Source organism: Coptis chinensis, chromosome 2, assembly GCF_015680905.1.
Source record: "Coptis chinensis isolate HL-2020 chromosome 2, ASM1568090v1, whole genome shotgun sequence".
Taxonomy (NCBI): domain Eukaryota; kingdom Viridiplantae; phylum Streptophyta; class Magnoliopsida; order Ranunculales; family Ranunculaceae; genus Coptis; species Coptis chinensis.
The window spans coordinates 76888944-76946311 of NC_141457.1; the positions used below are offsets into that span (position 1 = coordinate 76888944).

Here is a 57368-nt window from a genome sequence, read left to right on the forward strand (position 1 = left end):
TTCTCTTGATACTATACTACAATAGGTATGTATATATCTGAACTTTTTCCTAATAAGTCGCTTGTGTTTTGAAGGTTGTTTGTGCATATGTACCAGGAGCTGGCTTTCTCCCTACGACGAATATACCACTACGACGAATCAGCCCAGACCAAATTCCAGAAAGAAAAACCGTGGACAAATGACCCACATTATTTCAAACGTGTCAAAATATCGGCACTTGCTTTGTTAAAGATGGTTGTTCATGCGAGATCTGGTGGGAATATTGAGATAATGGGTTTAATGCAAGGGAAAACGGATGGGGAAGCTATTATTGTTATGGATGCTTTTGCTTTACCTGTTGAAGGGACTGAAACTAGAGTTAATGCTCAAGTTGATGCTTATGAGTATATGGTTGATTATTCACAGACTAATAAACAGGTATATATATATATATATATATTTTGCCAATTAAAAGATTACTACTTGTTTGCCTTTTCCTCATTTGGTTAATCTTAAGATACATACTTGTTTTTTATGTTAGGCCGGGCGACTGGAGAATGTTGTGGGTTGGTATCATTCGCATCTGGGATATGGGTGTTGGTTGTCTGGTATTGATGTTTCGACTCAGATGCTTAATCAGCAATTTCAGGAACCATTTTTAGCTGTTGTTATTGATCCAACGAGGACTGTTTCTGTTGGGAAAGTTGAAATTGGTGCTTTTAGGACTTATCCCGAAGGGTACAAGCCTCCAAATGAACCTCGCTTTGAGTATTATCGACTATTCCTTTGAATAAGATTGAAGACTTTGGTGTGCATTGCTAACAAAACCTTTTTATTTCCTTTTCCAATTTTATTGTGATTTTTTTTTTTGTGAACGGATAGTAATAGGCGGTCGAGTAGTAAGAGGCCAAGATTTGTATAGTGGTGTAGGTATGTTACTACAAGACTTTGTTTGTGGACTTTGCATTCCACACCTATAGTTTAAATGACCAACTTACTTATATAGTATGTGTGCCTCATTCATGTATAAATTGTTTCAACTTTCGTGGTAATGTAGCTCTTGATGTCGCCAGATTCTTCTTCTACGACCAACCACGTAACTAGCAAAAATAGATATTGCAGATCATGTTTTGGCTTCTTTGCTGAGATCGAGCTCTATCGGGTAATTCTTCTCACCGTTAATAGCAACTACAGTGGTTTTAAACTTACCTTCTTAGGACTCAAGCCGTTGTTCAATTATATGATTATAGGAAGGTATATGTGGTTGGGAGAGGCTCCGATCCGGTCAGGCAGCGTGGTACCGCAAAAACCGCAAGAGGTTCTTGGTAATTGTCCAAACTTCGGTGGAATGTATACAGTGATGTTCTTATTTTCATGGAAAACATCCCAGTTTTATTTTTCTCGCTTTAGGTTCGACCGAGGTTGATCGCTTTTAAAATGGGCTCAAGAATTGTAATTAGTGAACTATATTGTTGACTTTGAACTATGACTTAAAGTCAAGCCGAGAGTCAATGGTGCCTCATCGCCTCACGTGAAGACAAATGTTATTTCTGCAATTCCTATCTCTATTATATTATTTTAAATGCACAAAAGCCGCCTATTTATTAACAACGCTTTTTAAGCTTTAGGTCGATTGGTTTAAGAAAGATGGAGATTCTCAAGTAACGGGACACGCTTTGCCAAAGTTTCGTAAGGCCACTATTGCAACATTTTTATACTTGTTCAACCCTTCATTTTTTTTGCCATTCTTCTTTTGTTTATATTCTCTCTTATTGTGTGGTTCTATTGCTTAGAAGTAACTTCTAAGCAATGTGAGGACCCTACATCTATCCTACCAGAGCTTCATTGGGGTGAGATATATAGCTTCCAGTGACACACATAGTAATGATTCTTGAGCAATCAAATAATTCTGTTCAGGCAGGGGCCTCCACTAAAGATGCACCTCAAGTTGAGTCCTCGGTTGCCAAGCGTGGAGATATTCTTATTGACATCAATGACCGATTCCCTCGGGATTTCCTGTCAGATATATTTTCAAAGGAAAGATTGACTGAAGACTCCTCTAGCATAAGTCCATTTGTACAATGATGGAACCGATTGAGCATAAACATTGGTCATTCTTTCCGTGGTTAGTACAGATGAGTTTGTTAGAAATGATGTTTCTCTTATGGATCGGGACCATCTTGGATATTCGCCTCCACTTACTAAAGTTGATGAAGAGAGTCTTGGAGCCTATAACTTTTCACAAATTGATGACCGACGGAATATATACCTTGGGGAGTTGTGGATTCTCAAATTTTTTGAGTAGGAAATTCAGCAGAACCATCCGCCTCCTTTCCTCGCATATATAGAAAAGGTTAAAAAATGTCTTATTATAGTTCAAGAATAGTAATTGATACAATATTTGAGTTTCTATAAATAATTGCTGATCACTAGTACTTTTGAAAGTTATGTTCATGTTCGACATTGTTCTTTCTTATCTTAATGAAATAAGTTCTTCAAAGAATTTATTTATGTTGGGTTGCTTTTGTTAATTGGTGTTGATGTTTATGAATATGAAAGGGAATGTGGTGGTTTGGGGATGTGGTTTTATTTTCCTCGTTAATTATTATAAGCAATACCAACAAAAATGACAAAGGGTGAGATAAAAAGTTGTCCAACAATCTCCTTTTCAAAAAGAATTTATCACGGTTATTTTTGATATTATCTCGGTTTCAATAAATACTAATTGGTTTCAATCAACAATTTATCTCGGTTTTATTCTATATAATATCGGTTTTATTTAGAAAACCGAGATAATATATTTAGATAAGATGTCAGACTTCTGAGATAATTTAGTAGCTTATTATCTCGGTTTTGTAGAACTCTATTACCTCGGTGGATTTTACCTCGGTTGTTTTTTCCTAGAAAACCGAGATAAAAACTCTAACATCTCACCTTTTAGCTGAGCTTATAAGCCCTTTTTTTAGTAGTGTCGCTGTTCCACAATCTATGATTCCTTGAAACCTAAGGAGCTAGAGGGGATGTGCTCAGAAGACCTTTTAAAGATTTCTAAACCAAAGTACAGGTGCTGGTGTCTGGTGTCTAGATTCAAAGCCAAACTTGGAGTCTTGATTTAACAATTATCCACGTTAATGATACTGTGGATGCATTTTCGTTGGCCAAAAGTTTAGGTTGAAATAGATAGAATGGTCATACAAACTCTAGATTTTATTACAAAAGTTATGTTTTTTAGATTCTCTAGTGGTTCTTTAGATCCCGATGTACTAACTCAATGAATCCGGTCTATAATTTTTTCTTGGTTTTGCTAGTACTCTCTCTTTCAAGCAAGGGATTTGCATTGTATTCAAACATTGTATGTGTGATTAGTGACTACTTTTATCCTCATTTTGTGATTTTACGTAGTTTGTAAGTTTAGTATTTCATTGGTACAGATTGTTTCGTGTTTTCGCCATATATGTTTTCTCTTAAAATAATGAATAGAAAGTTAAATGATTGCTATCCGTGGTATTTGTCTAATGAATAACAATTTTTTTTTTTAAGGGGGCATAAGAGCAAAGATAATAAGGAAAGATGGCATGGTGGTATGGTGCAATGATGAGTGCAACGAAGACAAAGGTATTGAAAGGAGACCGCCCTCCTATAAACCTATTACCAAATAAAAGTCTATTGTAATTCTTGAGTACTTAGAGGGAAGAAGTCGTTATGTTACTAAGCCTCAGGTTTCCGATAAAAAACGAAGAGTATAGCCCCCGATCAAAAATGAATTCAAACAAAAGTTCACAGCCATACAAAGAAGAGTATAGGCCCGAGATAGCTAAATAGGAATTAGGGGCACTACCAACGAAAAGACTAAGGGCCTTTGCCTTTCCCCATTAACACTTGTTTACTTCCTAAGCTATTAGCTGGAACTCTATTTTTATTTTATTTTTGCTCCGAAAGAGCTGGAACTCTAAGGTAATAAGAGAACGCAGATACGCGAATACGCGCGATCATGGAACCGCTGGAACTCTAAGGTAATAAGAGAACGCAGATATTCGAATACGATCACGGCAAACTTACAACAGAGAAGAGAAGAAGATTATTTACTTGTGAAGAGGATACACCACACCACACAACTCGATTAAAGATCACGTAGTAAAGAATACGATCACGCAATCACTGAACTCTAAGGTAATAAGAGAACGTAGATACGGAATACGATCAATGCACAAACTTACAACAAAGAAGAGAAGAAGATTATTTATCCGTGAAGAGGATACACCACACCACACAACTCAATTAAAGATCACGTAGTAAAGGGGTATTTATGCTACTATTTGAGTTTTGGTTTTAAAAGGAAAGGAGATTCCTGTTTGAAGTTGGATTCTAAAAAGAAAAGAGTTTCTTGTTTTAAGTTAACTATTAAGTTGATGAGATGGAATTTTGTGGGAGCTTGAAAAATATCCCTTATGGGAGCTTTAATATTAAGATATAGATAGATATATAGATATAGATATATATTGATTGATGTATTGATATAAGACTATAGGTGTCATATTTTACTTATTTATCGCGTGTTGCATACTTGCATTGGCCTTGCTCTAAACTAAATTTTGGGGGTCTCTCAATATCTTTAGGACCACTCCACATTCCTGTATGCTAAGAGTAAGTCCAATAGGGACATGCTAAAAGGGTGCCACATAAGAGAGACAAATGCTAAAAGGGGGGCCACATGCTAAGAGCGAGCCAAATTTGGCATAAACCGTTCCCATGGACGTTTTTCAACCAAGTTAGTTTAGGGAGGCAGATAGCACAATTTATGTCGTTCATGTGTAGTGTAAAGTAAATATGAATTTCTGCCCTCCGTTACAATTGAACACACATACGACAGAAAATGTGTTGTCTGTCTCCCGGAACTTATTTTAGCAGCTCTTAGACAATAAAGCCACAAATTTAGCTGTGTTTTTCACACTACTCTAAATTTAAGACCATTCTAGCAGCCCCATTGTTCTGGTGTGCGGGCCATATAGCAAATGGAGTTGCGCTCACACGTTTGAAACTATATAGTCCAAGCCAAAGTGTCAGTGAAGGGCCACTTATCAAAAAATTTAATGAGTTGTTACTATTTAGAGCAAGTCCAATGAGGGGGCTATATGGGTCGCTAAAAGCAAATATAAGACTTCCCCACAAAAATGTCATTTCAACGGGATCTTTAAAAGGGTCTTTAAATTTGAAAGGAAAGAAAACCAAGCCAAAGTTAAGATCTTCGCTAAGACCCTTCTATAATAAGTTTGGGAGAGGCGGGCTTTTTTTTTGTCGTCCTAAATTCAACCGGACGCACAAACAACCGGCCCAAATTTTTTTTTTAAATAATAGATGGACGGCAGAAACTATGTCGTCCGTATCATTTAGCACTTCAAAACATAAAACATGATTGGATTGGTTTTTTTATTTTGGAGAGTCAAGTTTGGCTGGGCAACTAAAAAGCCTGTGTGTCACTTTTAGCAGCCCAGTTTAGCAGATAGACCTTGGACTTGCTCTTAAACAACGACACCGCACAACAAAGTCCACCATCGAATAATAGCAACAGTAGAAGATGGGTTTCGTTATTAGCAACAGTTTGTTTGCTTTATTATCGAAAAAAAAAAAAAACAGTTTGTTTGCTTCACTATTCACATCTCCACTTGAAAATGAGTTGTTACTGAAGAAGAAATCTTTTTGTGAATTTAAAGTGTTATCTAATAACAAGATGAATGTAAATGGAATATCATGCAAAGTTCAATCAGAAAGTGAGATTCATGAAAAACCAACAAGTACTAATAAGAGCAAGATGGAAGAGTACAACACTGCCATGAAGAGTATGATGAGAAATCCATACGAGTATCACCATGTTTTGGGTGAGTTTTATTTTTTCTTAATTCTTATTGCATTTAGCTTTTTGCAAGTCTGTTTGGGAATGAGAGAAGTATAAAGATATAGATTCTTTTTGAGAAAAGGTGTTTTCATAAAACAAATAGTAATAACGAAAAGCTCAATTTCTTTTGAGCTAAAAGTGGATCAGTTGTAAATAAAAATTTAAATCAAGAAATGACCATAGACAGACCCCTTTCAAACTCAATATAGAACAAAACCAGTCCTGGTTTCCTGTGCAGTAACTTCGTATACACCTCTAGCAGCCCCGTTAATTTTGATGTTGCAAACCGAGGAAGTATTTGTCCAAGTAAAACATTTCAAAGTTACGACCTGCAAAAAAGCTGTTTACTGGACTAGAATCTGGAGGATCTTATAGTGCATTGCAGAAATGACCCTTTCAAACAGAAGGCTCTAATGCTTTGCAGCTTGCAACATTTACCATATAGCCTAACAGATACTTGAGTAGGATATACTGTTCTTAAATGGTTTATTCTAGTTATGAGTGTGAAATGCAAGTCCCAGAGGTAATGGCCGTTGGCCGATTACTCATGTAGTACTGTTTGTATTGCCCCACAGCCCCCTCAAGATCTTTAATGACTGTGACTACCAGAATTTACTTTCATTTGAGATAGTTACTTAGCCAAACCTCTATTAGCAGCCAATGCCCATATAGAATGATTTTGGTGCTGGACTTGTACTTGTGCACTAATTCACCAACTGCTCATCGTTCTTCGACTCCGTATTTGTGAAGTTTGTCCAAATTCTGCACAGCTTGCAATTGCAAACAATTCCTTTTAATACGCTTTTAAGGGTTTTAATTGGTATCGAAGGGTTTAGTTCATCGCTTTGAGCCTATACTCTTAACTTCTCAAGTCTTAACCACTTGGAAATGTCAGTTATTAGAGTCTTCTTTATTCTCAGTTACAGCAAGAACTGTATTGTGATATGGTTGTAAAACATTTGTTGAATTTTTTCTCAGGAATGAACTACACACTTATAACTGATGATTTGATTGTGGGCTCCCAACCTCAAAAGCCTGAAGACATAGATCACTTGAAAGAGGAGCAAAATGTCGCCTACATTCTAAACTTACAGCAGGACAAGGACATTGAGTATTGGGAGATTGACTTGCAGTCAATAGTCAAAAGATGTAAAGAACTTGGTATCCGCCACATGAGAAGGCCTGTAAGCCAATCTTCTTTTATAGTTTTGGTGACATGTCAGATTTTATAAAGAGACTAACCACATTGCTTTACTATCAAAAGATAATCTAAAAATAATCACACTATTTTTTAGAGTTCCCACTCCTACACATTAAAGAGAACTGTACAGTATGCACTTCAAATTCAAGGGTTTATCCTTACAATATTGCTTCCATTAACTTGATGATGCCAAGTCCTGAATGATTTTTTCTTTTCTCGGTTTTCTAAAATAGAGGAATAGGTTTGTCTTCTGTCCTGGTAATATATTTGTTGTAAGGTCGGGTGTCACCCGCTTGTTTTTGTCGCATTCTGTTCTGGTTCTCATTGATTGTGCATTCTGTTCAGTAACAACGGCAAGTTTCTATGTACCCCATATTGAGCAACCTCAATGTGATGAATACTGTGATGGAAGGTCCTACAGTGTCAATGTATTTGACTGTTTTCACTAGGGGTGTCTCTTTTTGCCGAATTTTCGATTTTGCCGAAATCTGACCCAAAATTGGTCCGGCTCTGGGTGTAGTGGTAGTTTTCATGGTCCGATATCCGATTTTCCGATTTCCATAAATTCCGAAAAAAAATTGGATCGGATTCGGATATAACTCTAAAAACTGATCCGATATATAGTCGATCCGAAATTTCCGATATTATTGCCGATTTATTCCGAAAATATGTACTTATAAACTAATAAATCTCCACTGTCTACTTGATTAGATCTTGACCGTTCATTCATTTTCTATTTTTTGTACTTCTAAAAACAAAATAAACAACATAACCTAGCCACTACTTGACTCCTTCTCTGACATGTATTAGGCTTTTGTTAGTTCCTTACATGTAAAGTATTGTTTTTTTGAAGTTCCAAAGTGTTTTACTGCTATTGTATATTTTGAAATTTAGTGATGTCAAATTTTCTTTTCCAAAAATAATTGAAAGTAAAGAGATTTGTGAAAAACTGAAAATTTATCAAGTATTCCAAATTTTCCGAATTTCCTAAATATATTTTGAATCCGAAAAAAAATTGGATCGGATTTGGCTAGCATATTAGGTTCCGAAAAAATTCAGAAAAAATTCCGAAGGAGTATAAGGCAATATCAAACAATGTATTTGGTTGTCTTCTGATATCTATCACGTCTAACTAGATCATCTTGGGGCATTTTGATATTATCTTCAGGCAAGAGATTTTGATCCAGATTCACTGAGAAGTGGATTACCTAAAGCTGTTTCTTCATTGGAGTGGGCAATATCGGAGGGAAAAGGAAAAGTGTAAGTGCATTGTACTGCTGGGCTAGGGAGGGCTCCAGCTGTTGCAATCGCTTATATGTTCTGGTTTTGTGGAATGAATGTGAGTCTAAACCCGTCATACAATTATCAATTTGGTCAATATTTTGAATAGCTTCTACATATGATTTATTGGCTGTTTCTGAGAACATCAGTGATTCAGCAATAAGGCCGACTTCTCTGGCCCAACATGTGATATGAGTCTGCAATACTACTATGGTTCTTTTGCTGTTTAGCCAAGTTTTTAGGTACTAATATGAGAATCAAAGTATATTGGATCGTAGAAAGTGAGCTGTTTGGTTCATCTTCATACACTGGACTTGACCAAATTGCTCTGCTTGAACTCCCTGCTTGGCATACGTGCCAATATCTGCAGATTACAATATTTGAGCTGTTAATATTATGAAGGGAAAGGTCCGCATTATAACCTTTATTACTGCACAATATTTGCTTGATAGGCTGTTAATTTCTGGACGAACTAGATGTTGCTTGCCTATGTTAGCAATTTTGAAGCCTTATGAATCATGCAATTTAGTTTTGCTTGTATTCTTGTAGAACTGTTTGCATATTTTGCAAGCACAGAAAACTGTTTCATTAATTGTTGTACTTATTGAGCAGCTGAAGACAGCCTATGCAGCACTTACGTCGAAGAGGCCTTGTGGCCCAAACAAGAGCGCAATACGTGGAGCTACTTATGATCTAGCCAAGAATGATCCTTGGAAAGAACCTTTTGAGAGCCTTCCAGAACATGCTTTTGAGGATGTAGCAGAGTGGGAGAGGAATTTGATTCAGGAGCAAGTTCGTGCTCTCCGTGGAACTTAGAGAATACAGGTAGCCACAATTTATTATTACCCCAAGATGGTGTAGTTTTCACTGGTCTCTCTAATACATTAACTAGAGGTTCAAGTAGTAAGCTCGTGACATGGGAAATCCACAACTTTTTTCAGGCCAATGGTGACTACTGACTATTTTCTGAAATTTATAATTTCTCAGTTTTTTTTTTTTTTTTTTCTAGATTCGCATTGCGTAATGACATTTATACTGGTCAGTGCATCATAAAAATATCCATTTTAATAAGTTTCATCGACTGCTATAGTCACCAACTAAACGAGTTTGGCATTTCAATTGGTAAATCAACCTTAATTCTTTACTTGCCATGTTTGACTTGAGTTAATCTCATACTTCTCCCAGTTTTCGCTTTATTTTGAAGGATTCTTAGTCATATTAGTTTAAATCTTTTTACCATTTTTGAACAGGTTTCCTGATAATGTTGCCTAGGTCTGTCCACAGCTTTTACTCGGAGGGGCTAACTTGCAGGGAGCAAGAGGACGAACCAACAGTTGGACAACTCATAAATGTGGAGGCCATTTTATCATAACTATCCAATTTGAATGCCCAAGAGAATCGAAATTAGAACATTCCAATTTGATATATAGTTCCTGTATATTAGTTAATCTTTCAGATGTATAAAATCATGGCAGAGAGACAGCACCCGTGGCCAGATATGTCGCTGCAGCAGGAATAAAGTCCACCAAATACCTTGTTTTAGTGTTTTGATGCAAAGAAGGTCTTTGTATAAGTATGTGCTGAATATACTATTACGAAAGTGATTACATTTTTAAGTCAGGTATATAAGCTTGTGATGAGCGAGGTTGGGTATCTGAGCTCTCCCATTTGGAGTTTATGAGACATGTCATAATGCAGTACTGCTATACAAAAGTGGCAAATGGTTAGGGCAGATAGCATAGATTGTTCTGCCCTTGGGAAGTTTTGTTATAGGAAATGTGGGCTACTTTCTGGCAAATTATGTTCTCTATATATCTAAAATGAATTATCAGTTCAGTGTTCATTCCATCAGACTAGTTGGATTAACTGGTCAGAACTGGTGTTTGTTGAGCGGTCGAAGATGCGTGGATAGCACTCATAGCAGGACCACACCAACAACATCGTCCATTCATGAACACAGTTACTTTAGGTGCTTCTGCCGCATGTATGGAAATGTCTTGTATGAATTGTGAAAGTCACAAATCTCTAATTGTGAATTGGATTGATTATGGAGAGACAGCCCATTCATTGGTCCTTGTCTCGTGGGTTTGGCTCTTTTAACGCACCATTCATTGGTCCTTGTCTCGTGGGTTTGGCTCTTTTAACGCACCATTCATTGGTGCTTGTCTCGTGTGTTTGGCGAGAAATGATCTTCTTGGCTTGAGACTTGAGTAAAGCTAATTCTCGGCCTACGCTTAAGGGAAGACATGCTTGGGGTGCACATTTATTAATCCAACCAACATTGAGTGAACTTACTGGCCAAGAGCTGGCAAACGAAATGCTAAGAGAAAATGGTTGAATGTCCATGTCCATATGTGAATCGTTTAAGCAATCTCTAGTCTACTATAATACTCGGCAGATATGCTTTAGTTACCTTCTTTAGTTAACACAATACCTCAATGATTACTAAATCTTTTGTTCGAACAATATTCTTTTTCCCCTTTTGCTCACTTGATAGTAACTTGTTAGTTGTTACTAGTTGATTTTTAGAAAGTGCTTCCTTCTAAACACAGTATCGCTTCACCATACCTCAAATAGCCTTGTTTGAGGCTTTTAGCTAATCGTCAATCCCTATCAATAATCACTCCTCATGCGGCCATGCCCTCAAGGAATGGAAATGATAAGGGTGCATTAATGTAATGGAATGGAATCAAAATAAACTGAACCACACTTTCAATGGCTTGACTGCTGTGGGGCTGGCATTCCAAAATCTATCCATATTTCGTCTATAATGTAGCTGGTATACTAATGGGGCAATAATTTGATATGGCAATTAGCAAGTTCTGGTTCTAAGAGCTGACCTATCCAGTTAACCATTTAGTGAAGGTTCAGTATATCTATATCGGTGAAAATACTGATGAATTAAATATGACAGAAATTTTGAAAGTATTTGTAACTTTGTATAGCTCAAAACTGTACAGATGCAGCGGGTCCTTCGTCAAAACAATTACATCCTGTTGCTGTAGGAGGTTTGTGACAAAATACTTGGTCTTTAAAGATTTGGAACTAAAACGTAGGCATAATTCAAGAAAAATCCAGTGTAGTTCATCAGGAAATTAAGTTTTGAACTGTGAAAATATGACTGAACAGACAAGTAGATTGAGATTTGAAGCATACCTTCAGTCGAGAAGTAATTTTTATATCTTTTATATGAACAAAGTAGTAATAATAAGTACAACAATATTCCGAGTGAATGACTGGTGCTTGGTATTTGTTTCATATATATTTTCCTTTGCTTACATGTGTTCATAGTTATAGATTACAACTTAATAACATTTCAACTGATCTAAATATGTACATTAACAAACACATGGAAGTATGGAACATGCCTATTGTGCAAGACTTTATTAAGTACTTAAATCTTTTTCGCCATCATCACACCAATCATCATCCAACTCACTGGATACCGATGATTCCGGTTCACTAGAATACGATTGATCAATCAAGCTGCTGAGTTTCTTTCCCCACATACCTTCATACGACCGTATCTCCACAACCACTAAACTCTCGGTCAACCGGTAAACTTCAATTTCAACAACCAAATTACCATTCTGTCCTTCAAATACCAAATGCCACTCGTTTCGTAACACGGTTACATTTTCTTGCTTTCCCATTTCCTCAATCTTCTCAATTATATTCTCGGGCGTTTCGGCCGATACAAATCGTTCATCATCCACCGAATCACGTGAATCGCTGAATAAACCCGATAAATCGAAACCCGACGAAAACGAAATTAAGTCGAATGCGTTCAAGAATGTATCTTTTCCGTCCTCCTTTTCCGAAATGTAACCGAAACTTTCCTCACTTTCTTTGTGACACCCCTTATTGAACCACGGATCGCGCAAAATCTCATTGATCGTGATCCTTGTTTCAGAATTCGGGTCGAGAAGACGAGATAAAAATCGTTTTAAATCGGGTGACATCCATCTCGGGCACCGAAAATCTCCTTTATAAATTTTCCGATACATAACCATGAGATTCGGATTATTGAAAGGCAAATAACCAGCGTTCAAAACATAAAGAATAATTCCACACGACCAAATATCAACCTTCGGGCCATCGTAACCTCTTTTCGCCAGGATTTCGGGTGCTACATAAGCCGGCGTTCCGCAAAGTGTGTGTAACAGCCCGTCATTTCGGACTTGTTCCGTAACAGCACTTAATCCGAAATCCGAAACTTTCAAATTTCCACTTTCATCAAGTAGCAAATTTTCCGGTTTCAAATCTCTATGAAACACACCATGAGAATGACAATACCCGACGGCTGAAATCAGCTGCTGAAAATACCGACGGCTCATATCTTCACTTAACCTTCCTTTGGCTGAAATTTTATCAAAAGCTCGCCACCTATAACAAGCTCCATTACAAAATAAATCTTCGTCTTGGTTGCAAGAACTTCGAAAAGTTTTACGATGTTACGATGATGCATGCGTCGCATGACTTCGATTTCGCGCTTAATTTGAGAAACTAGGCCACCTTTAACAATTTTCTGCTTGCTAATGCACTTGATAGCAACATTTTCTCCTGACTGAACGTTCCTTGCATGGTAAACCTTCGCGAACGCACCACGTCCGAGCAATTTTCCGACTTGGTATTTACCGAATAATGTGTTTCTCGACGATATTTCGTCTGGTGGTTCTGATGTAGTAGCATCGCCATAATCTTCCATTGTTTTTTGCACAACTAGCTAGGAAAAACACTGGAATTCGAAGACTTTCTTTTGAAGAATGAGATGAGGTTGTATGCTTCTTATGGATGGAGATATTTACGGAGAGAGGATTGTTGTGGTTCTAAACTTCCAACTTAAAATAGGGTTTATAGACATTCTTGACTTAACCTGTTTATCTGAATTCTGAAAAGTACTTGCTGAAGTCATTTGGGTTTACAAGTCTCCTATGACAAAGAAGTACTGCCGTAGTTATTGGTTCTCCTTTTTTTAAAGTGAAACTATATTGTCAATATTATCGGATATTCGGATAATAGAGGAAAGAAATGGCCATATATATTTGATTTAGGTGAAATCAAAATTGTAGAAAACATAGACATTACTCTACATGTTATCCTACTTTAAAACGTGGCACCCTTAGATCTGCTGATAGCATGAAACAAAGAAGAAAGGGTAACACTTAAAGGCATCTGTATTCTGTAAAAGCATACACGTGCAAAGCTTGCCCTGTAGAAAAGGATACCTTAGTTAATGTTTCAATTATTCCGGGAATGTGATGTTCTTGGGAACCAACGTTACCTTTCGGTTTGTTTTTGCAGAGTTCACACTTATATTCATTATATAGAGCTGTTAGAGTACGCGGGATTATGGGTGCGCTGGCATAGAGCCTTCGTTATGGACTGCCATGTAATACACCCTCATCCCTTGCCTGATTATGGGAGGGTCCAGATTTTATAGCGCAAGTACAGTTTGCGTACTCTAGAATTTTACAGTGTTTGATAGTTCGAGTAGTTCTCTAGAGCTTCACACTTTAATTAACTCTGAAGCGCACTAAGAGCATTTTTAAGTGAGATACTTTCCTAGCATCAAATACCAAATTTTCAACAATGTGATGTTTTTTCATTTTCAGGAGAAACACATATTGATGAAAACACCAAACCAAACACCAAATCAGCCAAAATTTGGTTCCAGTTTTAGTATTGTATCAAATCTCTCTTGCGGTTTTGGAAAAACTGCGTGGTTTTTCTAACACCGCATGGGCTTGGGCTAAACAGTGGGCTTCAATCACGCGGTTTTGCAAAAACTACGTCATTTGATGTGCGACACATCGCGCGGTTTTGGGAAAACCGCGTGGGCTTGGGCTTGGGCTTCTAAGATGGGCTTCAGTAGTGCGGTTTTGAGAAAGTCGCATGGGCTATATGGCGCGGTTTATCCAAAACCACCTCATTTGATGTCGAATATTTGATATTGCTCTTAAAGTTGGTTGGTGTTTTTTCGGTTTGGTGTTTGGTTTGGTTAAAAAAAATTGTGTTTTTTTAGATTGCTCCTAAAGATGCTCTAATTAACGTTTATATAGGACTTTTATTACTCTTTAAAAGTACGTTTTATAAGGCGAAAAACAACTCTTAGCGTATTATCCTCGTTAAGGTTTCACCTAGACTTTCGAGTGAGTGAACGGTTGGAATCTTAATTACTGTCTGGTGCTTGTTCACTCATACTCCTCGCAGAGATAGTTATTCATTGGAAACTTCTCTCTTCTTTTAACAAAGTTGATGTTTTGATCATTGAATAACTATCCTCGTTAGGTAAAGAATGAGATCTCTATAAGTGGGTATTCCTTTTCTCTTTTAGTTGTTCTGTTAAAATGAACACTCCAGAAGGATTAGAGGGTGGCACAACAACACAAGATATGACTTGGAGTTTTCTATTCTCAAACCCAACCACAAACTTTTCCAGTGGTCAACTGGACTGGATTGAAACAGACATGGATCTAGATGTGATTGATGTTCCAAAAGACATACTTGAAGAAGGTTGTGAAAAGTGGAGAGAGCACTTGGTGGGTTTCTTTGTGGACAAACGTCTACCTTTTCCAGTGGTTAAAAATGTCCTAGAGAGATCTTGGAAAACTAAAGTACAATATGATATTGCTACGGATCATGAGTTGTTATATTTCAAGTTTTATGATGATGAGGATAGGCAAAGCGTTCTAGAAAAAGGGCCTCTTTTTATTGCGGGAAGAGTTTTCATGGTTTGACCATGGACAGAAGATTTGGAAACACAAAAAAAAAGTATGACTACCCTTCATATATGGGTAAAGTTATGGAAAGTTCCAAAATAGCTATGGACCAAAGCAGGCATGAGCTTTGTTGGACGTAGAATATGGAAACCTCATTGTTGGGATGAGGCGAATCAGAAAAACTTAAGGCTAGATTATGCAAAGATATGTGTTGAAGTGCTTGTAGGTACTAAATATCCTGATACAATTAGACTGAGAATGGGAAGAGGCGTAGTTGCTGAAGTTATGGTTGAGTATATGTGGCTTCCAGCTATATGCAACAAACTTGGACACAAGGAACTGAAGTGTCCAAATAAAGAGATTAATGTACGAAATGTAAATGAGGATGCAGGTGAAAAAAATATAACAACAGTAGGAAGTGGATCAGAAATAGCAGTAGCAGTAGTAGAAAGAAGTGAAGCAAAAACAGTAATAGCAGCAGTTACAGAGAGAGTCACAAGGAGTGAAACAGAAATACCAACAAGGAACCATGCTATGGTACCTAATGTCAGGGCTGGCAATGGGTCGGGTAAGAACCGATACCCGATCCGGTCCGAACCAATAAAAACGGGTCTGGGATAGGTAGTTAGTATATTGGACCGGTTCTGGGTCTTGAAAATCAAAACCAGACTCTTATTGGATTGGTTCTGGATTAAGTATGTACCGAACCGTTATGGGCTTGATCCAATTAAAATTTTTAGTCTTATTCTTCATAATTTTCCTTCACCATATATTTCTATTACCTTATGCAATATTTAAAGGTTCAAAATAAGATATGCAAAATATATATGTAATATTACGATATTTTTTTATATAATAAAAAAATGGTTTCTATCTAAATGAAAACCCTCCCTTACAAATTTGGATTTCAAATAATTTATTATGCCTTTTGGATTTGTGTACCTTGTTTTTGTGTTTAGCAAAAAAAATTATTTAATATTTATATAACGAAAATTAGGATCCTATTATAAAAAACTCGGTTCACCGGGTTGAAATTGAGTTTATTGGTTCGGAACAGATCGGATCCGGAATCAAAAAATAAGTTTTCGGTTCGGTTCTGGTTCTCTAACTCAAATATCCGTTCAGGTCGGGTCCGATTCTGGGTCTGTATTGTTGAAAAGCGGATTGGTTTTGGATTTGCATATATCCGGACCAATCCAACCCATTGCCAGCCCTACCTAATGTTACTCCAATAAGAGCTACAAGTGAGGGTCAGGTGGCACACACCTTAACTACAGGAAGCCAGAGGAGAAACAAGGACACAAGCTTAAGGAATACACACTAGGTTCCTATCACCTAGGCAAGAAACAATAAATGAAGAGCAACAGGGAGAGCAAAATGTTGCTCCAAGCAATCCTAGGATTCATAATAGTGGCAACACAAATGCCATGGAGGACAGAGCAAGCGTAAGGCAATGCCTTGAAGAGAGGAATCAATTTGCAGCTCTAGGAGATAGTAATGAAGAACTAGAAGATGACATTTTGGAAAAAGAAGATGACTTATTTTCTAATCATGAAATAGATGAGATGTTAAGGACAAACACTATGCTAGCGAGGGTTACAAGTGTTGTAGAGGCAGGAACTACTAGTTCTGCGAGCTCGGTACAACAACGGTCAGCAAAATCCAAGACGAAAGTGCAGAGAAGGGTTATAGATGAAGTGGTATCACCAGTTATAGAGAAGAGAGGAAAGGACAAAAACTGGTCCAAAGGTAAAAAGAAAAAATCTCCAAATACATGGAAATGAACCTTTGTGCATGAAATGTTAGGGGGATGAATCAAGTTGCTAAAGCTAAAGAAATTAATAGTTTTATAATGAAGAATAAAGTTTGTCTGATAAGTTTGTTGGAAACAAAAGTTTTAGACAAGTTAATTGTGATGGAATTAAGAGAGTGTGTTGCCCTTCTTGGCAATTCTTGCATAATTACGCTAGTGATGCAAGTGGTAGAATTTGGATAATGTAGGATGACAAGATGGTAGTTGTTACAATGATTAAGAAGTCTGCACATTTCTTACATTGTAAGGTGACTTATCTTCATAATAATACTTCTTTTTTTCTTACAATGGTGTATGCAAGTAATAGTAAGAGACAAAGAGGACAATTGTGGACTGAATTAAGAAACATGAGTTTATCTTTGAATGAACCTTGGGTTTTGATAGGAGATTTCAATAATGTGCTTTACTCTCATGAAAGAGTTGGGGGTGAACCTGTCCACCCTAGAGAGACAACACCTTTTGCTAATTTTGTTTCTAATTCTGGTCTAACATACCTCAAATCCTCAGGTTGTTTCTTTACTTGGACAAATTTTGATGAGGATGTCAGAAAATATTCCAAGATAGATAGAGTGTTGATCAACTCTCTATGGCTTTATGCTTTTTCTAATTCTCTGGTGGAATTTCATACTCAAGGCATTTCTGATCATTCTCCAATGGTTATATCTATGTTTGAAAGAGAGAAATGTTCTTTTCCTTTCAGGTTTTGTAATTACTGGGCTCTGCACCCTGATTTTCAACAGACTATACAATTGTGTTGGGACACTGGAGTTTATAGTAATCATATGTATGTGTTAACACATAAGCTGAAGATTGTTAAGTCCAAATTGAAAGGGTGGGCTAGGAGACACCTATCAGATTTGCAAAATAGGCTTGAGGTTGCAAGAGATGACCTCAAGCAAATTCAAAAAATGATACAACAACAACAACCTTTGAATTCAGCACTGTACTTCAGGGAAAGAGAGTCCAGGATCGAGATGAGTTTACTTTTAGAGATGGAAGAAGTGGATTTTAAACAGAGAACTGAATGTGATTGGATTATGTATGGGGACAAATGTAATGCTTTTTTCCACAATGCTATTAAAGAGAATAAGAATAGGAATTTCATATGGGCAGTGGAGGATCTCAGGTAATAGATTACAAGGTCAGGAAGATATTTCTCAAGCTTTCATAAGCTATTATAAGTCTTTACTGGGAGAGGTTTTAGATTCTATATGTAATGCTCAACTGGAAGATTTATAGTTGAGAAATGAAGTAGATGAAGTAGTGGCAAGGGAACCCTATGAAGATATTAGGCATGAAGAAATTAAATAAGCATTTTTCTCTATGAAAGATAATAGTTCACCAGGGCCTGATGGATATAATGTATATATGTTTTCAAGAAAGTTTGGAATATCATAGGTGATGATTTCATAAGGGCTGTCAAGTCTGCTTTTATGCAAAGCCACATTCATAAAGGTACCAATTCTACCTTTTTATGTCTCATTCCTAAACTGCATAAACCCTCCATGATTGATGAGTTTCGGCCCATTGCATGTTGTAATGTTATTTACAAATGCATCTCTAAAATTATCAGTAATAGATTGAAGCTTCATATCTCAACTTTAGTTGGATTAAATCAATCTGCTTTTGTGCTCGGTAGAGCTATACAAGATAATCTTCTTCTTGCTCATGAGCTTCTTAGAGGTTATAATAGAGTACATGGTGCTGCTCGATGTTCTATTAAGATTGATATTTAGAAAGCCTATGACTCTCTGAGTTGGGATGCTATTGAAAAGATTATGTTTAGATTTCGATTCCCTAGCTACTAAGTTTATAGGGTGGATGAAAATGTGCTACACTTCTCCTTGTTTCTCAATCCTTGTTAATGGTTACCCTCAAGGATATTTTGATGGTATGAAAGGCATCAGACAAGGTGATCCCCTATCACCATATTTGTTTGTTCTCATTATGGAGGTGTTAGGCAGTCTTCTAAAGCAAGCGATTCTTGAGATAAAAGTATTGCTTACCACTCAAAGTGTAGGAGAGTACAAGTTATACACCTGTGCTTTGCTGATGATGTTCTTATTTTCTGTAAAGGGGAAGGAGATTCATTGAAGGGTGTTAGTGAAGTGCTGAAATCTTTCTCAGCTCTCACAGGTCTGAAATTGAATGTTTCAAAGACTACTTTACTTACGGGAAGCATCAGCCTTGATATTAGTAAAGCCTTGCTTCTCAGGTTTGCTTGGGTTTAGACATGTTACACCTCATGTTAAGTATCTTGGGCTCCCTCTTTCGGCATCAAGAATTGGACCTCAAGACTGTTTACCTCTGATAGAAATTATTACAGGTAGAGTAACAAATTGGAAGAATAGGTCTCTTACTTTTGCTGGTAGACTTCAGTTAATACAATCAGTCCTTTCTTCTTTACATACCTATTGGGCAAAAATCTTTATTTTGCCTAGTGGAGTAGTAAATTTTGTTTCCTAGATAATGAATAGGTTTCTTTGGTCTGGTCCTAGCATGGACAAAAAATTGCACAAGGCAAGTCATGGAACTATAAGGTATAGCAAGATGGAGGGTGGGTTGAATATTGTGGACTTAAAAGTTTGGAATGTGGCTGCCTACTGTGGTTTGATTTTCAAAATTGCATCAAGGGAGGATACTCTATGGAGTGAATGGGTGTGGGAATACCATCTTAGAGGTAAGAACTTCTGGTCTATAAAGATTCTTCAAGATTGCTCTTGGGTATGGAGATGTATCTTGAAACATAGAAAGACTGCAGCTAGATATATGAGATGCACTATAGCTAAAGGTGAAAAGACTAATGTGTGGAATCATCCTTGGTGTCCTAAGGAGCTTCTAGTGAACAACTCTCAAACAAAACATCTTATTCACCTTTATGATGATGCAAAGGTTAGTGAACTAATCACGGATGGGCATTGGAATGAGTTAGTTCTTAATTTACCTTCTGGTGAGCTAAAAAATCTCATTATGAGTGTTGTGATTAATGATTTGGTTGCTGAGGACTCTGTGGTATGGACTGAAACGTCAACTAGGCTATTTTCCACTAAATCTGCCTACATGAGCCTTAAAAAGATAAGAGAGAAAGTTAAATGGTACAAACTGGTATGGGGGAAATTTGCCATTCCAAAACACTCTTTTATTACCTGGCAATTGTTTAGTGGTTGTCTATCCACTCAAGACATGCTTATAAAGAGGAATATTTTACATCACTCAGAGTGTTGCTTATGTAATAATGATAAAGAGAATTCTCATCATTCTCATCAGTTTACTAAAACAATTTGGTCTGAAGTCAAGAGGCATATGGGGTTGGATCCTTTGGTTAAGGAATCTAATCATGAATGGTACACTCTTATGAGAAGGACTAGAGGTTCCACTACTGATTCTGAAATTCTAAGAGCTATGATAAATGCAACTGTCTATGCTATATGGAATGAGAAGAATTGTAGGAGATTCAAGTACAAGAGTCACACCACCTTGCAAGTTACAAATGATATTCAGAGAAAGATGAAGTTATATCTTGAGAAAGTTGTAAAAGAGGTCTCGACAATGTTGTCCGCTAGATCTTTTTGCAAAGATCTTGGTGTTCAATTATGTATGAAGCCACAACGTGCAAACAATACATATGGAATAAGCCTTTACCACCACTGCGATGTTAAACTTTGATGTTACTTTGTCACCAAATAAAACAGGATTTGGAGGTATCCTTAGAGATGAAAAAGGAGTAGTTTTATTGGTCTACTAGAGGAAGTTCTACTCAAAGATCAATACTTTGCTTCAAGAGCTTAATGGAATTGCCGAAGGTCCGAAGGTATCTCGATGATTGGCATTCGGCATTTGATGGTAAACTATGACTCTCGTCGCAAAGGCAAATAGTTAATAGAAATGAAGCTATTCCGTGGTAATGCTTGTAGGAATGTTATGCAAGCTATAGATAATCACATAAGAGACTTTGACTCTATTGTGGTTCGTGATGTTTATAGGGAGGGAAATAAAGTTCTTGACATTCGTTGGTCAAGTTAGTAGATATGAGCTCTATAGGAATTTTGTACTATATATAGGTCCTCTAGAGGATGATTTGCATGTAATAGTGGAAAATGATGCAAAAGGAACTGTGTATAGCAGATAATTAAAATGAATGCAAGTTTAGGTCTGCTATAACCCATAACAGTTTCAACCTCTCCCATGAGGAGAGGGGTACACAACCAATCCCACCTTTCCTTTTTCCTTCTTAATACAAAAATTAGCAAATTTAGGAAAAAAAATCATTGTAAAAGAAAATCTCCATGACTGTATGGTTGAGAGATTATCATACATTCGTAAATCTAGTAACTGCCAATTGGTTTTTCATTAATGTGGTTGAGACAAATCCGATTTGACATTTTGGTTTTCATTAAAGTACTCTTCATAGAGGCCTCTCCATGTTCAGTGGCGGAGCTAGGTACACCCTGGCATACCCTCACTTCCCAGAAAAACCTTTGATACATACCTATTCATTCGCACTAAAAAAACCCAACGCAAATAGGGAAAAATACATACCTATTCACTTCCCGTTGTCAGACTTAAGAGCTTCAGAACCATATTCTTAGGAGTTGTGGTCCAATGCCGTTGGATGAGATTCTTGTTATTGCTAGTAGTGCATGGAGTCTCTGTCTACCCGATTTTGACCTCAATTCTTTGGCTATAAATGCTACCGTCCCCGTTTTGGCAGAAGCGTTCTACAGTAAGATTGTTGCTGGTCTTGAGAGGGAGTTTGAGTTATCTGCTCATCAAAAAGCAGTCATTGGATGCTTGCAGTCAGAACACACAAAGGATTTTCTACTTGCTATTCCGATAGAGGGACTTGGACAGCGTATGTCACTGTTGGAGTATCGTTCTATTCTCTGGTACCGTCTCATGATTCTTTTGTACCCTGAGGGTAGTCTATGCCCTATTTGCCAAAAGAGTAAACTAGATGCTTTCAGGGACTATACAGTACATTGTAGACATTTTCTAGGTTTCAAATATCGACATGATCATGTTAGAGACATTTTATGTTATGCATTTTAGAGAACTGGGGTACAAGTAGAGAAGGAGGCTCCTATCAATTTTCTCACTGATCCGAATGAGGGTAGATCGACGCTTCGGCCTGCGGATGTATTGATCTACAGTTGGTCTGAGGGAAACATGCATGTGTTGATGTAACTAGAACATCTTCGTTGGTAGGGCTTGGGAATGGAGTCTTTGAGGTGGGAGAAACAGCTAATAGAGCAGCGACAGGAAAGATTGAGAAATACGAGGATGCTTGTAGGGCTAATCAACATTGTTTCATTCCGTTCAGTTTCGATATTTTCGGTTTCTTAACACAACAGTTTGTTGAGCTCCTTAAGAGCTTGCATAAAGTTATGAACCGTAATGACAGCTAGTTCTAACGAGTTTACATTTAGGATGATAGGATTTGTCATTCAGAAAGGACTTGCGGCGCAGCTTGTTGCACGTTTGTCTTAATCATTTGTAAAACTCATTATCATTATTAATAAAAAATTTCACTTCCAAAAAAAAAACAAAAACAAAAACCCCAAAAACAAAAACCTTCTCCAAAAATTAAAGAAAATATCCTCAAATATTCCAAATATTCCTCACGTACTCTCTCTCCTTTCTACTCAAAATGTAAAAAGGAAAATTTGAATAAAGATATTCCCCTTTATTTACTCTTAACATATGACATGTTCATGATAATCTCTCATAATCTCATTACTTGCTAATTCTAGACAATGCAACTAGATCTCGAGTTCTCACTAAAATTGTTCTTCTTAAAAAAAATAAAATTAAATCCAAAACCCAAAAAACTCTTTCTCTCTCTTCTTAGTCTCTACTTTTTCACTAATTTTTTTTTCCAAACAAGAAAACATATATTCTTCTTTAGACTTAAGTAATCACTCTACTCGATAGTCAACACTATAATACAAGGTTTCTTATGACCGCCCGTGGTAAGTTTAAAGTAAATTTTTTAAACCATTGAATTATTTATTTATTTTATTTTTGGATTCTTTATGTTTTTTTCTAATACACTTATTTCAATCGTTTTATATGATTTTTTATGTTCATTTTATACGTGTTTTGTTTTGTGACCAGTTTTGAAATATATTAGTTAAACTTCATTAGTTTTTTTGTTTTTTGGGTTGCCTGGGTAGTCACCCTCACTCAATTTCCTGGCTCCGCCACGGTCCATGTTTACGAAAAAAAAAAAACCAAAACGCTCAACATCATGCCATGTGAACGGGTTAGGATTGGAATCTCGCAATCGCCAGTCAATTTTAACCTTTACCCAGTTGAATCGGAAGTAGCATATGCATATGCGAGGAAAAGTTGTTGCTTATCGTGGGACGTCGGTACTAAGCGCGCAGAAAGGGCCAGCTCCATGATCCGGCCCCACATAGACTTGAAGCTAATAACTGAATAATCATTCCAAATTCCCAGTACCTGACCAAATTCAGCCACTCAAATTTGTGTGACTTCTGAGGCTGTGGAAATCACTGATCTAAGACTGTCCAAGTCAAAAAATCAATGGGGTGAAATAACAACCTACACTGTCTGGCAGGTACTTGCCATCAAGGATATAAAATGTTCACTGTTTTTTACTGCAGTAATGGAACTACAGCAGAGCTCACATTCCAAGGCAAAATACCATACTTTCTGTAAGCAAAAATAAAAATAAAAAAATAAACTCGGTAAATGCAAGTGACCAAATAAATCGCTCATGGTAACCTCATGTAAGCATAAAACCAATCTCAAAATCGGTCGGGATAATCGATTCTGTTTCCCAATTACACACCTTTGCATTCAGCTACAGGCTACATATGTACCAATTACAAAAACAGGCCCGAAAAACAATTGTCAAAAACTTAGGGCAAGGAAGTGGCCTGGAGCTTGGCTAGGTACGTTTGGCGACGTCCCAACTGGAATGCTGTAACTATCCACAAGAAACAGATCTGAATAAAGTCAAGGGAAAAACTGAGAGGCATTGTATTGGTTATCAATCACAAGTAAACTCGTTCATTAGATATTCACACTGCCTGATTTAGGTCACATGAGAGAAGAATGAGCAACTTCCGAAAGAAGAAACCGCTTAACAATTTACTCATATAAGAGACCAATCAATTCGATTTTCCAGAGAAATAACAAAGAAAAAGTTAATCTATACATACAGGCAAAGCATAGAGAGGGAGACTGGAAGTTCTCCCATTTAGAGTACTGAAGAGCAGCTTGTACATTCCCGCAGCTGTAGCATCTCCAAGTCTTTGTACAATTACATCTATGCACACCTGCAAGCAGGATAATGTTTGGTTAAAGAGGCTACTACTGTAAATTTGGTCTTGGTCCGAGTTTGACAGGCAGCCAAAGTGCATTGTAGGTCTAAAATCAAAATGAATTTAAGACGGAAGAATTTAAATCAGGTATGTCCATTGTGTGTGTCCAAACTCCAAACTGATAGAGATTCACAATAATGTATATCAAAGAGACAGGTCGCAGTATCGAGTTTACAGTCAAGCTCTAGCACTGCAGCAGGGAGGGGTGGGGGCCCAAAAATATCCCGAGTCAGCGGAATTTCGAGACCCAAGTTAATATAGGCCTCTGTCTACACAGGGTTGTTGTGTTAGATGGATTTGAAAAATAACCAGCTTTGAAAAAAAATCCAGAAGTTTCTGCTTGATTAATTGGGTTTTAATAATGTTAGATGGATTTGATAAAAGAAAAAAGACAAACATATGCATAGTACAAAATATCTCGATATATCGCGATATTTGGAGATATCTATCCAGATTTCAAAAAAAGATATATAAATATCACGATATGTTCAGAGATATATGCAACTGTAAATATCAATGATATTTTGACAATATTTACGATATTTGTGATATTTAGAGATATTTTGCGATATTTGAAGATATTTAGCGATATTTTGTGTATATAACAATTTTATTTAATATTTACCATTATATTTCAAATAAATATAAATAATGTATCATGATATATCAAAAAATATCTACAATATCTATGATATTTATCGATATTTTAAATATATCTACGATATTTGCATGTGAAACAATGTCAAATATCCCAAAAAAAAATAATATATCCACAATACATATCCAGAAATTAAATATCGATAAATATCCATATCCTGATATTTTGTACTATGAACATAATAGAGTTGGAATTGCATGAAATTTATAACTGGGAGTCTGGGAATGATAACTAAAACTTCTCAGTAAGACAACTTAGGGCATCTCTAGGTGGTGGTAGTATCACCTTCAAATTTGAAGAAACTGGACGCAAATTTTGACCAACTCTAAGTGGCCGCAAATTTCATCCACAAATTTCACCCCACGCGCCATTGGTACTATCGCACGACACTCCCAATGTCGCCCCAAATTGAAAAAAGTTTTAAAAAAAAAACCCACGCGACATTCGCTAAATTGAAAAAAAAAAAAAAAAAAAAAACCTTTGCGACATTTGCATTGGCGCGCAACATTACCACTGTCGCGTGTGAACAAGGATGCGGCTAGACAGGTGATGCAATTGAATTTGCTTCCACCTAGAGTTGGATTTCCGCGAAATTCTGAATTTTGGAAGCAAATTTGAAAAATTTAGGAGGTGATACTACCACCTAGAGATGCTCTTAGTTAAGATAAATACTAAAACTTTAAACAATTATAAAAAGTATCTATTTATTTTATGGTTTTGATACTTGAAAACTCTAAAATGGAAATCAATGAATCATGAGTTAATTCTTGAGTACCTATTTATTTGCACCTCCAAATCCATTGTTGGTTCATAACTGGGGTATTCGCCGTCACTTATTATTATTGCAATTGTATTAATATTTGTGCCTTCAAATTCTGAAATCTTGAAGCTATAAAAGATGTTGAATTTGAAGACGATTTGCTAGTAGTAGATTTCAATTTGGAAAACGTCTCCTAGGTAATGTACATTTCGTAGTACCTATTCCCTGAACTACTACTACTAGCAGCACGAAATGCAATACAATACCTAAGAGACATTTACCAATTTAAAGTGTTTAAATACCACTACAACGGACTACATGAAAATAGTATGCAAATCCAACATACTCAAAATGAAAACAACACATTGATTTAAGAAATTCAAAATTTAAAAGCACAAATTGTTAATACAAACATTTATAATAAGCGATTACGAAGACTCATGTTATGAACCAACAATGATTTTGGAGGCTAAAACCGCAGCTTGAAGAACTAACTCAAGATTCAATGCCTCTTCGGTTTAGAGTTTTAAAAATTCAAAGAACCTCGAATAAATAGTATATTTGTTTTAAAATTCTAAAATTTAACTTAATTAAGAGACCACAAATTTCCAAATACACTTTTGAAGCATTCACGGATTTATAGCACAGATTCCCAAGATTTACAGAGCAAATTCCTAAAATGCCCAAAACAGATGTTAACCTAGAAAAATGAAAGAAAAAAAAGAACAGACAAAAAGAAAGAGAGAAGCAGAGAAGGCCAGATTTTATGATTCTTTCTTCATTCCCTTGGACTAAAATAATAGAAAACTCAAATTCAAAATCATTAGCTAGAAAAACCACAATATAATTTTCATTCTAGTTAAGAATGTTTAAGAGAAAATTGGGGTTTGTAGAAGAGTTTTGTAGCTGTAACTGAGAACTCCTCGTCAAGTAGTGGTGGAGTCTGAAGTTTGAACATCGATTTGCTCCAACTTGCACAGAGTGCAGCAAGTTAAAGACTGCTGCTGAAGAAGCCATGTTGACGAATTACTAGAGCTAATTTTAATGCAGAAACTTTGACAGCCCTATTGAAGAAGCAGTGGGAGCTCTGCATAACATATAATGGCGTCCAATAAAAGATTGAATCCAGTGGACTAAATTTGGGTTGCCTATATTCACAAGTACTAAATGGAATAATTGTGAAATGGGATACTCTTTTCACCAAACTCATCTACTTGAAATCTTCCATTACAGATTTACAGTATGATATTTTTACAATTTCCATGGCTTTTCAAGTAGTTGACCTCAAAAGGTTGTTGATTTTTCTGTTGAAAGGTTTCATTAGGTTTTTTTTTTTGGACTATAGAACTGAAAAGGATTTCAGTGGAAGCTTTTTTTTTACCATTTTTTTTTTCTTTTTTGGTAAAAATTTCAATTGAAGGTTGAAATAGAAGAATCAGATTTTATTATGCTGAAGCTTGGTGATGTGAATTCATATTGATGTAAGAAAGTAAGAAAGAAAGAGACAAAGAAGAAGTGCGGAACAAACTTCTATCCTCTCTCACTTCTCCTTTTAAATTTGAGCCTCTTTAAATTTTGTCCTTCAATTCTTTCATACTTTTTTTTCCATCACTTATATGGCTGTGAAGGGGTAAATGGAGGGTCATTTCAGGAAACTGCAGTGTAAATCTGGGTAAGCTTCAAAAGTGTTTTTGGAAATTTACATGAGCGTGCAATAGTTCATAGTTTTTCTTACTGGTAAGTTGTCATGCAGGGTAAACTCCCTTTGTTTATGTGCACATCAGGAAGAAGATATAGAAAAGGAGTAGTGAAGATTAATTTAGCTTCGTTGGAAGTGGAATGGAAGGAAAAGCTTTCAGAGATTGTGAAGATGCTACATTTGATGTTAGAAATTTGTGGTTGTATAAAGTCTTTTTGTAGAGTTTTAATAATTCTTTGGATGCAGTATTATGGAAGTTTGTTTTTAATGAAAGCCATGCGTTTTACTAATTGTAGAGCTAAAGTGGTTCTCAACGATGAGATTCAAACAAATCTTCCTGTGTTTGGAAATTGGACTAATAACACGGGTCACTCACCTTTGCTTTGTATTTCTCATCAGTTGAGACAACTGTGAATAAAAGCTCTCTTCCTGGTCTAGTTACAACATACATAACCACCTACAAGCAACAAAGGAAAACCAATCAGATTAAATTAACATTTCCATCTGTCACCCTCGAACAATCTCCAGATTCTGTTCTGTTTTGAAAGAAGTAGAGATTATTTTGTAAAACAAAATGTGCGTTGACAGTTTAACATCAAATAATGACTACACATTTTTACAAGACAAACCTTTCGTAGTGTCTCCGAAACAGCCACCACAATCCAGGTCGGATGTACAGCAATAGCAACTATATTTGAGAACGCAACACAGGGAGCTGAACAAATAGCTATGGTAACCCCCGCAACTGTAAGGATGCGTCCCTGCAATAGTTGAAAAAAAAAAGAAATTGAATTATAATTGCAACAAAGAATAGCTAACATAAAGAATCCATTGTCTCCCACGGAACAAAACTTTGACGCACAACATCTATGGATAGGAAGGACAAAGGAGCACTCATGTTAATGAATTATCATTTTTGGGTTTGAGACTTGGTCTAAAACGCAAGGAAGGAATTCAAGTACTGATTTGTGAGGACATAATAGTTTTTTCACAGTCAGTTTTTTTTTTTTTGCTAGTTAAGTTAAAGTTGCATTAAAAAGAAAAAGTACAAGGTGGGTAGGGTAGGGCAACAATCTGCACCTCCCTAGTTCAAAACAAGATTTTCTTTCATCTAATTCATTTGGTGTGTTACATCTCTTCAAAAGTCTCAACAAAATCTATAGAACTTCTGGAACAGAGCTTCCCATTTGTGAAGCCATGGTGGTTTCCCTTCAAGGACAATAGCTTCATTCAGTGGTAAAGAGTTGCCAGCTTTCGCCATTGCATCCGCAGTAGTGTTAGCTTCCCTCCACACCGAAGTAATCCTGACATCTTGTAGTTCTTTCAAACAGTTCAGCCACCGTGGTTTTAAATCCCATAGTCAGTTCACTTGTATAAAGAGATGAAAGATTCATAGTCTTGTAGTCTTGTCCATTTGTACTTTCTCAAGTATGGCATTTGTTCTTTTGTATAATAACTCTTTAAATATATCTAATTGCAGGAAATTTTTTATTCATGATATGCTAGAAGTTTCATCGAAAAAAATTAGGCCGAGAATGCCTACAAGAACAAGAGAAACAACATTACAAGCATACAAGCCTAAGCAAAGTACACCAGATAACCCCATATCCAAGTACAAAAGGCGACCCATCTAACAAGATAACTGACACCCCACAATATGCAAATGAACCTCAATGAAGGTTCCGTCACATGTGACATTTCCTACAAAATAGCCAAAAAAGCACAAGAGTCCAAACATGTTTGGTAAGTATGTTGAGGATCAGAGGCTGTAGGTCAAGTTTCTACCAACTTGTTTTTTCCTTAACAAACCGACTCAACCTATAAAAGGAAGGAATGGATACACCACCTACAATAGGAAGGTGAACTTCATAAACGCCCAAAAATTAAGCCTATGAGATATAAGACATGCATTCATGGATGCCAATCACCAAAACCTAACGGAGCTCAGACAGACCACAAAAAAATTGAGAAGATATCTCCAAGCAAGGCAGGAGCAGTCACATACTCACATCATTCAGCAAATAATGAATCAAAGAAATTAAAGTAAAACACAGCAAAAGTGGCATACCGTCACAGTGAGTTGTCCAGCGAGGATAAATACAGCAATGAAACTATTAATCTGTGCAAATAACTTTCTTCTGTCAAGAGGGGTTGCAACAGTCAGTGCAATTACTGTTACTTTCTGCCATATTAAAAATAGTTCGAAAATATTTCAGTAGGATCTACGAAGAACAGTAAAAAAATAAGAATATCATAGGTCTGACATTAAATGAGAAACAGAAAAGATAGGCAAAAGAATCATGAAACTATACAAATTTTCCTTCCATATTTTTGATATCAGGCCAAACGAATATAAACTAAGATTTAGGCACTAAAAACACAATGAATCCCAGACGTTTCCACTTTGAATATGAACTAGTGCTGTTTACGGGCCAGACTCAAGCCGGACTTAAACAAGTCTAAGCCCAGCGGGCTCCTAAATATACATGTATGGGGAGGGATATTATGACACAAAAATGACACACTAGATGAAACACGTTTGTTGAAAACACATCGAGAATAGTTATGGGTTGATTTTTTTGTGACAATGTTATCCTCACTATGAAGATCATCCTCACAAAAATTCGGCCCATTTGAAAATGCTTTGCCATGTTAAAAGAATGTTGCACAAGTGAATAATTGTGAAACGTTAGATAAATCTAAAAAATTGAACACAACTTTTGGCAAGGTTAGACACATCAAAATGGGATGAAGTTTTGTTAAAATGATCTCCATGACGTGGTGAACATAACCATAATTCAGTCCCAACACTTTTCCATGTGCCCCCTCTAATAGTGTGGCATTTAATGTGTCATTTTGGTTTGTCATAATACCCTTCCCCAACAAGTATATATTACTAAATCAACAAATGTAACAGAAGAGCTCAAAATAAAGTGCCTCTTTATACCTGAAAATAAAAGAATGAAGAGACGACCGCACTAAGCCAAAGGAATAAAGCCACGGAGAGGAGGTAACTTGACGAAATTATCAATCTCAGCCCATCTAACATGACCCAAAGTTGAGGTTTCAATTTATAGGTAGCCAAATTAGGTGAAGACCCTTCATGAGCAGCTCGCCTTTGTTCATCAGTCTGAATTTGCTGATCAACATCACCTTCTCTGGGAGGTGAAAAAGATAATTTAATAAATATGGAAAACACGAGAACAAGAAGCCAACAGATAAAGAGAACAAACATAAACTCAGGACCCCTATGTTGTCAGTACAGCTATACAAGTACACAAAAGGTTGGCAGAAAAACCTAAAATGACCACTATTATGTATTTCAGTGTTATCAAATCCATGAGAACCTACATAGCTAGTGAAAAAGTTTCACAGGGAAAACAAAGAGGGAATAGAAAAATACAAAATTTGATCATAAATATTATGAAATCTGTCTGTTGGTCAGTTTTTGAGAGGGTAGTAAGAAAAAACCCTATAAGAGCCAATGGGCCCAGTTAATGTGGTTTATTTCAGCCTATGAGAACCAAATAGCTAGTTCAAACTCTACAAGTGTCCAAGTTTTCTTCCCCTTTATGTTACTTGGATTTCTTTCTTTTGATAAACAAAAAGAAAAGGAAACTGATAATAAAGACAAAAATGAGTAAAGCAACAACAAGGTATTATTCATTTTTTCAAAGTGGATAGCCTGCTTCGAAATATTTTCACATATGATCAGCTCGAATAAAAAATATTTCAAGAGCGCTTAGTCAGAATCTCCCAAACATAACAGGATTGTATTGTCCATATCAAAACAGAAACAAATCAAATTGATAAGATATATGAACTAAGTGACTGACCTAAGGGAATGAAGTTCTTCAGAGTCATGAGATAAATCGCGGTTTATGCCTTCAGATGTCCGCGCAGCAAGCTCCATCAAAAGAGCAGAAACGAGAATTAAATCTAAGAGAATTTATTGATTGAAAATTCCGTTGTCAGAAAATGATAAAAGTAACAAGTATGTAAAAAACATGACCTAAGAAGAAAAAGAGAGGCAAACGTACAAGGTCCCAACCAAGCCATTCCTGCTGCAAACAATGAGCCCAAGAGCTGTCCAAGTGTGGCACCAGCACCAATGAACCCAAACAATCTGGAACCTGACTGAATATGAATCTACGTTAGACCTCTAACTAAGACCAATCATCTCCACAAAACTACCTGAAAACCCACTTACCTCATTGTCCATAACATCAATCACTCTGGCCCATGTTGAAGAAATAGTGATGAGATTAAGCAAAGCAACCTTCAGAAAACAAGCACTATTTTAGTAATAGAACAAATAAAATGCTCTGATAAGATTGAAAGTCAAAACTAAAAATGAAATTGTCAGGAAAGACGAGAAGCAAAGTATACCCAAAGGAACAAACCAATTCTAACTGACACGTAAAACCACCCACAGTCACTCCATTTTGCTAACTTTGCAGTATCACCTTGATTAAGGACAGCGGTTTCGTATTCTTTAGAATTGGGGGTTTGAGAAACGAAGTCCTGCATGCAGCAGACAAGTAAGAACACCTTACATAGGTTTAAAAAATACGAAAAAGAGGATATTACATAATTACATTTATAAGTCCAGAGTTGGTTTTTTACCTTGGGAACTGAAGATGAGTAGCCATAAGAGGAAGAATGCCAGAGAATGAAGAAAAGAACAAGAGATACGCTAAAAAACCTGTGCATCAAAACCAAAGCCTGAAATTCCAAGAAGCACATATCACACAATGATACAAGAAGAGAAATTGAAATCACAAAGCAAAAGTTCAATATTTCATTCGACAACAGCTAATAGAGGTGCTAAATGCATTTTGACACCCATTGAGCCAAAACCACAATTCAATGCAGGTGATCTCCCCCACACCATTTTTCCTTGTGCAATATTCACATGCAAATTTGACATGGGGGATGGCTGAAATTGTGTCGTCTGTCAATTTCTTTGCCATCGACAAATATTATTTCGTTCATATGACTTGATAGAAGGCAAAATATTGTGCCGTCCACAACTTATTTGGAACCTAAAAAAACACATGTTGCATTGCAACGAAGCTTACTTGGTAAGCCTAAAATGGCTTCAACCAACATGCCTTCTAAAAGCCAGTCCTACTTGGCATGCTGCATTGGACTTGCTAAGAGATAACAAAACACTATTGGACATATTATTCATATATATAAATGTCACTAGCTTTCAATTCTGCTTATAAAAATAAATTTTGCGGAGGTGTTTGCATACCTTGACTTTAGAAAGATTGGGCAATGAGAAAATGAGAGTGGAAACAGGTGCAGCAACTAAAGTCAACACTAAAGAAGCCACAAATAACTCAGGAAGGTTCGTTAAACCTAATGATATCGCACCATCATCGCGCAACGGAAGAACTACAAAATATGCACTCAATATCTGCAAACCAACAATTGCTATCATATTAACAATAAGAATTTATAAAGTAATAAATATATATAACTAACTTACGAAGAAGAAAGATGCACAAGAGTGGATTAATGCCGATATTTCGTGAGGATGAACAGTTACGAACGACGAAACAATCGCCTCTAACCGAGATGATTGGTTTGTCATTTCTTATATATCTCAGATTCTAGAAAGCCGCCCGATGGATTTATACGATATGGCTAGCGGCCTTGCCTCTTTTTTTTATTGGTTTGAAAATGTTTTGGGTAGGTCCCAATGATGCAAAATATCATTAACATATCCCGGCATCGATACGCTCGAGTCCACGAAATGATGGTTATGAAAAAGCCGACACCAAATAATGATTTGCACTGACTTAGGAGTCTTGAACCAACTTAATAGCAGCCGATTTACATCTTACATATACATTACATATAAAAGACTTTAGTCATTTTCTCATTTCATTTAGCCTTTCCTTCCTTCGCCTCTCTAATTCCTTCACCATTTGCCAATGCTCCAATGTCAGACGGGTCTCACCAAAGCTGGCTGACACCAATCGGCCCATAGTCAGCCACCTGAAAATAAAATGATCCAAGACCCTCAGATGACAAAGTAACAAAAAGTAACAAGAGCTGCACTAAATCACTAATGCCGAAATATAACTGACCTGCTGAAGTCATTACTGCCTAAGCTCCGATCTTCTTGCCTAGCTGCTACTAGATCATCTTCTATTATCTGAAAAATTGGAAACAGGATTTACACTTACAATCACTTCCAAATATCAATCACAATGCAGGTCACAGTATTCATATAATGTTTTTCACAATTCCACCAAAACTGGGAGCATAGCCAACTTCACTGTTTCTATGTTAATTAGAGTCATGAATTTTGTCCAAAGGGAGAATGGGGTTTGATGGTGTGAGATACGGTCGTTGACATCCACACTTCATTCTACAAACGTGTGTGTGTAGATATAGTTTTTGGAGGATAGTGTCATTTTCAATCAAATCAAAGGAGAACAATTCAAAAGTGTTTCACTGTTTTGCCAGCAAATAAATCTTCATGAATGCCCCCCGCCATCACTTGCATACTGCAACTACATCCAAACTTTCATTTTCCTTAAACGGAACAAAAGCTTAATTATATGTAGTCAGCATTATTTACAGGTGAGTTGAAGCTACCATGAACCCCTCAATAAAATCAAAAATTCTATATGAACAAACTCTTTTGAACAAACCCTCTTAAACAAACTGATGTGGCATTCGTCAGGCAGGGTGCGTGTGTATTGCCCCAAGAAATACTGCAATCAAAGTCTCTCTGCTTGCCACGTCAGTTTGTTCTCTAGAGTTTGTTCAAAACAGTTTGTTCATGTAGAAAAACTCCAATAAAATTCTAATCTTAAAAGCCAGGAAGGCAGGAACTTGTTGGATATTCAGTTAGTCGTTTTACTCCTTTGAATAAGAAGGGTTAACGAGTATTACCCCCTACTAGATGAGCCAATTAGGATTTCCCCCCACTAGATGGGAAATTAGAGTCTCTCTCCCCCAAATACACACAAAAAAAAAACACAGTCAACCCAATTTGATTTTTTTTTTTGTGTATTTATAGGGAGAGACCCTAATTTCCCATCCATCCAATTGGCTCATCTAGGGGGGTAATACTCGTTAATTCTAATAAGAAAACTTCTAGATAATAACTCGAGCCAGTGCCCAACTTGGTTACAACCGGTCATTTTTTCTTTTTCAATTCCAAAATTATCTTTGTAAAACCAAAGCCAAAAGGCTTACACAAATGATTACAAAGCTTATTATCTTCAATGGAAGCAATTTGCACTACTGAATGAAAACATAAAAGAATTTGCATCTAAATTACGACACCTCATCACTTGCTAGGTGCCAAGTTACACGAACACGCTCTATTTCGAAAATAATCTGTGTTGGATACGTATCCACATGTCCGTGTCGGACACACAGATACATATTGTATCTAATAAGATACATATTGTATCTAATATACCTTAGTTTTCGATATTTCGCCATGTTAGATACGGACACACACGACACTATAACAGAACATAGGTCTGTCCTCAGTCAAAAATTACACGAACAATAAACATACCTTCTGCATATCTGGGTCGATATCATGTGCTGATGATCTTAGAGTAGCCAAGTACCATCTCCAAGCTTGCTGCGCTTCTGAGGCACAATTTAACGATGAGCCCACAACAGTAGGCTGAATAGGCAACACTAAATCGGCTGGCAGTATGTTTGATTTCCCCTCAGAAAGGATTAGTAATTGGACATCAGTGGGCATTTCCAACTTATAGTAATTAAAATCATACTCCACCTGAAATTAAGGAATACTTGAATATTAGGAGTTTCAAAAAGGACTTATAGCCTCCATTCCTAAGTGTTCAAACCAAATAAAATTACCATCTGCAAACAAATGTATCACATAGGAGAGAAATATTGACATTGTCAAAGAGACTGCGTATAAAATATGTGTGTAGCATGTAGGAGCATGCTTTAGGTCTAAATCATATTGAGTATGATTTCTTTGTTATCAGGTCCTGTAAATGCAGCTAAAGAATTTGATACTGAAAAGCTTTCTTAATAAGATTCCCTACACACTTAGAATACAATATTTATGTATCTGAGTATCGTAGTCTGTAATTGAAGTCTTTCTTATTAGTCAAGGGCCATATACAAGTTATTTTTTGGTCTGAAACTCTGAATTATAACAACTTATGAGATTAATTCACAAATGGCTAATTCGAAATTACCTTTTGCAACTCCATTAGATTCTTCAGCAAGGTCACATTCTCAACCCCAGTAGCGTTTAGCATTCCTTCTTGGAGTTGAGTCTCGTCAATGGTTACGTGGGTGCCTTCTGCTAGCTGAAGAGCTGAAGTAACTAGCCTGTTTTAAAGTCAACAAACAAGCATTGAAACTTTTCCTTTAAAATAAAGAATAGAGCATACTAGCATACTCAAAATAGCAGTATCTACCGTGATTATTATTTAGTTGACTTATCATATAGACTAAACGGCATAAATACATGGAAACCTACCTGTTCTTCTCGTAATCCTTTTGGGGGGCAAGTGAAGCAGTATTGAGATACTCCACAGTGAAAGGTATTGATTTTGTGAACGGTAAAAGTGTCTGAATTGCATGGTTAAGCTGACTACCAAAAACTGTCAAGCTTTCCCTGGTGAAGCCAGTAAGGTTTAGTGATAGCTTCCCAAGTGCAACAGAGTCAACTCTACCATGGACCTGCTCCAAAAAAAATTGGTATTAAATCCTCCATAGAAACAAGACAATGAAATTTTAGATAAAAAGTCCAGTAATAAAGTAACAGATGAAAACAGGGTCTAAAGGAAAGAATATCTGCAGATACTTGGACAAAAGGACATTTGCATAGAATTATTGTGAAAACCTAAGAAAGACAACCAGGAATGTAAAAGTAAATACAATTACCCTGGACAGAAGATGCAACAACACACACTCAGCTGCAAGACCGTCATTTCCAAGAATAGTTGTGAGATGTCCCACCAGAGCTTCCCTTGTTTCTCTAACCAAGTTTGGTGCTCTCTGCAAAATCAATGCAAGCAACAACTACAAGTAAGAAAATTGGCACAGCTAAGATAAATCAATATTAGAGTGATAAGGGAGGATACATCTAAGGTGTTATCTATCTCAGATAATGTCAGACAATAGAAAAAAGGAAAATAAAAACTTCTTCGAAGGAGATATGTGAAAGCACCTCAATGGCAGGGGAACTGAGAAGGAAATCGTGGTTTGCAAGCTTCCGGTGTATAAGACAATGGAGGCGTGGTACCTGCAAATAGAAGATTCCAAGCACCAAATAAACTCGTCATTTTTCTTTACTCGTTAACCAAAACTGAAACATATTAGTACTGGCTTGAATTTGGGAATTAGCAGAATTTCAAACCAGTAAATGTGTCTCACAAAATCCACAGATTCAGTTGTGAGTATGTTTTAATATACCATGGATCCAGGTATGTAAGAGCATGTTTTGACAACAAAGAGATCCTAACTTGAATAAATAACCAACAGTTCAAATGGCATTCACCCTACTATTATGGTCTATAACAATAAACGTGGCCAGTGCAAAACACCAAGATACAGAGTAGCAACTATTTAGTTCTCAATACCCCTATGCCTACCAGGATTGTGGTGTTCAAACCTTGTTAGGAGGCAAATGAGACAATGCATCTTCAAAGAGTTCATTTGATACATCTTCTGATCCGTCTGCCTGAACACTAAGCACCGGATCAAAGGTGAAAACACCAACAAACTCGAGAACATCGTTCAGCTTCAAATCAGACTCTGGTGAATCATACACCTGCATAGAAAGGGTGGACAATAAAACGAATAAAAAGAGCTATTGGTAAGATCCAGAAGATTCAGAATCCGATTAAAGGATTTGATTACTAAAGTTCATGCATCTAAGAAAATAACTTAGAAAAGAAAAATGAAATGATTGAGTCGTCAATGTACCTTCACAAGACATGGAAGGCGATTTGAGTCAAAAGAAGTCAAGACACTGACTTTGGCAGACATCTCATCATTGAAGGATTCGTGTAACTGGGGTGACTGGCCGGTAAATTCTCCTTCCCTCTGTTAAAATATGCATGTTTTAACGACCCAAATATACATATATTTACAGCAAATCCTATAATGCTGACATAATAAATGGAGAAGTTTTCAAAACTCATCTCCAATAAGATATTAAATATCAGACAGAACCAAATCCATCAAACGGCAGATGTCTCTGATATTTTAATGATTGATCTTGTAATAACTTGTAAGACTAATTTAATTGATGAGAACCATGTTAATTACCATTTTTTTGGAGCTTGAAGTAGAACCCTGCGACTCTTGAGGTACCTGCCATCAGATACAGTATGTCAGAGAGATTAAGTGAATACAATATTTTAAACGAGCATTTGCACTTCAACAAGTGCTATTCACACAATCACACGAGCAACGCAATATATTTCGGTAATTTCTAGACATAGTAAGGCGAACTCAGGCGTCTGCATGTAACACAATTATCACAAGCAGTAACTGACTTTGACAAGTGAAGTAAAGCATGATGTGGGAATCGCAACACCAAAATGAGATTGAAAATATTATTATTGACAAATCAAGAAAGTACCATGTAATCTATGACCATTTCATCATCTCTCTGGCGCTTTTCACCATGTTGGGACGTCCACTTGTTACATCTATTAAACATAGACTCTGAAGAGTGTTGTATGGTCCACGAATTCTGTCCTGGAACCTACAAAACAAATTTGAGTGAAAGGGAATGATTAATTCTGCATGGGCAAGAACCATGAAGATTCCAAACTATAAATTTTACCGGAACACAGTACAGAAGTTGGCGTTCCCAGATCCGCGTTTCTGATTGTGAACCCATAGGAAACGAAGCTATATCAGTGAATTTGTTTGTTCGCCATGTTGAACCATCCTGGAAAAAAAAACCATAAAATTAATGTAACTAATACAACGAGCAAGAGTTAGCCAAAGAAAAAAAGGAAGTTACCTTGAAAGCACCAACATAGAATTCATTGCCAAGCATGTCTTGCACCATTCCCCGAAATCGAACTAATGAATTAGGCTGAATCCAACCAATACTTGAATGATCAAGGATTGGCACCTAAACAAAATCAACTATTCAAGTTACATAAAACATACTAAAATGTTAAGAGGAGAGAGAGAAATTGACCTGAGAAAGAGCTCCTTGGTCAAACAGACAGTCACGAAAGACATCAAGGGCGCCCCAATCTTTACCATTTAAGTTTGTTGGATCTATTCCAGATGCAATCGCTTTCTCGAATGTAACACGTACTGCACCCAGTGGGTTTGAAAGGCAATCGAAAGCTATGCCAACCATTTTCTCTCTCTCTCTCTTTCTATTAGGGTTTTTGCGGGAAAGATAAGTAGGGGAGAATGAGGGAATTTCCCGCGCTAAGTAGGTAATGTTTCCCGCCAATGTACAACACTATTCCCGCCATTTTTAAGGTACTGATACTGTGGCACGGCAGCAAGATATGTTATAGAGGACACATGAGGAAAAATCTGAGATTCTGAGAAATAGGTTTGAAACATATCGAAATTTCTGATTTTGTTTATAGAGAGTTTTTACTTAGGGTACTAAAAAAAATTTGGTAATTTTGGGTTAAGTAATTTTAACACATGGAAGGGAAAGTTGCTCTCCTTGCTCATTTCGTTTGCCTTTTTCATCTTGCTTTTCGTTGCTTCTTACATGTGGGTTGGTAGATGGCTGAACGGTTGTCGGCTGAACAGTGAACACCCCCCTCCCCTCTCTGCCAGACACCCAGACTGCATCAAATCATGTGGCAAAATGAGGTGCCTGGATTTTTTCCTCGCTGTGAACAGTTTTTGCTTTTCAAGAATCAATAAAATTTGAAGGGCCCATTTACGCATGAGTGCATGACACGTTCAGAAAGTTCGTAAATCCTCCTGAAACGACCCGGTTATAAAACTGGCCCTTGGCACTTTCAGGCGTTTCACTGTTTTGGCGTCCCATACTTACTCCTAGCCTATAACACTGGGGCAGAGTGGTAGACTAGTAAGACATAGGAAATAGTTATGGCCATTTGTTTTTGCTTTTTATAAGACCTTGTAACCTATTATAAGAGGTGGACGGGTGATTTTGAACATTTTTTTTATTTGTTTTTTACCTCTTATTATAAGAAGAGTTAGTCTTCAATGCGCGAGATGTATGGTGCGCAGATAATGTGGGCCTTTGGATCAGTACTTTTACCATGCAATACACACGCACTCTTTGGTATGAGTGGCCCAGATTTGTTAGCACACCATACGACCTGCGCACCATAGATTTAGCCTTATAAGAAATATTCTACTAGAAATATTTTATAAGTGGCATGATTTTTGTAACCAAATTCTATAGTGCTCAAGTTGTACCTGCACTGTGAAATATGGGCCCTCCATCAGGCAAGAGGTGAGGGTGTATTGCATGGTAGATTCTCTAATCAATGGTGTAGAGTATCAACGCACTCATAAGAAGGTATACTCTAGAACTGCTTATTTTTGTAAGCACTAAAATTGGATCTACTACAATTTTATAAGTTTTGTAAGCTGGAAAATGACACAAACGCCCTGAGCACACTACCCTTTGCTCTTATTCTCTTTTCTTCCTTCTCTAAAAATTCATTCTTCCCCGCCCAAGCCACTGTTATATCTAGTAAAGCAAAACAGAAATAAGATCATATTAGAAACTTATCACTGAGGATTGTGCTCGGCACAATTTCCTTAAGACGAAAAACACCACCGATAAGTTAGCTGCCAGCCTCAAGCGTATGCCTCCCAGGATACAACAGTGGAAGAGTCAGTCAACAGCAAATGACAAACTCTCTGGAACTTCCTTAAGACAAAAAACACCGCTGGTAACTTAGCTGCCAGCCTCAGGAGTACGCCTCCTAGGATACAATAGTGGAAGAGTCAGTTAGCAACAAATAACAAACTCTCTAGCTCCAGACATGGTTTTCTTTGTTTTGGAAGAGAAATAATCGGATCTACTTTGAAACAGGAAAACGTTTTGTTTTATAAAAACTCGAAGTCGCAACTGAAGGCAAGAATCACACAAGCACGCTCGATCCTAGGGCAAGAAAGGCGTGATTTTGTTTTCTTGAAATAGCTGCTTTGAAACCAACCAAAAGAGAAAAAAGATTTTTGATTTGCAAAAACAAGCCCAGTACTCGCACCCACGCGAAGCCCAAATGGGTGGATTTGCACCCACTTGTGTGTGGGCACACGCACACTAAGATTTTCTAGAGCTCCCAAACCAAAACGGTCTTGTGTGCGCGCAAGCACCTCCTTATATCTCTCTACACTATCCCTCCATAAGAATACAAAGCAATATAAACTTAAAAGACTTAGGTTTAGTAACCAATGTGGGACTAAAGCCCCCACATTAGAGAGTAGTAGAGACATAAGGTCATGGGTTCAAACCCATGAGGACACAATTTCATTCAAGATTCCAACAACCGCCACACCCATTGCCTTCATTTCTAACCTTATTGTTGTTGCTGCTCCACCGTGAGCGTACTGCTGCCACCAATCATGAGCTCTATCTCTACTATCAACCGAGCTACTTGGTGTTGCTACCACAACCACAAAAAAGTGAAACTGTTGCCGCCACTATCAAGCTCAACCGAGCCACTCAGTATGCAATTGAATTTTATCGGCATTGATTAAATTGGCAAACTATTTTGTGCTTCGATCTGCTTTTTTTTTTTTTTTTTTAAAGTAATTTGGTGGACTGTTATAAATGTTGGGTGGATTTATATTGAATAATGTTGGACTGTTATAAATGTTGGATGCATATATGTTGATTAATGATCGATCATAGTCTATATTTGTTAGGAATGAAGTTAGCATTGTTAAAACTTGGGGTTCCATCTCGTGTCTGCTTTACTTATTATTGAACATTATTGAAATGTCTATTTGAAATGATAGTATTCATGGACTCTATTCATTATTGGACTCGCACTCTCATTATTGTTGTTGCCTTGTTTCAATTTCTTTCTATTGATTGTTATGGTGCTTGCTTGTTTACGTTATAACATATCATGGCTGACCGTCGACAATGAGACTGAGGGTAACACTGAGGGTTGCGCGGCCAAGGTTCAGGATGTATTTACCAATGTCCCTGGATTAGCCCAAACTTTCCTAGACTTGTGTTTGGAAGAAGTTACGAAAGAGGGTTATCAAGGTAATTCATCCCTAAAACCTATTAGCTGGAAACACGTGAGGGAATACCTTGGAAACGCACATGAGGGATACCTTGAATGATAAGTTTAACTTAAACCTTGAGCAAAAGGCTTTCAAAAATAGGTGGGATGCACATAAAAATAAGTATGTGGCTTGGAGGAATTGTGTTGGCAAGAGTGGTGGAGGTATCAATTTTGCACTTGGGAGTATTAATTGGCCAAAAAAAATTTGGGTTGATGCTCTTCAGGCAAGTGCTATTATATTGTATAATTTGTTTTGTAGTAATTCATTTTTTTTTTGTTAATTATGTTATTGAATTATTTTGTTTGGTTCAAATTAATGTAGAGGAACTCGAGTGCAATAATCTATAAGTAGAAGCCTCTGAGTAATGCAAAAGAGTTGTACAAGGTGGAACTAGTACTGTTGCTAGTGATGGTTCAAAAAAATAGAGAAAGAAAGTAGTTGACAAAGAGGAATCTGGTGGTGTGCAAGAGTTAATTGGTGTGGTGAAAAATCTAGTGACGCATATGGAGCTTGAAAGGATTGAAGTGAAGAAGAACATGGAGTCATATTCTATGCATATATGCATGAGTATTTTGAATTATCTAAAAGAAAATGAATAGATGACTACGGATGTGTATATGGGTGCAATGGTGAAGCTTGCTACAAATAAGGAGTTTAGAAAAGCCTTAGTTGAATTTGAGGATATAGATGATAAGAAGATTTCTCTCACGGGATTGGTTAGCATGTGAGTTTAACTTGGTTGGGAGAGGTCTTAAAACATTACTCAATCTTCTATTTTTATTATGTTATAATGTGATACTTAATTGAGATTGGGGTTTAGAAACTGTAGAGATCAAGAGAATATCATCAAAACAAATAAGCTTCTTTTGATTCATTAATGGAGTTTACAATTTATTATTTCCTCTCTTTCTCTCTCCTCTAATATGAATAAATAGAAATGAAACGTGGAAATGAATTTGGGGTCCTCTCTCTGTTCTGCATCTAATATTTTTATAGTTGCTCCACATGGTTTCATCCAATAACTCTGTGATATACAACAATTCCTTTCTCTTATCTTATTCTTGCAATTTAAAATAAATTTTTCGACTTTCATGCCGATATAGTATTATAAAATTAGTGAAATAATAACAAATATCGGTATGTACGATATTTGGTCACCACATAAACGTCACTTTCACTTGAGCAAAATTATTTTTACATTGTATTTGGATTTAAATGCAATGTAAGAGGCTTTCTATTTTGACATGTTGCTTGTATGTGAATCGGTGATATGAAACTAGGCGTGAATTGGTGCTATATAATGGTATGTAAAATAGGGCTATATTTGTCAAATCACCATTTATAAGATATTGTATGTTTATTTTTTTCTTTTTTTGTAAGTGCTTATAAGAGGAACTTAAAATGAAAAAACAAATAAACCAGTTTATAAGACCCACTTATAACTTAAACCAAAAAAACATAACCATAAATGATTAATCCATAAAAAGTAATCACATTCAATTTTGAACTCGATTGTATATGTTTCTTTTGAATTCCAACATCTTTTAATTTTTAAATTTCAAGCCTAAAATCTAAACACTTGCACCTTTTGTGTAATCCGATTCACGCTACAAAGTTACTTTACTATGTAAACAAATTTGATGTGTAAATCAATTATCACTTTACAAATAAGATGTTAGAACAATAAAACGTACTCGATCAACTCAATAAATATTTATCAAGTTGCCAAGCTCATGAATTGGACATATGCAATAAAGATCATCAAGTTACCAAGCTCGCTCATTTTGCATATATCCTTCTTATGAGATTTTAGGACATGAGGGATAATTGTAAGTTTGAGGCAGGAGCACCGAATGGAGAAAAGTTGTTGCAAATCACAACCAAACTATATGGGAAATATGTTGTATAGCATTTGAGAAGGCTGATGCATCTTAATTTTGAAATGTGATAGGATATAAACGTACAATGGAGCAGAGCAGTATGAGTTGTACTACAATGAGATGAATTCAAACTATTGCATACAAAAGCATCAAGGCTACAACACCAGAAGAGATTGAGTACTTGCTTGCTGCAAAAGTTGGAGCCATGCATGTTAGCTGAGAAGGAATTGAAGGAGCCTAGCATCTAAGATTAATTAGGTAAGAATAAGGAGATTGATAATCAGGCTGCTATAAATGTCTTGATAAATCCTGACATGTCTAACTGGAAAGAGGCCGCAACGTTGTTTTTTCTACCCTTGAACTGCTTAACGGATATACGAGTATATATTAGATTGTTTTAGATTCGTAGAATTTATAATGCCAGGCTCATCATGAACTAGCACATTGGGCATCAATAAGGCACAACGACATGTTGATATGATGGGTTCTGCCCACCATCATCTTAGTTATTTGTCGCTGATAGTAAACCTCATAAGTTCTAATAGAAGTTATACTAAAAAAAATAGTAATATATTGATGTAGTGAACTTTCTATTGATGTTTGTGTCAACGTTTGTGGATATTGTTTCGACCAAATATGATCAAAACACTAAGTGATGACATCTGAATAACAAAAATTGAGGAAAGTCATTTAATGATGAGATTTATCTAACCTACGTTAAAAATCAAGTTTCAAGAACGTAATTTTTATAAAAATTTTGGTATTTATATAGGTAGAGGTTCTTGTAATTTTTCTTGTATTTTGAGTAATCATCTTTTTCAACATAATTATCTCTTTGATAAGAAATGAATCACATAAATCAATGTACATTAGTGGCAAAAGCCATGTGACTAAGGTTCAGCCTTAGACACATGAGTTAATGGGCCTGTACATTGATCTATGGTATTGCAAATTGGGCTTTAGCCCTATCGATTAAATGAATAAAATAGAGACCCCTACTAATGGACGCTTTGCCACACAAAAATTATGTTATAATTCATTTGGCATGAACAAAGTTCATATGGCATGAAGAAAGAAAATGAGGAATGTAAAAGTGTGGTAAATAATTGGAAAATTAAAAAAAATAAGTAATTATCGGAAACGAAATAATGTCAAACTAATGCATACGGGACGCAATGTAGTTAAATAAAAGATGGCTCAAAATGCTTAAATAAAATATGCACGAAATAAAATTGCAAAAAATTTGATTGACTTATCTCACTAATAATACTTTTGAATTGATGCATGCCAACGGAATAGCGATATTTGGATTATACCGTTGAAAATTAAACGTAGGGGCAGTTTAGTAATAATAGAAAGAAAATGAAGTTAACTAAGAATTGGATTCAAAAGTTGCGGATAAGAATGCGGAGTAGATAAGAATAAAGATTAGAGACGAAATTGGATTAGAAAAGAATCCCATCAGAACTGAAAAACAGCTCAACCCTATATAAGTTAGTAATTTGTATAATGTTGGGCACTTTAATCTACACGCTTTGCATTAATGGTCTTCCTTTTCGCTTTTAACTCCGTAAGTAGTTTATTCTGACTTCGTTTCAAAAATTTAATCTTTATTCATTTTAATGATAGCCCATCACGCTTTTTTTTCTTTTGATTATGTTGGGGTTGATTATTTTATTGAATTGTGGGCTTTTTTCTATTGTGATGAATGTGAAGAACCACGAATACAGTGCTGATTTAGATATTTATCTATATTCCAACTGAAGAAGCCCATCAAGCAATGTATGGAGGTTTAATTTGAATTATGTTTGGGTAATGTAAGAAATTTTAGAATGTTTATTATGTAGGACTTGTTTTCCCTGTTGGGACTATTAATGTGTTAGTAATTGGAGAGTGGGCGAGAGCCGAAAGGAGTGGTTTACTATATTATTTACTTTTTGTTCATCAAATGTAGTGTCAAACAAGAAGTTAAGTCTGCTAGAGAATTTTATATCATCAAAAGGATAGTTGACTGTTGACGTACAAATTCGTCTGTTTCTTTAATCTATGGTCCCTTTTAAAGAAGACGGTTTCATTACCCGATTGGAATTATTGAACTCGTCTAGGAATTGTCTGTTTTTATTTAAGGGGTAATAAACTTGGGAAACAGTATCTCTACTAACATCGAACATTTAAAATGGTGGGGCTTGGAATTGAATTGCCTGAAATTAAGGCCATGAATTATATGGAGCATGTGAACAAAGAATAATGATTTGGGGCAAGTGGAGCATACTAATAAGAACAGTGAAAAAATGATACGGTGTAGCGCCAGGAAGAAAAGGACACCGTACCTGTGTTGCCTTGATCTGACCCGGGTTTTTTTTTTTTTTTTTTTAGGTTAAAACGACCGTACTATACGGGCAAAATATAATCGAGAAGAAGAAGATGCGTTGACGATCGTAGACTTGGTGAGGTGGAAAGAAGGTGACAGATATAACGAATACATGAGGCCACGACATAATCTAGCTCAGGATCGAGCAGTTTCAAATTGGATCGGCTAGGATATTAAGCTTAAATTATTGAGTTTCGATAAAAACTTAAATTTGGCCTGTCGAAGAAAACGGAGAAAAGTGCGGAGAATATGACAAAGCGGTGTCGGAAACAGATATGTTAGTATTTTTTTTTTATCAGTTATCGTAAAATTTTGGTTAAGTCTGAAAGACTGACGAAAAGTTTATTCTTGTCGTCGCAGGTAGAAACGGCGGTACGACGGGAGAAAGAAATTCACGAAAAGACCGCGAATAAAAGTTTCGCTCCGCATGATCTCAATGCCTTGGAAAAAATAAATAAGGTGAAGATAATTTTCAATCCGCTCGGAAAGTTAACGTAATGCGAATTTTTTGCCGCACGGAGAAACGGCGGTAGTACAAGCAAAATATATTCACAAAGAGTCGACGGAGAAAAGTTTTGCATAACAAGGTGTCAATTAATGTCGTAGAAGAATGAAAGAAGCTGAAAGAAGTTTCGTTGAGAAAGATCAACTCAATGTCTTATAAATTGTCGAAAAGTTTAACTTCGGAAAGATTAAGTTATTCAATGCCTTAGAAAAATAATTAAAAGCGGCATATAGTTTCGCTTGAAACGGAAATAGTTGTACGAGTTGTATAAGCCAAAACTGATAATGAACCATTGCATTGACTTTTCTCAAACCAATGATTATGTGATTGTGTGAATGTAATGCCAAAGAGCTAAAAAATGTTGTTGATGTAAATAAAAATAAAGTATGTTTTGGCAATTGAATATAGTTGCGATGTCCGATAACATACCGCGTAAAAACCGACAATGTTGTTGATTTATATAGATGACACTAGAATGAAAATCCAATGCTAACTTTAAGTTTGCAAAATTAGATTGAGCTTAAAAATGCTCCGCCATTAAAAACAATCATCGATGTTGACATAAGCGAAAGTAACCCGACTAAAGCGATCGTAAAAGCGTTCAATTTAAAACCATCGAAATTAAACGCGGGTAATTTTTAATTTTGTCGTATAGCGATAATAACGACTAAGTGAGTAAAAGCGTTCAACTTAGACTAACTTTAAACGTGGTAATTTCGTCCGATTTTGTCGTGAGCGATAGTAACGACTTTCAGCGGCGTAAAAGCGTTCATGGTTTGAAATTAAACGTGGTAATTTCGCCGGATTTTGTTGTAGCGATAGTAACTCTAAACAAATCGGCGTTCAACTTAGGATTTGATTAAACGTGGTAATTTCGTCCGATTTTGTCGTAAAATTAGTAAATTCTGATTTAGCGGCGAAAAGCGTTCATCTTAGGATGAAAATTAAACGTGGTAATTTCAAACGATTTTATCGTAGAGATAGTAACGACTAAGCCGAGAAAAGCCGCTTCATCTTAGGCCCATAAATTAAACGCGGTAATTTCGTGATTTTATCAATAGCGATAGTAACGAATTGCCTAAATGAGAAAGCCGTTCAACTTAAAGACCCATGAAATTAAACGAATTTCGTCAAATTTTGTTGTAACGATAGAAATAGTAAAGATTAACAAACATCTTAGATTCTAAAAATTAAACGTGGTAATTTCGTCAAATTTTGTCGTAAGCGATAGTAATGTTATGCGATGGAAACAAAATTATAACATTAGAACTCGGTTTTTCATTCAACTTGTTAATTTTGTCCTCATTTAGTAAAATAATTTGTTGCGACGAGCCGTAAACGAACATGTCGGGGCTGTCCATGGAAATAAACCAACAATGTCAAGGCCCCATTTCACAAAATGACCAAGGTTTATGGATTGGATGACGCCGTGGGGAAGTTGACCAATATCATATATCATGTGTTTGACAAGGCACACACACTTCTGACAAACGCTTTAACATCCTTTGGCATGTATGTCCACCAATACCATTGGGTCATTGCTATGTGAGCGAGACTTAAGCCCGGGAGTGGTGTTCACATAGTCCCCAATGAATTTCTTTGAGGCCTAGTAAATTGTTAGCTCACCAAAACAATGAAGGATAGGATTGAGACTTGTCTTTCTTTGTGATAGAGTTTTTTAGTCATTAGAATTCCCGAGCATCGGCACCGCGATGATCGGCCGGTAGATACCGGTTTATTATCATCAAGCTCGTTAGAATCATCTTGACGATAAGTGTCTAATCCGGTGTTGTCATAACAAAGGACGACTTGATTTTCCACGGATAAGTTGTAGAATCTGTCTTACATCATACCACATAATCTTGTGCAATGATAGATATAAAATTTCATGCAATTTTGAACCTAAATAAACGCCCATTCTATCATTAAGCGAAATGACCATTCAAATTGGCTAACGACTAACTTAGAATAATTAATTGTAACTTAGTCAGCCCCACCAAGAGTTGTCGCATACCACAAATGACAGTTTGGACTTCGCCATATTATTTGACGGTCAAATCCCCAATGTAGAGACCTCTCAATTATGTCTTCATTCAAAACTTCAGATGACACAAACAAGAGTGGAGGCGGACTTATTATGCGAACTATCGGTGTAAATCTAGCAATTAGCTGATATATCCGATAAATATTTCAAGTCATCAAAGGTAATGACAATTAGAGATCGACGCCTCATCGAAAAATGCTTTCAAATATCATCAATAAGAAAATCAGTCATTAGCGAAACCAAAGTTTGTCTCCTCGCTTAATTGTATGAGTGTCGAGACAATGTTGTAAACGCTGGTAACTTTTCCATTCTCCTATTATGTAGATGTTTGTTCGCGAAAAACTTCAAGAAGATATTCGACAAGTATAAACTTCGACTATTCCTTCTTTGAAATAAGCTTAAGGCGTCGACATCATGAAATAAGGCCGTCATGTAATATTTTCAATTCAAGAATGCCTCGAGACATATGACGGACATTATCCATTTTGATAAAGAATCGCCGAGGCAATAACTTTTCATTTGAATAATTTGGCGATCGGTGGAATCCAGAAGATCGTGATGCAATCGGATGTTGAAAAGGAATAGGAGGGAGTTTCGATCCGCCTTGGTTGACCTGAACCGCATATTCGCGATGATCGTCGGTAATGGTGCATCGAGAACTTAGGGTTCCTATTCATCATAACTTTTGTAGAACGTGATCGTCGGTTTTGCATAAGAACCGCAGACGGCGCCAATTATGTTTCGACCAAATATGATCAAAACACTAAGTGATGATTATGAATAACGTTAGAAAGTAGTGAGGAAAGTGATGGTGATTGAGAGAATGATGAGACTGTACCTTTTCGGTTTGCATTACGCACAAATTATCGATGGGATCAAGTCTCAAGAACGTAGTTCAATAAAAAATAGTTTGGTATTTATATAGGTAGAGTAGAGAGTCCTTTGTAGCTCAAGTAATCTTGTAGCTTGAGTAATTGTGATAGACTATAACTTTCAACCGATAATTATCTCTTTGATAAGAAATGAATCTGGACATAAATCAATGTACATTAGTGGCAAGCCATGTGACTAAGGTTCATTTTTAGACCGCGTGAGTTAATGGGCCCTGATATTGATCTATGGTATCCTTGGCTTTAGCCCTATCGATTAAATGAATAAAATAGAGACCCCTACTAATGGACGTTTGCCACGTAGGTGGGGGTCGAAACAGATATGATCTAATAACCATTGATAAACATCTCTACAAAAATTAGTCTCATTTAGAAATCTCTAACCTAGTTAAAAATCATTTTCAATTTTTATTTTTTTTAAACGGTTCAAATTTTTCAATTTTGCAATCATCTTTTGACATAGTTAAACATTATCAAATAAGTTGAAATTTTGTAGAGGTGATCCTCATAATTAGTTAAACACATCTACAAAAAATTATGTTATAATTCATGTTGTACATAGAGTTATGGGGCATGGTATAAACTAGGATATAAAAAGTGTGGTAAACGAAACTTACTATATATATATATATATATCGGTTTGTCTAGAGTGCCACTCTTATAGTGACACTCTTATCTCACTCTTTTCTTGAACCGTCGGATCTCGCCCTCAAGATCTGAAGATCTAATTTACATAAAACCGATATTTCAAAATTTCGGTGTATTTCAAAATAAAAAAAAAATAAAAAATAAAACGAAAATAACAAAAAAGAAGGTGTAATTGGGTTCTCTCTCTTTCTCTCTCTCGGCTTCTTCTTCTCTGAGGGTATCATTTGGCAATTCGGTTTCTTCATTCGGCTTCTTCTTCTCTGACAAGTATCATTTGGCAATTCAACTACTAGTTGCATCAATTCAAATTTAAACTTCTTTTGACTGTCTTTGTGGATAGAATTGATAGATATGTAATTACTATAGTGCACTTTTGGTTATGGTGCTTGCCTATTGGAACATTTTAATTGACACTTGGATTGTCATTATACCATAAAAACTTGAATTTTGATTTAATTTAGGTTGCTATGATTATAGTTATGATTGATACCCTCGTTTAAAGACGGCGACAATTTCGGTGAACTCTGTCAGAGTTCTGTGAACTCTATCAAAGTTTTGAACTCTTTCAGAGTTCGGTGAACTCTGTCGTATTCTTCATGCCGTATTCTATCAGAGTTTTGAACTCGTCGGTTCGGTGAAGAAGATATTCGTGAACTCGTTTAGTTTGAACTATATTGGTGAACTCATTAATTTTGAACTAAATTTCGTGAACTAGCATATTATTCGGTGAACTCGTTTAATTTCGAGTTTTGAACTTTGTCGAGTTTTGATGTTTTAAGTTATTTACATTGTTTATGTACATTGGGATTTTTGATTGCTTAAGTTATTTATATTTTCAATTTTTTCGATTTATAGAAATGGAGACAGGGACATCAATCAATATCGAAGAAGACGAAGTTGGGTCTTCGCCTACTAAAGCCCCTCGCTCAAGGCACGCAAAACATTAGTCGCTTCCTTATATAGGAATGACTTTTACAAGTGTTGACGGGCAAAGACTTATTACAAAGAGTATGGTCAACAAGAGGGATTTGAGACTGCGGTTCGGACTACTTCCAAGCAACAAAATCGGTGGATTTGGTTAGTGGTTGTTTACCGTTTTACTCACGGAAGGGGTTAACAAGAGAGATGAAGTCCCATCAAGAAATACATCAACTATCCGTGTGGTTGCCAAGCTAGAATTGTATAAAGAAAATAATGCATGAGGAGATATATGAGGTCGGCGTTCATAATGACCATAGTCACGGTCCGGTGACCCCATCGAAGAGAATTTGCATGAAAACTAACAAACATATGCATGAAGCAAAGGCGTTTGACCGAGATATTTAGTGATAACAGTTTATCCGTTGGGAAAGTGGCATCCGTTTTCCATGGAGAGGAAGTCAGGTTTACATAAAAGATTGTTGGAACCATTATTATGGTTTGACCGTAAAGATGCCTAAAGAAGGTGATGCAACCGCCGCGGTCGCAATATTTTATTTTTGGAAGAGTGCCGAGGATCCCCGGTTCTACTACGCTATTGGATTTAGATGAAAATGGGATCCGGTGAACTTTTTCTCGGTTCATGGGAGGTCTCGATCAAATGACTATTTCGGGGATGTTGTGTCTTTTGATACCACATATCGCATAATGCATATTCCATGCTTTTTGCCCCCCTTTAATCGAGTCAACCATCATTATCGATGATTCAGTTTGGTTGGATTGTTGCTTGATGAGACGAAGATACATTCATATGGCTATTTAAGGCCCGGCTTGCGCCCATGGGTTCTAACCGCAATCATCAACCGTATAGAGCGATAATCGCAGCCATTGCCAAAGTGTTTCCTAGTACTCGTCATCGTTTCGCCTTTGGCATATTATGTAGAAATTCCAAGAGAAGATGTCATTTACCAAATTTGAGACATTGGTAACCGAAGTTGAAGAACACTATTTCTTTTTCATATAGGATTGTTGATTTTGAGAGAAGATGGTGTACAATCATTGAGAAGTATGAGTTATCCGAAAATCCTTTGGTTGACAGAGATATATTCAATGCGGAGAAATGGGTTCCTTGTTATCTCGTTTTTTTGTCGGTATGCACACGATCGGGTCAAGTGAATCGATGAATGCTCATTATGACCAGGTTTGTCAATTCGACGACTCACGCTTTATGCAGTTTGTACATGGTAATGAGAAGTCTTTGGCTTTGCTTGCTAGGAAAGAAAGAGATTCTCGATTACCGCGACCGAAAGCATAGTTCACGGATTGTGCCTAACGATGCTTTCCTTCTTATGCATGCCAATGGTCTATAATGATCTCAATATTCAATAAATTTAAAGAGCAACTAGAAAAGGCAAAGATGGAGTACAAAATTGATGGGGAACAGATTGACAAGTATGGAACCGGAAGCTACATGGTGAAATGGAGAGACCCGCTGAAGAATTCTGTTTGGAGAGTGAGTTTCGATAGAGGAACCTTAGAGGGAGATTGCGAATGCAAGTACTTTCAGTTTATGGGTTTGCTTTGTGGTCATATCTTAAAGGTTTTTATGCGCTACGAGATTGAAGAGATTCCAAACCATTTTAGATTGACGCGGTGGATGCAAAAGGCTAACACTTATAGAGCGGAGTTTGATACTGGATTTGTGGTCAGGAATGTCTCAAATGAACCTTTGAGAGTGGCTCATTCTATCAAGGTTGCTTCTCAAGTGGCTTACGATGCGTCGCATACTTTTGAGGGTTATTCATATTTCATTGAAAAGATTGGTGAAATGGCTATTGAAATTTCAAAGTTTAATGAGACTTCCTACAAAGGAGACGCTTGAAGTTGCAGAGCCTCCAAGAGCCTTTTACCTTCGCTTAATACATCAATTTGAATGTTTAATTTGATATAAATTTAGTGTTTAATTCGGTGTTTAATTTGATATAAATATTTATTTTAATTCGGTCTTTATTTCAGCTATTGATTTTGAATCCCAACATTTCTCAAACAAAAGGGAGGGGGAAGAAGAAAGCGGATAGATGGAAATCCCCCAAAGGGATAGCCCTAAACAATTCAGGAAGAAAGTGTCACAGATGTGGACAGATTGCTAACCATGACTCGAGAAATTGTCCGGAGAAAAATAATATGTAATCTGTCAATTGTAAGTATAGCTTTATTCAAAACTCTTTTGATTCTAAATGTTCACTAGTTCTAATGATATTTTATCTGCGCGTCATGGACTTCATTGATGTCTGGACTTGTTAAGAGTGGTTTAGATATGGCAGCCTTGTTAGAGTTTTATCAAATGTTGTTAAGTTGAACTGTGTCGAGGGTTGTGTTCTATTGCATCATTATGTCCATTGGATAGTATCTAATATTGCCAGCTAGGCTCTAGATAGGAAACATCATAATGATAGACCGGTGCTTTTTTTTTATAACTTCTTTCTCCCTTTTTATTTTCAAAGTTCAATATTGCTAGTTTAGGTTACATTTGGGGAGTTTAATTAGATTGAGTTCTAATCTCATTGATGTTGTAGAAAAGAGAAGTATGGCTCAAAGAGAAATGGAGAATCTGGAGGCAAAGCTTTGCTTTAGGTAAAAATACTGCCTACTCATCTGTTCGTTTCCAGCCCCTCGACTTTGCATCAGTCGATCTTCAGTCTTTTCATCATTCTCTGCGGTTATGTTTATGACTGCTACAGTTCCACAAGATGCCACAGTATCACTGCCACCTTGACTATGCACCATTCGAAGAAAGTGCGTCAAAATTGAGTTATTAGCTACAACGGGAGAAATTGTCGTGGAAAGAGCGAGAGAAGAAGCAGAAGTGTTGAAAGAAGGTGGAGAAGTTGAAGAGAGCTGAAACTTGGAGTGAAAGGCTTGAACAAGCCAAAGCTAGGTGCAGGAAGGCTATACTTGTTGCTAATTCATTCTGATGTGCTTAAATGTTGTAATACATAACAATAATATTTGGGATTGCATAAAACATTTTGATGTGCTTATTATAAATGTTACTGTTGTTATACAAGCGCGTCCACTTGCAATTTTGTTTCGTAAGTTGATATGATGTATTGATGCAGATACTATACCACCAGTATAATGCCAACGTTTGTCAACAACAAATTTACCTCAACTCATATGATCATCAATCAACATCAACAAAATTTAGCTCAACTGATAAATTGCCAAAACACGAAACTTATGTTTTTTTGCCTCTTGACTGGTGTGGCCAAGGGGCAAAAAACGATTAACGCCATTTTTATGCAAGTTCAAATCCAAACGATATGGCCAAGACGGTTTGGACTTAGTCCCAAACGGTGTGGCCATGCCGTTTGGGGACTAAGTCCAAACGGTGCGCCATATCGTTTGGTACTAAGTCTTGCAAAAAAATGGCGCGTGTCTGCTTGGAACTTTGTCCCAAACGGCATGGCACCGTTTGGTACTAAGTCCAAACGGTGTGGCCACACCGCTTGGGGACAAAGTCCAAACAGACACACCATTTTTTTTATCCAAGTTCAAATCCAAATGATATGGCCATATACGTTTGGTTTGGACTTTAAAGTCAAAAAAAATGGACGGTGTGTTTGGACTTTGTCCCCAAACGGCATGGCCACACCGTTTGGGACGGTGTTGCAAAAATGGCCATGCCGTTTGGGGACAAAGTCCAAACAGAACCACCATTTTTTTTAGACACGGTGTGGCCATGCCGTTTGGGACAAAGTCCAAACAGACACGCCATTTTTTTTGCAAGACTTAGTACCAAACGATATGGCCACACCGTTCAAGAGGCAAAAAAACATATCTTTTGTGTTTTGGCAAAAACATTGCGTACTGCATTAGATTTTTGTGTTTTGGCAAATAACATTGGGATTTTTGTTGATAACATTGGGATTTTTGTGTTCTGCATTAGATTATTAATAGAGATACTTCGCTGTGATAAATTAAAATGCGCAAGTTGTCGGAGAGCACAAGAAGAGCCATTGAATGGATATAAACTAAGATCTAATCAAAGCACATACGCACAGCCCTGGTAAGTAGTATAACTGCATTTAATCAGACGGCAGACGTCCTATTAAAATCAATGCCTGCTAATCGAAGAAACATAACCAAAGGCCATTCTTTGGCATGCCGTTTTACTAGATCTTGCACCAAAAAACCCTAGGATCTTAGGTGAACATGAAAAGAATGACAAGTCCAAAGCAAGATCACTATCATTTCATATTTCAACAATGTGACACCATGTGAAATACATTGTCCAATTATCAACATAAAGCTAAGTTGCTACATATCAACAACTTGCACTTACAAAAGAGTCCTAACATAACATTTTTTGACTAAAGAGAGATTTCCAATCTAACTTTCTGACTTTAGTTGTATATCTAACTCTTTGTTCTTTATCTCCTTCCCGCAAAACAAAAAATTGAATAAACAGATCAGTCAAGCAAAGTTAAATCAAACCTGCTTTATTAAGGTCCGACAGAAAAACTAACCTCTCCACTTGCTTCCTCATGTTCACCATCTTCCGCCACCACCATTTGCCTAATTACCCCCCAATAAAAACACATGAATCAGTATAAATACTACCACATATGTCAAATCTAACACCAAATCTAGAAACCTCATTGATTGGAAAACTCTTGAACTTAAGTCATGATCAACTCTCAAAAGAACAAAGAAAAACAAATGCCAATAAACACTCCCCGCATCATCTCAACTAACACAAACTGAAAAGTAAAGCAAAACCCACATCATCTCAAATGCCAATAAACACTCCCCGCATCATCTCAACTAACACAAACAAACCATTTCCATTTCCAACACTCGTCCCAACACAAGATAAAAGGAGGTAAACTAACCAAACTAACCACTAAACCCTAAACTAACCAAACTCAACATACCTAAATCCTATGCTCCTTCACGATATCGTCCGCCAATGAACTTGCACCGGATCAAATTGTATGCCTCCATGAACTCGTTCTATGCATCGTCTGGAATCGCAGTCCCACCCAATTGTAGGCCTTGATTGAGCAAGCGAGAAATTTCATCGACGACGGGGTGCTGTCAAAATTAAAACGAAAAACTACATTAGTATATACATTTACATTTATAAAATACCAAAACAAAACAAAACAAAAATTAACGTTGTAAGATATTAACTCACTAGATTATGATATGGAAGACTCTGTAGGGAGTAGTGACTAAGATGATCAGGGTTTATCATTCGAATATGACTATTGTTTTCGTACCAACTCATGTATCTACTAACACACTCCCATGGATAAGACGGAATGGGTCCTCGTTATTCAAGTTGAATAAAGTGATTCTGCCATTTACTCCAGTAGGAAGATGCAATATTAAATTTCACATCATACCCGCGTCCGGAAGTAGTTCGCGTCGAGGTCTTTGGTCTTGGGGGATCTGAGGGTACAAACTGCATATGACCCAACCGACGCGACAACCCCTCGCAAACATTGTATCGCTTTCGACATTATCAAGAAAGCATATAAATCCCTCGAAAAATGCTATTTCATCCACCGCCGTAGCCGTCGGACTTCAACTTCAACATAGGGATACCATTCAACCCGTCAAATAACATATGATCGAGGAAATTAATCATTAACCACATACTAATAATATCAATTAATAAGTAAAACTATTTACATACAAAAATGCTTACATCGGTACAAGTCATATTATCAATGGTGGCTCGGTATGCTTCAATGCATTTGTTGTGCTAGCATAAAAAGACCGAAATGTAATCGAGTACCTATGAGCATCGGACATGCTCAACCGATAGTCCTCATTTGGGTATGGCCCGAACACCGAGAAGTACTCATAAATCCATGCCTACATTAATATAGACACCCGCCAATATTGTAATAGATAGATAAAATTGACATTGAAAAGAAAAACAAAAAACTAATACACGTAGGAGAGTGAAATAGCCCGAAACACCCTTCACCTTGGCACTTGTGGCGGTCCCAAGACCCACAGATAAGTAAGCCGGTAAAGCACCCCACGCGTAGTCTCTGATCTCGGCAAATTTCGAAAGCAGTCTCAGATAACAAACGGGAATTGCAGTTCCAGACATGTCGGTGAAGGCGGTACATCCAAAGAAAAATAACAGATAAGCTCTCATAGCAAACTACACCTCTTTTTGGGTTGACGCCTTCTTCACAACAACCCCATTTTCATCACGTAAATCTTCATTTGTTACCTTCCCAGCAAACTGCTTCATCAAGAAATCCATCCTAACTTTGGAAGTGAACTTATTGGATTTCATCTCCGCATCTATCTTATCCATGGGTATGCCAAGATGTTTGTGGAGGAGTCTTTTTTTGTTCATTCCAGGTCAAATCGTGTCCCCGATCCACGCTTTGCCTCTCGATCGAAACTCCTAAGAGTTGGGAAACATCGTCCAACATGATTGTCATCTCGCCCCACGGCATATGAAACGTGTTGGTCTCGGATGCC

At 36.7% G+C, this 57368-nt stretch overlaps 3 protein-coding genes, 1 long non-coding RNA gene and 2 pseudogenes across 11 annotated transcripts in view; 3 read left to right on the forward strand and 3 right to left on the reverse strand.

Moving 5' to 3' along the window:
• The window catches only part of LOC147517937 (COP9 signalosome complex subunit 5b-like), a 3405-nt pseudogene extending 2604 nt beyond the window's left edge, over positions 1-801 (forward strand). The window contains exons 7-8 of the transcript XR_015213968.1: positions 75-417; positions 521-801. The product of XR_015213968.1 is annotated as a COP9 signalosome complex subunit 5b-like (transcript). The remainder of the gene's footprint in view (positions 1-74; positions 418-520) is intronic.
• Positions 802-5437: 4636 nt separating this feature from the next.
• LSF2 (dual specificity protein phosphatase (DsPTP1) family protein) lies at positions 5438-10030 on the forward strand. Its single transcript, XM_086589966.1, is given in 6 exon segments — positions 5438-5572; positions 5609-5855; positions 6851-7056; positions 8242-8412; positions 8967-9179; positions 9605-10030. Coding segments are annotated over 5 exon segments (846 nt in total). The 5' UTR covers positions 5438-5554; the 3' UTR covers positions 9171-9179; positions 9605-10030.
• Positions 10031-11576: 1546 nt separating this feature from the next.
• On the reverse strand, positions 11577-13267 carry LOC147517939 (CBL-interacting serine/threonine-protein kinase 11 pseudogene; annotated as a pseudogene). The gene has a single exon (XR_015211639.1). The product of XR_015211639.1 is annotated as a CBL-interacting serine/threonine-protein kinase 11 pseudogene (transcript).
• A 10343-nt stretch (positions 13268-23610) lies between these two features.
• Positions 23611-33128, reverse strand: LOC147517940 (TLC ATP/ADP transporter). Of its 6 annotated transcripts, none has more exons than XM_086589969.1 (13): positions 32853-33128; positions 32616-32780; positions 31982-32080; positions 31745-31879; positions 31566-31634; positions 31396-31488; positions 31192-31262; positions 30303-30513; positions 29424-29537; positions 27985-28116; positions 27732-27812; positions 24077-24193; positions 23611-23860 (listed from the first exon to the last, which is right to left on the reverse strand). In XM_086589969.1, the coding sequence occupies exons 1-13, from the start codon at positions 32955-32957 to the stop codon at positions 23774-23776; spliced, it is 1479 nt and encodes a 492-aa protein (XP_086446095.1). In that variant the 5' UTR covers positions 32958-33128; the 3' UTR covers positions 23611-23773. The 6 variants fall into 6 exon arrangements, with proteins under 6 accessions (XP_086446095.1, XP_086446097.1, XP_086446096.1 ...); XM_086589971.1 differs by having other exon boundaries at positions 29424-29474; positions 31192-31294; positions 31396-31492; XM_086589970.1 differs by having other exon boundaries at positions 23611-23841; positions 31192-31294; positions 31396-31492.
• LOC147517941 (uncharacterized) lies at positions 24189-27703 on the forward strand. Its single transcript, XR_015211640.1, has 2 exons — positions 24189-27328; positions 27410-27703. It is a non-coding gene; the product is annotated as an uncharacterized LOC147517941 (long non-coding RNA).
• Positions 33129-33161: 33 nt separating the features above from the next.
• Positions 33162-39142, reverse strand: ETG1 (E2F target protein 1 (ETG1)). The gene is made up of 14 exons (XM_086589967.1): positions 38544-39142; positions 38361-38474; positions 38178-38285; positions 37971-38096; positions 37655-37699; positions 37310-37429; positions 36996-37154; positions 36552-36626; positions 36266-36379; positions 35859-36061; positions 35572-35707; positions 34908-35135; positions 33457-33524; positions 33162-33364 (listed from the first exon to the last, which is right to left on the reverse strand). Exons 1-14 carry the CDS (start codon positions 38709-38711, stop codon positions 33238-33240), a joined length of 1791 nt encoding a protein of 596 aa, XP_086446093.1. The 5' UTR covers positions 38712-39142; the 3' UTR covers positions 33162-33237.
• Positions 39143-57368: the final 18226 nt, after the last annotated feature.

Excerpts from the sequence above, each read along its gene's own strand:
- LOC147517940 (XM_086589968.1), bottom strand. The coding sequence starts at position 32,957 with ATGACAAACCAATCATCTCGGTTAGAGGCGATTGTTTCGTCGTTCGTA. Across the intron at positions 31,295-31,395 it reads AATGGCTTGGTTGGGACCTT|ATTTAATTCTCGTTTCTGCT; the intron begins GTACGTTTGCCT and ends AAATTCTCTTAG. Across the intron at positions 30,514-31,191 it reads GAAGAACTTCATTCCCTTAG|AGAAGGTGATGTTGATCAGC; the intron begins GTCAGTCACTTA and ends TTCACCTCCCAG.
- ETG1 (XM_086589967.1), bottom strand. The coding sequence starts at position 38,711 with ATGGTTGGCATAGCTTTCGATTGCCTTTCAAACCCACTGGGTGCAGTA. Across the intron at positions 38,286-38,360 it reads TCTATGTTGGTGCTTTCAAG|GATGGTTCAACATGGCGAAC; the intron begins GTAACTTCCTTT and ends TTTTTTTTCCAG. Across the intron at positions 35,136-35,571 it reads ATCTAATGGAGTTGCAAAAG|GTGGAGTATGATTTTAATTA; the intron begins GTAATTTCGAAT and ends CCTTAATTTCAG.